The sequence below is a fragment of the Protopterus annectens genome, chromosome 3.part0 (genome assembly GCF_019279795.1).
Source record: "Protopterus annectens isolate FY-2018-M chromosome 3.part0, PAN1.0, whole genome shotgun sequence".
NCBI classification, from domain to species: domain Eukaryota; kingdom Metazoa; phylum Chordata; order Ceratodontiformes; family Protopteridae; genus Protopterus; species Protopterus annectens.
This window is the reverse complement of record NC_056731.1, coordinates 1003682946-1003755034: the sequence shown is the minus strand read 5'-3', so window position 1 is coordinate 1003755034 and position 72089 is coordinate 1003682946.

Here is a 72089-nt window from a genome sequence, read left to right as displayed (position 1 = left end):
ATAGATATATGGACATTAGACATGGAGTGTGTGGATATGTGGACATTATATAAACTGGGAGCATGTGGTTATGTGGACATTAGATAGGGATTGTGTATGCTTATGGGGACATCAAATAGATAGGGTATGTGGTTATGTGATGTTAGATGGACTAATGCATTTTATGAACAGTGCCACATTTGGACAAACAAATGTAGTATGTGTCAAAGCAACAGTCGCACCTAACACAGCTACAATGGCAGTGTTTTATTTCAGACCAGTAGACAGATGTAACTGAAAGTCATAAACCATTTCCAGCATCTTGTTTTGTTTTTTTTCTTCCAGCTGAGGACATAGCTAGAAGTAATTTAGTGTTGCTGTTGTTCTTTTTTTTTTGTTCTGTTATTTTAATATTGAGTTTCCTGTGCATTCTAGATAAAGGGTACATTAAATAGGGCACACTGTGTTATAAACAAGACCACTTTGCAATAAAACTGCATAAAGTGCATGAAGTCTACAGTTACAGGCCAATCATACAATGTTTATTTCTGTATCTTTTTTCTACCCCTCAGTCTATCAGCTTTCCCATCCAGCTGAGGGCCCTTTTATTCCCCCATACTAACTTCCTAATACTTTTAGTGTGGTTAACAGAAGCTCATTATTTAGGCAGGTCAGGTATTGCTATGTTTACACTCACTCAGGTATTGCTATGCCTTACACTCACTCAGGTATTGCTATGCTTATACTCACTCAGGTATTGCTATGCCTTACACTCATTCGGGTATTGCTATGCTTACACTCACTCAGGTATTGCTATGCCTTACACTCACTCAGGTATTGCTATGCTTACACTCACTTAGGTATTGCTATGCCTTACACTCACTCGGGTATTGCTATGCTTACACTCACTCAGGTATTGCTATGCCTTACACTCACTCAGGTATTGCTATGCTTACACTCACTCAGGTATTGCTACTCACTCAGGTATTGCTATGCCTTACACTCACTCAGGTATTGCTATGCCTTACACTCACTCAGGTATTGCTATGCTTACACTCACTCAGGTATTGCTACTCACTCAGGTATTGCTATGCCTTACACTCACTCAGGCATTGCTATGCCTTACACTCACTCAGGCATTGCTATGCCTTACACTCACTCAGGTATTGCTATGCTTACACTCACTCAGGTATTGCTATGCCTTACACTCACTCAGGTATTGCTAAGCCTTACACTCACTCAGGCATTGCTATGCCTTACACTCACTCAGGAATTGCTATGCCTTACACTCACTCAGGTATTGCTATGCCTTACACTCACTCATTCAGTGACAACAGGCACCTTGCAGGAGAAGGGCTTGCAATGTTAGGCCCAGCGATTTATGGGTGGGTGTTTGTGTGTGTGTGCTTATATGCATTTACAAGCTGAGCTCATGTGTATACACATACACACACATGTGCATTTGCATACATATACACATGCACACACAGACGCACTGTATTGCTGGTACATTGTTGATTTACAGTTGATGTATTCATGTTGTACTGTTGGTGTTCTGTTGATGTGCTTATTGGTGTACCATCTTACAATTAATCACAAAAGGTGTCTCATCTAAGATGAAGGAAGTTATTGTTCCCCTGCACTCTGTCCTAGTTATCATAGAATTTAATGTACCCTTTGGCATGTATCTCCTTGGCACATCTAGATACATCAAAAAAATTGAAAAACTGTAAAGGTTACAAATAAAATGGATATTGGACTTCAAAACTATTAGTTATCATGAAAGGCTGGAATCACTTTGCCTGCACTCATGTTGTATAATATCTTGAGGAGACACCTGTGCCTTGCCTACCATGCACTCAGTAACCCTATTATCTGTGATCTCTTCTTTTTTGCTATATCAAATAATGTAGCCAACACCAGAACAAGAGATCTCAGTTTACATCAGGTAATAAACAAAATTAAATGGAGAGATGGATTCATTACCCTGTGCCTCCTCTTCCTCTGAGATAGATTCCCTTTGCATATTAAGCAATGTAACTTCATGATGACCTTTAGATACAGCTTAGACAATTGTATAAATGCTCTAAAATACACCTTGCACTCTTGGAAAACTTTGGTAGAGCCTGAGAGAGGTCATTGACAAAGCATTATGGGCATCTAGTCGAATAACCTTCTTTTTCCTATGATTGCTGTGTTGGTATATTGTTGTCATACTGGTGGTGTATTGATGGTGTACTGTTGTTGTATTGCTGTTGTACCATCGGTTTATTCTTGGTGCACTGTTAGTGTATTATTGTTCTACAGTTGGTGTATTGTTCGTATATTGTTGTATTGTGGTGGTGGTGTTTCGTCATTTTACTGTTGGTGTATTATTGGTTTACGTTTGGTGTATTGTTGGTGTACAGGTGTTGTATTGTTGTTGTACCATTGATTTACTGTTGGTATATTTTGGGTGCACTGTTAGTGTATTGTTTTTATACTCTTGGTATATTGCTGGTGTACTGCTGTTGTATCATTGTTGTACCATTGGTTTACTGTTGGTGTATTGCTGGCTTACTTCTGGTATGTTCTTGGCGCACTGTTAGTGTATTGTTGCTGGTATAATGTTGTATTGTTGTAACATTGGTTTCCTGTTGGTGTTGTGTTGGTACACTGTTAGTGTATTTTTGTTGTACTCTTGGTGAATTGTTGGTGAACTGTTATATTGATGTTGTTGTACGATTGGTTTCCTGTTGCGGTATTGTTGATTTACTGCTAATGTATTCTTGGTGCACTGTAAGTGTATTATTGGTGTACTATTGGTATTTTGTTAATTCATTGTTGAACTGTTGGCATATTGTTGTACTGTTAGTGTATTAGTGTTCCATTGGTGTACTTCTGGTGTATTGTTGATGTACTGTTGGTAATGGTGCATTGTTTGTGTACTGTGGCAAATGAGTGAAGTTAACATATAGGTTCTGCCTCACAATGTCCTCCAAATATTCTGTAGATCATTATAATAATCATAGCACTGCTATTTTGTTATATTACCTCTGAGCTGCACATGTTTTCTCAGAAAGCAAGATTCTGCAGGCTCCCTAGAAGCATGTGCACTAAAATCTGGTGGAAGACCAATAGAGCACATGGCTAGATTTTGGCCATTTGTACAGTCAGTATCAGTAGCTGCAGATAAGTAATAATTTACCAACTACAGTCATACCTGCAGTATCCCTTAACCAAACTACATTGATGAGATTATTAACTGCCAATTGATGTGCCTTCGTCAGTAATGTAACAGTCACAATAATGCTATTAATATAATCAGGACAAAAGACAATCAGAATGTATTGTATTACTGGTGCACACGTACCAGTGGCTGTACGAGTCAATGAGCATGAAGAAAGGGTAAGGCACAGAAGTGTCTTTCACTGTGAATGAATAAACAGTGACTTACTAAAATTCCCTCTGGGCAGGAGATATAACACGCAAGGGCTCTCCTAGCTGTATTTGTATCCATCCTTCAGTGAGGACCATTCACAGTGATTTGAAGGATGCCCAAAAGAACACTGAGAAAAAAAATTTAACCTTTCCAAACAGTAATGTAATGTGAACTTCCAACAGCAATAAAACTGATTCAGTTCAATGCAGTTCCTTTAATCTTGTGAAAAGGAGTCCATAGTCTCACAAGTACTAACCGTTTATTTGAGTAACATCAAAACATCCCTCATGGTATCAGTGATGGTACATTTATTACCTAATAAAGACATCTACTGCATTGACAACACACAATTGTTATGAGATACAGTGATTACAAATCAGGGGATCCGAGTTAGTAGCTCCCTTTCCTTTTATCACAATGTTGCAGTTGCAGTTACAGTTATGAAATTACCGTTATTCTGTATTTATTTGTTAGTACGGTATGTTAACTATTCATTTTCAAACTTTTTCAGATAGGCCCTTGGCCACAAAGGCAAGTGTAGGTCGGCTGAATTTGATAGATCATTTCCAGTAAAGCATTCCCAGCATGTTTAAGAACTGTACCACTTTGTACCTTTTACTACATTTATTTGTAAATCACGTGCCATTTTGTCCCGTCAGTGCAGAACAATTATTTCACTCTTTTCTATAACGTAACACCTCCATGTAACTCCAGTCTGCTAATGTATAAACATAATCACCGAGTCCTTAATCATGAAAGAATATGCATTTTGAGTAATATTTTCTTCTGGGAGTGTAAATCTTTACTAGTTGATGGCCTCATTACCAGTACTGTTGTTCCATGATACAAATGCTATTTCTGATCATGCAAAAGTGAAAACTCAAAGTTCATAATGCCTATGCCTTGGAATTAGTTTTCATTGATTTGCAGCTCTGTACTTCCAGCAAATGCAGAGAATGAATTGATTGATTTCAGTATTAGTTTGCTCTTAGCATGTGGCCCATGCACCAAAATGCAAGCACTTATTTATTAATTTATTTATTTATTTTGCATTTGTTAACTGGGATAGTTTGACGGGCATGAGGAAAAAAGTCCACATAACAGAATGATTAACAAGAACACAAAGAGGAAATGCAATTCAAACACATTAGGTAAAGAACATAGCAGTAAGTTAAAGCAGATAATGAACTTAGAATACAAAGATGCACACAGTCATGTAATATAAACAGTATAAATACATTAAATGTTCATAAAGTGATCAGGACTGAGAAACTTTAGTTAAAGATGGAGATGGATAGTGGAAAACAGAGGAAGAAAACTATAGGATGGGGAGTTAATAGTATTTTGGATATTATATTCCCAGGTTTAAAGAGTTGTAGGTAGTAGAGAGTAGAGAAGCAAAGCACACGATAGAGTATTTTAAGCAAGAGAGGAGCATTTTGTCTTGGAAATATGCATGAGCAAGGCTATTATTATCCAGGATATTGTTTTGGATTTAGCTTAAAGTTTATAGGTTGTCATGTTGCCTGAAGGGGTGGAGAATAGCTCTCCAGATTTTGGAAACAGTTTGTTTATAAGGCATCTCCTGGTGCATTTTCAGTAATATTTCATTTTGGAAGTATAAGGCTTTACTTGTATGATAGTGCTGGGGTACTTGCATGGTAGTGCTGGGGTACTTGTATGGTAGTGCTGGGGTACTTGTATGATAGTGCTGGGGTACTTGTATGTTAGTACTTGTATGATAGTGCTGGGGTACTTGCATGGTAATGCTGGGGTAGTTGCATGGTAGTGTTGGGGTACTTGTATGGTAGTACTGAGGTACTTGTACTTGTGTGGTAGTGCTGGGGTACTTGTATGGTAGTGCTGGGGTATATGTACTTTTATGGTAGTGCTGGGATACTTGTATGGTAGTGCTGGGGTACTGGTATTTGTATGGTAGTGCTGGGGTACTTGTACTTGTAGGGTAGTGCTGAGGTACTTGTATGATAGTTCTGGGGTATTTGTACTTGTATGGAACATGCTGGGGTACTTGTAGGGTAGTGCTGGGGTACTTGTATGGTAGTGCTGGGGTATTTGTACTTGTATGGTATGTGCTGGGGTACTTGTATGGTAGTGCTGGGCTACTTGTAAGGCAGTGCTGAGGTATACCTTTTAAGGCAGAGCATTTTCCTGGATTGTATATTAAATTATGAGTATCTAGGAGTTGGGATTAATGGAGACTGTAGTCCATTTTCAGTGGAGGCCTGGGGAGAAAAGCCCCAAAACCACATTTATGATTGCACAGTATTTTACAAGAATTTACAGAATTTGCAGAAATTACAGTACAACACAATACAATATAACAAAATGAGAAACAATCTAATAAATTGTGGGAAGTTACAATATCAGAGAGAAAAACAGTAATTTACAAGATATGTATATATATATATATATATATGGGATCCGTACAGATCCCCGAATGCACTTTCCACTGAAGCAGAAATCACCAAACATACTTAACCAAAAGTGTTGCTCACCGAAGCAGCACTTTTGGATAAGTATGCTCGTTGTGCCAGTCATACTACGGTGCGGATAAGGGAAAAATTCCCTTTTCCCCACTGTAGTGCGACCTCGAAGTGAGAATATTAAAGTAGGGAGGTGTGGGGGTGCAGGGGGGCTTGCCCCCCTGCATAGAAGTAGGTTTGATGTTGTATTGTTTTTTAAACATACTTTACCGTAAGCGCTTTCGGTAAAGTATGTTCGGTGATAATGGATTCGGACATTTGATCTTTCGATCAAAAGTCCTAGATCCATACACACACACACACACACACACACACACATACTTTTTTCTGTAAATATTGAAATAGATTGAAAGTTAAGAAAGGAAAAGATCGCTAAAGGTGTAGTGTTAGGTTGAAAAAATTAATAAAGGGAAAGAAAAATCACTAGTGGGGTAGTTTTAAAGGGATGATGGGGTTAGAATGATAGTTTTAAAGGGATGAGGGTTAGAATGATAGTTAAGGTTAGTGAGACTTATAGTAAGAACAGAGTTGTTTAAAATAACTTATAGATCAAAAAGAGTTTCCTACTTGTTTTGATGGGTAAAGATTGATGTAAACTAGAGGAAGGCTCAAGGAGAAGGATGTTTATCTATTTGGATAGATGCAGAGACGGATTTTAGTATTTAGTAGGTAGTTCTTTAGGGTGAGTTTAAATTTGTTGAAGCAGCTAATGGTGTTTATGCTGGTTGGAAGTGAGTTCAATAGTTTAGCGACAGTGTATAAAATAAAGGCAGTGTCCAGCTCTTTTGTTTGGTACATGAACAGTTATGAGTTGTTTATTTTCAGAGTGAAGGATTCTGGTGGAGCTATAGGGTATTAAAATGTTCTTAACGGCAGGGTAGTTGTTTGGATTGTCGACAATTTTATGTGCTATGGGCAGTTGAATGAGGTTAAGGTGATGTGGAAATTGCAGCCAGTTTAATTCATTTAAGGCTTGGCAGTGATGTGAGCGGTATGAGCTGCCTGTGGCAAATTTGGCGATTTTATGGTAGCAGGACTGGAGCTTATTTTGTAGACATGAGTGAAGGTTAGTAAAAATGGGGGCACCGTATAATAGGGAGGGGAGAAAGTTAGTGTTGGTGAGAGATTTTTTGGTGGTGCTGTCTATAAAATGTTTGTCTATACAGGGCTCCTAATTTGAAGTTGTGCTTTTTAATTTCATTACTAATATGGTGTTCAAATGTAAGTTTATTGTCAATGGTTATACCTAATAGTTTAGCATGGGATATGATTTCAATTTCTGTGTTGCTTTGGGAGAAAATATGAAAGTGAGAGTCAGGTGAGAGGGGTTTTGCTGTGAAGAGTAGAGATTTTGTTTTTTTGGCATTAAGAAGTAGTTGTAATTCGGTTAACTAGGCTTCGATTGAGGTATCTTGGGTTATTTGTTGGTGGTGTTGTGGGTTATTTGAGGAGGAGATGATGGTAGTATCATCTGCATATTGGACAATAGAGGTAACAGGAGAAGCAGTGTGAAGGTTGTTGGTAAATATGTTAAAGAGTAAAGGTCCAAGTATGGACCCTTGTGGTACTCCAGTTTGGTTGGTTTGGTATTCTGATAGGGTATTTTGCCATTTTACACAATGTTGCCTGTTAGTGAGGTAGCTATTAAACCATTGGTGGGTTGGGTGCAGCCAATATCAAAAAGGTGTTGAAGTTTTTTGTGTGATACTGTATCGAAAGCCTTCAACATGTCTAATAGTAGTACCGAAGTAATATTACCTGAGATGGATCTCTGTACACTATCCATGAAGGAGATAAGTGCAGAGCTTGTGCGATGTGAGGGGCAAAAGCCATGTTGCATGGGGGTGAGTAGGTTGCTGTGTGTGAGATGGTGAAGTAACTGTTTATGAATACACTTTTTGAGGAGATTAGATAGTGGGGAGAGGATAGAGATTGGACGATAGTTAGAGGGTTCACTGAAGTTACTTCCTTTGTAAAGTGAGGTGGTGATGGATTTTTTCCAGAGGTTCGGGACATAGGATTCTGTAACTGAGCAGTTGATCAGAATGTTAACGGGCTATGCTATGGCCTCCGCAGCAAGTTTTAAGTATTCTGGTGTGAGGTCATCAGAAGGGAGAGAGCATGGTTGTAATTTTCTGAGGAGTCTCTGAATTTCTGTGGTTGGTATTGGTTGTGGTGAGAAAAGGCTAGATGGTCTAATATTAGTTTGGTCAAGGGGAGAAGAATTGTCTATTGGGGGACAGGATCTTTCTACATGAGGACTGCTTTTGAGGGGTAGAGGAGGAGGGGGAAAGGAATTTGATAGTGTGAGGGTAGAGGGAGAGGAATCTGTTTTTAATTTGTATATGCTATTTATAAAATGTGAGTTGAGCATAGTGGCTATTTGTGATGTTTTTTTCTGGGCATGGTGATGGGTTTTGTTTGGTGCCAGGGGTAAGGAGATTAGTGATGCTTTTCCAGAATTGTTTTGGGTTGTTTCTATGGTTACTCAGTTGGTTAGAGAAATAGTTTCTCTTGTCAGTACACACACTAGCGTTTTAGCTTTGTTTTGTAACTGTGTGTATCTACGTAGGTTACATTAATTTTTGTTTTTATACCATTCTTTCCAGGCCTTGTCCCTGTTTTATAGGAGGTGTTTAGTGGCCTTTGTTAGCCAGGGGGCGTGGTTTGATTTTACTCTTCTAGGAAGAGGAGGGGCTATGTTGTTGAGTATGTTTAGAAATATCTTACTAAAATAGTATACGGCATCATCCAATGGGAGAGTGTTAAGTGGGCGCCAGTTTAAGAGTTTCAGAATGTTGATGCATTCTTGTTTATCAAAATGATTTAGGTTTCTGGTGGCTTTATAGTTATGAGATTTTGATATATGTGGAGTGGCTCTATAAGTGAAAACAGGTAAGTGGTTGCTGAGTATATTGGATAGGGTCTTTGGATTTGAGTATTTAAGTGGATCTGAAACTAAGATCCAGTCGAGGGTGACCCCTGGTGTATTGCTATTGAGCATTCTAGTAGGCTGGTGATGAGTTGGGTGAACTTGTAGAGGTTTATGCTGTTTGTTGGGAGTCAGTTATTAAATCTTGCTACTTGATGTTTACATCTCCCATAATAATAGTTTTGTTACAAATATTTCTGACATCCAGGAAAGGATGTCCTCAAGGGTTTTGTATATTTTGTCCTGGTTGGATATACAGACTAACTATGCATAGCTGTTTAGATTTGTTAATTTTTTAGGGTTCCTGTTCGGATTTCAGCATTTGAAAATGATGGGAGTGTTTTCTGGAAGGGTAGCATTGTGAAGCAGTCAGCATAGATTAGGGATACTCATTTTCCTTTTTTGTTGGTTCTGTCTTTCCATAGAATGTTATAACCTGGGGGTGTTATTTCAATATCTTGGATTTGGGGGGTTAGCCAGGTTTTGGTGTCTGCTAGGATGTCAGGGGTGTTTTGTGTTAGCCAAGCATGGAAGTCTGCAATTTTGTTAGACACTATGAGTAGATATTTAGAAAATGGAGTTTGGTTGACTGTAGTTATGCCTGAGGGTCCTGGGTTGGGGGGGGTTGATGCCACCACATAAGGATATTCTGTTTTGGTTGTTAAGCAAGTGTTTTGGAAGAATTTTTTTTTTTTTTATAGGTTGCTATATAGTGGTAGAGTTTTTTTATTTATAGTGGCATAGGGCAGTATTTTTAGTTTTGATGAATGAAATGGTATTCGAGTAGGCTAGGTGAGATATTATGGAACCTGTTTAATGCTTTGTCACTGCATAGGGGAGAGGCTGTCGATATACTAGCTGTGGGTGAAGTGTAGATTTGGGGGTGGTAATAATAATTAGTAGGCTAAGGGCAAGAGTTAGAAACAGATGGAGGAGAGTGGAGTATGTAGGATGTGCCATATTGTAAAATGGATTTAGAAAGGTTTTGGAGTGTGGAAGGTACTGTTATGGGTGGAGACTGTGGAAGAGAGGGGAGGAGGCTGTCAATGAGGATACAGACAGAAGTGGATTGTGTGAGCGAGTGAAACTTGTTTGCAGGAGTGGAATTACTGCTACGTATAAATCTGGGGGGGTGCAAGGGTGAGTGCGAAAGGGGATAGGGTAGGGGAGTGGAGTGAGCCTGAAGGGCGAACAGAGAGGGCAGAGCCAGTCCACCAACTGCTAAGGAAAACATTATCAGTGAAAATTGCCAATGAAACTGTAGAATGATAAGTAAGTGATTGCTGTGACTGCTAGTTTCTGAGGGTGCTTTTGTTATTACAGCAGCAGTATGCTATGCTATGTAAGCAGCACTTTCAGCTGGGAGACAGTGATTCAGTTAGAGTCTCCATGGGAGGAACAGCTTGACTGAGCCTTGTAAGTACATGGAATAACCTCCAAGAGTGGTCTTTTACTCCCACCTAGTGGCAGAAAGTGAGCAAGGCAAGGAGTGGGAAAAAAGGGGGAGCACTATCAGCTGCTGTCCCTGCGAGTGTACACCACTTAATATAGGTAGTAATATGCCAATAAAGTTGAAATTGTTAACATGTATTATCACAGGAAAAGCACCTACATTAGCTACTATAGGTAGTAATATGCCAGTAAATTGAAGTTCACAGGTATTATCTCAGGAAAAACACCTACATTAGCTTAAAGGTAGGTTTCAATTCTTATACTGTAGACTCTGTATGTCCTTAGTTGAGCAGGAAGTACAACAGGCAGTGAGATGAATGGGACCAGCTGGAGGGAGGGGTAGACCTGCAGAGAGTGAGCAGCACTTCAGACCCTTTTAGGTACTTGAGGGCCAGGCAGTGATGGGCTCTATAAGAGAGACTTGTAGCAAATTTAGCTATTTTATTATAATATTGTTTGAGTTTCAGTCTTTGGATTGTTTACAGATTTGTAAACCTTTGTGAAGCATATAACAATGCTGGGAATAAGTAGATTTTATCTGAGTTAATAAGATATGAGTTGGATGTCTACAGCATTCTGAGTTTTTACGTTTTTTTTTTACTGTTATTTATATGTGGCAATCAAACTTCATAGCATCATTTATTATGACATCCAAAAGCTTTGTTTCCTGTACTAGGTAAATTTTTGCATTATTTCAAGATGTAATATTAAAGGAAGCTTTCCACTGTGAGTGAAAAGAAAAAAATTAAGTCTTGGGGAGGGTAAAAAGAAGTGAGAGTTGTCTAACTGGGATCCTTTGAGGTAAAGGCTTTGTGAGTTAATATTTACAATTTAGGTAGAGTTGGTGCACCACAAACAAATGCAGAGTTGTCTGCATACTGAAACATAGCGTTGTGTTCAGCTCATCTGCATACTGAAACATAGCGTCACATTTAGCTCGTCTGCATAGTGAAACATAGCATCATGTTCAGCTTGTCTGCATACTGAAACATAACGTCATGTTCAGCTCATCTGCATAGTGAAACATAGCATCATGTTTAACTCGTCTGCATACTGAAACATAGGTCTATATTAGAATCTCGAAAGTACAAAACCGCGAATGCTCATTTGAGTGAAAATGGCGGACATTGAAGGGGGTCTTTTGGGATTGCGGTACAGTGGATAGTGGAATATTTGCCCTTTCCTCACTGTGGTGCGATCTCAGAGTTGGAATATATAGTTAGCAGGGGGTGTGGGGGTGCAGCCCCCCACAATAAGGAGTTTGATGTTTTCCATTTTCACTCATATGAGCATTCGCAGTTTTGTCCTTTCGAGATTCTAATATAGACCCCTGAAACACAGCTTCATGTTTAACTCATCTGCATAATGAAACAGTGCCATGTTTAACTCATCTGCATACTGAAACATAGCGTCATGTTCAGCTGCTAGATGTACATCATTGATGAATATCCTGAAGAGGAGTGAGCCAAATATGGATCCCTGAAGTATTCCTATAGTCACAGGAAGAAAGTCTGAAAATTCATTTTATCATCTGCCTGATATCTATCTGTTAGGTAGCTGCGAAACCAGGAGACTGAAAATTGTCAGAGACATAGAGAAGCCAGCTTATGCAGCAGTTTTGAGTGGGAGGCCATGTCAAATGCCTTTGATATATCAAGACATACAGCAGAAACCATATTTCCAGTGTTTCTTAACTTCTTGATGGTATGTGTCTACAGAGTGCGGTAGAGTAGTAGTAGTGGTACTGTAGTAATGTTACTGTTGCAGTGGTATTGTGATATGAGCAGAAGCCAAGGTAGCAAATTTAACTGTAATATTATAGCATTGTTAGAGTTTCATTATTCAGAAACAGAGAAGATTATTGTCAATAAGATAATTGGACAACTGTACCAGTCTCCCACATCCTTGCTGGGTCTGCCAGCACTCCAATCTACCCCTATCCAATACCGAAATATACATATTTCTCTGGGGCCAGCAAGGAGCCATAGGGCATCCAGGGGAGTTACCCTGTCATACATCCAACTGGGGGGGGGTTACTTTATAGGTCCTACCCATGTAATTCACCCTCCCTTTTGTAGATCTAGTGGCATGCCCAATGGCAAGAGTGGAGTGCAGAGGTGTGGTGTATCACCCCACCTCTGCAGTAGGTCAACCAATTATCCACCCTGTTCCCCTTCTGTGGGCATGCCTACCAGTCTGCCATCTCCAGCATCCACCAGAGATAAACACAAGAGACACCTGCAGGTCCACCTACCCACCCTGGGATGGTAATGTCCATCCCTCTCTTCCACTCCAGTCGCTCAATCCACTAGTCAAACCTGGGTTGGTGAGGCCGTAGTCAGGTATTTATCCTTCTATGCCATGGGAGTGATTTTGGTCAGTAGACAGGAGAGGGTCACTCTTTATGCAATAATATTCATTTAAAAATAAGTAATAAAAGTAAAATTTTCTTCTGTTTTGCTTATGATAAGGCATCAATGAATAATTGTCTATCCAAGCTGCTTTATACTCTGAGAGCGTTTCTGCCCTGTATGTAAATCCCACATAAAGAGCCATCAGCTGATATAAAGAGCCCTCAAGTGATATTTGCAATCATGCAGAAATAATATTTCAAAACTCAGTATCTGCTTTTTGAAATTCCACATAAAAAAGGTTTCCAGTCATTAGCAGTGTAATACCACATAAAAAAGGTTTCCAGTCATTAGCAGTGTAATAAAGAATTCCATACTGTTTTAAAAAGTCTTCCACCATCTTTGTACTCTTTACTGTTTTTTTGACTGACAGATAGTGAAAGTGACTAAGTTACTAATCCAAACACTGCCAAAATGATATATGTAACCATGCAAAAATAAAACATCAAAAGTAATCTTGCCTAGAGTTCTCATCAGGTTTTATTGATGCACTACAGTGGGTCTCATCTTCAGTTAAACTTGCAAAATTAATTGTTCGGTTAAATTTTCAGTTTGCTGTTTGTTTCTAAGCATGCATGCACAAACACACACACATACACAAAAACACACACACACACACACACACACACACACACACACACACACACACACACACACACACACACACACACACACACTCCCAAATAATATTTGTACCTATCCAGAGGAAAGTGATGCATATTTGTGCCATCAGTTTCTTCTGTCTACCTATAATAATATAACAGGTGTAAGAAATTACTAATTATTAAAATATTACATACTTCAAGGGCTTTGTTGTCCTACTGATATGCTGTTATGCAAACGACCCTCAAATGATATTTAAAATCACATCCATCTTAGTGGAAAAGATTGCATGACCTTCTTTTTGCTATTTTTCACTTAAAGTCGAATGTCCACTCAGCAGTATCTCCAGACGTATAAGTATTATTACTGCAGTTCTTAATCATTTAAAAATAAATTCATTACATCATATGGTGCAAGTGCTTTGCTGTGCCATACAGACACTGCCAAAATTGTATCTGTCATCATGTAGATGTAAGAGGTAATAATTCATGTTATCTATATTTAGCAGTTATTGAAGTGCCTGTCAGTGCGTTCACTCAAAGGCATGGAATTAACGTCAGCATGTTCTTAGTGTCCTTACAATACACACCACATGCAAACATTCCCTGTGAAATGTTTGTAATTGTGTGAAAATAACTTGTGAAAATTCACACTACCTCTTTCTCTTGTAAACCTATGCTAATGTGACAGGTGCTTGGAATTTGTGCAGAACAAAAATATTACACATTACATGTGCTTTACCCTCCCCCATTATACTCACATGTAGAGAGTTCTCAGATGATGTTTGTGGTCATGTATAACTATGGATTAATAACTTTTATTGTCTTGAGCTGTCTATTAATTTTTATTAGTGATGTATACTGAGCCTTCATTCAACTACATACAGTGTGCTTTTTCACCCTACCCTTTTTATGCTGGAAAATCCCTGCAGTAATAAAGGAACCTGCATGCTCTTCAGCTGTGACAAGTAGTTTCATAATAATTTTATCACAGTTCCATATTTATTAATTATATAATAAAGCATGCAAAGCCCAGTCCAGATATGTATTTGATTTCTCTTCTGTTGATAACAAGTAATAATACTGAAAATTACTTTTTAATAGACTTAAGATTTAGTGTTTAAGTTGAAATGAATTTATGAAAACAATGCACCAGAGTTCAAAAATCAATACACTCATTCTGCTGTTTACATGGAACTTGTAACTGATAGCTTCTGCAGAGCATCTGAATCCAGAGATGAAGACAGACACAGTTACAATTATTCTTTCTCTGATAGATGTTGCTCTCGGGGGCAGTAAGCGCTGTGGAACAGCGGGCACGCACATGCAAACACAGAAACATCTGAGGCATGCAAATCGCCTCATAAGCAGGTGAATCTCATGCAAATGAGGCAGGTAGAGTGATCCAACAAGCAGATAGACATCTGTTCAGTCCCCATGTCAGTCTCTGTAGTGTCCGCAGAAAAATTCCCTGTACAGGATTGTAGACCGACAAAAGGGGGTGTAAAACTGTAGATATAAGGACATTAATCCCCTGAAAATGTAATACCACATACACATATGAGTGAAACTAGTAGAAACTATTATCCTGTATGTTGGAAAATTAAAGGAAATGTTTGTTTGTCTTTTCCCGGTTAGGGGTCGCCACAGCAGAACTCCGGTCCGCTAATGATTGGCAGTCGATTTTTATGGTGCCGAGTTGCCAGCCCGATGCCCAACCTTCAGCAAAGGCACGCCCATTCACACGTCTTTCAAAGGCCACTCGACCGCGGGGAGGACATGCAGACTCCACACAGAAGGCACTCTAGCTGTGAATCGAACAGGAGAACCTCTTGCTGTGAGATAACAATGCTACCGCTGTACCACCGTGGCTTCTAGAAAATTAAAGGAAATAAGTTAAATTAATTTTTTTTAATAACCTCGGCATGTTAAAAAAATATTGAAAAAAAAAGAAATTGATATTATATGACAGAAATGTATTACAGAACATTGCGTGGGATTCCTCCAATAATGCATTGGTGCTGTTGCTAACATGGTAGGGCTATGAAGCGTATAGTTTCCAGGCTGTGAGCACAGATATGTATGCAAATGAGATGGAGTTGCTGAATAGCAGAATGGGGTAATCGTGTTGGCATATACTCTTTGTGTAGGCTTAGACCCATGTTGATATTTACACTAGATGTAGCTGACATCGGAGGAGGTGGTGTCCACTGACTTCTAAGCTCCTTTAAGCTTTGGTGCATGTGTTTGCATGACAGGCCACCTTTCTGAGCGTGTCTGAAAACCAGATGTATTCAATTAGTTTTGACTTTTGTTTAAGCTATGCTGCATGCCGCGGAACTGTGCACGATGTTGCACACTGAAATAGGGCTAGAAATTAAGTTAATTATGTTGTAGGCAGTTGGAATGCATCATAGTTATCCAATCACACATTCTGCACCTACAGCAGAGCTGTATAAGGTATGCATGCACCCTATATTCTGATTTTCCCCAATAGTTTGCACCATTGGAGTACAGACTTGGGAATTTTAACTAAGATAATGCTAGGGGTTGCTGCAGGTCTGCTACATCTGTATGTGCTACATGCTGAAGTCAGTGCTGCTGGTGCTGCTGATAACAGGTCTAGACAGAGAAGGAGAAGAGAATTTAGGCCCAGAGTAACCTACCAGGAGCTACAAAAGCTGGAGACTGTAGAGCACTACAGGGTGGATGCGGGACATACTACAGGAACTTACTGAGCTCTGCCATCCTCAAATCAGACCCAGAGCCAACAGAGGGGGAACCCATCTCAGTGGAATCAAAGGTATGTGTAGCCCTAAGGATAATAGCTACAGGTACTTTCCAAAGGCCAACTGGGGACATGATGGGGGTCTCACAGGCATCTGCATCCAGTGTACAGCACCAGTTCATGGATGCCATGCTACCACATACCAGTGAGCACATTTCTTTTCCCCTCAATGCTGAGACAAGGGTCACAATATGCAACACTTTTACCATGTAGCACACTACCCTGACGTACTGGGTGCCATTGATTGTACTCATGTACACATCAAGGCCCCACCCAGTGAGGAGGGTAGAATCTACATCAACCGCAAAGTGTACCACTCCATCAACTGCCAGGTTGTGTGCAATACCCAGGGGATTATCCTAAATGTGTGTGTTCGCAGACCTGGCAGTTATCATGACTCCCATATCTAGGCATGCATCACAGCTGTACCAGATGTTTGCTAAGGGGGATATCCCACACAGCCATTTACTGGGGGATGCTAGCTACTCCCTGGAATCATGGATATGCAGTCCACTAGTATGTCTTCCTTAATATTTACTAGGCCTCATGGTTGGAATATTCACTACATCAGTCAAGGGAGATGTTAAACAGTGGGGTCTCGTGGTATTTGGAATTGTGTATCCCATTAGAACATGTGGTGGTGTTCCCCCACCCCCCAACGCAGCAGTGTTCCCATATAACTGCTTTAACAGTAACTCATTAATGGTATATCAGCAGGCCAGGCAATCTCAGAGCAGTAACATAGAAATTGATCATACATTTGTATGTATCACTTAATGCAGGAATAACGTACATATGTATGCTGTTGACTATGTCATGAATGAGTCCTTTCTGCCTGGCAGCTTGTGTGGCTGAGATGGTTCTAATCTAGACGTATCCAAATCTTTTTGCATATGAGGTATTATATGTTTTTTTTTGTTACAGACTGTCAGTTTGTGTGTGGTGTAACATTATTACCATCTGTCACATATTAATTACATCAGACAGCTGGAGAATGCCATGGACATTTTGAGTGAAGTGCAGTACTGCAGAAACAGAGACAGATGTCAGTGTCTGTAACACAAAAAATTACATACTGGGGTACAGGTAGATGTGGCTGGAGTCACTTTCTAAGTACTGACAATCACACTGGGAGTGCCCATACACTTAAGCTGAATGCAATTATGTTGCCCCTTGATCTGTTATGTATAGATTTGTGAATACATGCATACATATACAGTGGATATAAAAAGTTTACACACCCCTGTTAAAATGCCAGTTATTTGTGATATAAATAAATGACACCACAAGAAATCATGTCAAAACTTTTCCCACCTTTAATGTGACCTATAACCTGTACAATTCAATTGAAAAACAAACAAATCTGTTGGGGGGGAAATATAAAAAATAAAAAATGTACAATAAGCTGGTTGCACAAGTGTGCACACCCTTAAACTAATACTTTGTTGAAACACCTTATGATTTAATTACAGCATTCAGTCTTCTTGGGTAGGAGTCTATCAGCATGGCACATCTTAACTTGGCAATATTTGTCCACTCTTCCTTGCAAAAGTGCTCCAAATCTGTCAGATTGTGAGGGCATCTTTTCTGCACAGCCCTCTTCAGGTCACCCCACAGATTTTCTATTGGATTTAGGTCTTCGCTCTGGCTGGCCCATTCCAAAACTTTAATTTTCTTCTGTTGAAGCCATTCTTTTGTTGATTTGGCTGTATGCTTGAGGTCATTGTCATTTTGAAAGGTGAAATTTCTCTTCATCTTCATCTTTCTACCAGATGCCTGAAGGTTTTGGGCCAAAAGTGACTGGTATTTGGAACTGTTCATAATTCCCTTCACCTTGACTTAAGCCCCAGTTCCAGCTGAAGAAAAGCAACTACAAAGCATGATACTGGCACCACCATGCTTCACCGTGGGGAATGGTGTTCTTTTGGCGATGCAAAGTGTTGTTTCTGCACCAAACATACCTTTTGCAATTGTGGCCAGAAAGTTCAACCTTGGTCTCATCCATAACATATTTCCCCACATGCTTTTGGAAGACTTGACGTAAGGTTTTGCAAATTTTAGCTGGGTCTCAATGTTTTTCTGTGTAAGAAAAGGCTTCTGTATTGCAACCCTACCCCATAGCACAGACATATAGAGAATATGGGAGATTGTTGTCACATGTAGTACACAACCAGTACTTGCCAGAAATTCCTGCAGATCCTTCAGTGTTGCTATAAGTTTCTTGGCAGCCTCCCTGACCAGTTTTTATCTTGTCTTTTCATCAGTTTTGGAGGGCTGTCCAGTTCTTTGTAAGGTCACTGTTGTCCCATATTTTCTCCACTTTTTGATGACTGTCTTCACTGTGTTCCATAGTATATCCAATGCTGTGGACATGTTTTTGTACCCTTCTCCTGACTGATACCTTTCAACAATGAGATCCCTTTAATGCTTTGTAAGCTCTCTGCAAACCATGGCTTTTGTTGTAGCAGACAACTGAGTAAATGGCAGGAAAATCGTACTAGGACAGTTGAGCTTTATTTGGGGTTAATCAGAGTCTCTTTAATTGATAGCAGGTGTGTACCAAGAAGACTGAATGCTGTAACTAAATCAAAAGGTGCTTCAACAAAGTATTAGTTTAAAGGTGTGTACACTTATGCAACCAGCTTATTGTACATTTTTTTATTTTTTATATTTTTTCCCCTAACAGATTTGTTTTTCAATTGAATTGTACAGGTTATAGGTCACATTAAAGGTGTGAAAAGTTTTGAAATTATTGATTGTGGTCTCATTTTTATATATCACAAAAACCTGGCATTTTAGCAAGGGTGTGTAAACTTTTTATATCCACTATAACTATTCATATCCATCGTCACGATCTGTCTCTCACATAGATAGTATATCTATCTCTATATATTTACAAATACATATGTACCAATATATATATATGTGTGTGTATATGTATATATATATATATATATATATATATATATATATATATATATATATATATATATATATATATATATATACACATATATATTTATAACAACATACATCTCGGTCTCTCCCCATATATCTGCATAACACATATACATATCATACATACACACAGCTATATTTCTATATACATCCCTGTTAGATACATAAATATGTATGTGGATGTCTGTATTGTCCTACAAACCCTGATAATGGTGAGTAAAGCTGCACTATCACACATCTATAATGTTGCTCAAAGGATCCAAAGTAAGGGTTCAACAGTAAATAATGCACTTACCTACAGACCCCTATGCCTGATGGATGTCACCACACATACAGTAGCAGGTGACCAGTTGGTGTAACGTATAATGTTGTCTATGCATGCTTGGACAGGGCACATTGTTCCTGCCCACAGACTTGCCTACCCAAGTGCAAACATCCACATATGGCCATACTATTAACTGTAGATACATAGCTAGGATAAATAAGAGTTATCTGTCTGCTAGGATACTAGATGCAGATAACAGTACGAAGCAATACAACTCTGCAGGTCACAGATGCTGTTCAACACAAACCTAGTTTGAATAATCCACAAGTAGTTTGCTGGTAATCATGTACAAAAGAGATGTCAGCTGTGGCACGTGCGAAAAGTATTGTGATCTGACCACAACTAGGCCTGCTGATGTCATCAAGCATAATATGTCCTAAAGAGATAGTAATAGCAGACATGAGGTGTGTTGCATGCATCATGTACTCTGATCTGTAGTGTGCACCATTAGATAAGTAAGTGTTCTAATCTACATACAGCCAACTTGGGGTTTATATCACATCATCAAACGCAGACTTCATCGAAGCGCACAACATCGAATTAACTCCATCGAATGCTGAAAACATCAAAACTCTGTGAATGGGAATACCAAATGGGGACATCACACTTTAAGGGTTTAGGCAGGGGGGCAAGCCCCCCTGCAACCCCACTACTTAAATATACCAACTCCGAGATTGCGCTACAGTATAGGAAACAGAAATCTTCTGTTTCCGCACTGTAGTGCACTGAAGTGCAATCTCAGGAGTGGTATACCTAAGTGGCAGGGGGTCCGTGGGGTGCAGGGGGTCTTGCCCCCTGCATGGAGCAAGTTGTCATTGATCTGCACTCAAAAATGTTTTTTTTCCACTTCGATATTTTTCCGTTCGATGAAGCCAGTTCAATGATGTGCGCTTTGATGAAGTCTGTGTTCGATGTTGTGATATACACCCGTCAACTTGCACTATGTGTGTACCATGTCCTGAAAGCAGTAATTGAAAGTGGTGCTATCTTCAATGTAGCCAGGTTTGTGTGTGGCTGTTAAAGCATTTTACATCAGCTTATGCAACCACAGGACATTTGAACTTCCCTACCACAATTGGCATACAGCCCTCACAATCCTAGACAACTTTATACCCTTATTTACATGATCAACACATATTGCCCCAGTCCAAGAAGAACACAGGCAGAAGCCCTGTGGTGAAATGACAGTCACCCAGCCAATCATACAGATGGCATGTGATGAGGTGCATTGAGGTGGTCTGTTTGCCATTAGCCAGGGCTCTGTTTCAAAGATGTGTTAAAGTGTTAAAGTCTGCTAGACAAATCTCTCCCACCAGCATGTATTATTAATGTCACATACTAGGTTAATGCCCTTAGAGTGATTAATCCATGTACCATGCCACCCATAGATATGCAGTATTTACAATCAAGCACTATAGTGATCTCAGGCGCATTAGGTGTAAATGTTCATAGTTTCATTGGTGTGTACTAGGCTAATGGCCTCGGGGCCTTTACAAGCCTAGCCAAAGGATTACCCTGGCATAGTGCCACCCGGCCTTAGTTCTCAGTGCCTCTGTTGAGGAGAGCCACTGGTTATCCCACGGTGAATTTTCTGTTTCCCATCCACTCATCAAGAGTTTTCCTGAAGAGGGTCATCGAGGTGCTTTGCTTGACATGTATGGGAAGTCTGTTCCATAGCATGGGCAGTCTCTGGGTTATGAACCTGTCCCTCCTGCATGTTCTGTTAATTGTGGTAATGAGGTTGAGGTATATGGAGTGTGGTGCAGAGGGATTGGGATTTCTTTAGATGTAGCATTTCTAACAGAGCTGGGTCAGACATTACTTTGTAAGTCAAGCAGAGATCGCCTCTAAGTAGGCAATATATGACAGAGAATAGTTGGAGTTTTTTGAGTCTGTCCATATAGGACAAGTGTTTAAGGCCTAGGATCCTCTTTGTGGGGTACTTTTGTGGCCTCTCCAGTTGTTCCAGGTGTCTAGTGAGGTACATGCCAAATGGGGAATTGTACTCGATGACTGGCCTAATGAGATAAGAGTAGAGGGAGACAGTGACCTCTTTCTTCCTGGATGGAAAACCCTTAGTAATGAGATGTGCCACATAGAAGGACATTCTGACCACAGTGCCAATGTGGTGATCAAAAGAGAGGTTGCTATCAAGCTGTGTTCCCAGATCTCTTATAATGCCTTCTGTGTTCAGTGGACTACCATCAGTGTGGTAATTCATGGGAACTGGATTTTTCCCAAAGGGGATGATAGCACATTGTGTGGCATTGAGCATAAGACCATGGTTCTGACACCAGTCATTGGTCACAGTGAGGCCATTCTGTAGGATGTCAACATCACTTGTGGAGTTAATAATAGCTCCCAACTTGCAATTGTCTGCAAACTTTGTCAGCCAGCTTCCCTTCATGTTGGCCTGGACTTCAGAGAAGAAGATACCAAATAGGAGAGGACCCAGGACTGAACTCTGTGGGACTCCACTCGTGACTAATAGGCAGTCTGACTTGGAGTCAGCTACTTTCAGACTGTGGGTTCTATCTGTGAGCCAGTTTGCAACCCACCTAGTGATATATGGGTTGATGCCAAGCTTAGTGAGTTTTTCTATGATTCCTGAGTGGGGAATGGTATCAAAAGCCTTAGCCAGATCAAGGTAGGCTGTATGAACCACCTTACCTTCATCCACAGCTCTGGTGACTGACACAAAGAAGTCGACCAAGTTGAACAGGCATGATCTACCCTTCACAAAAACAAACTGTGTGGGATCCAGAGTTTGTAGATTCCCTATATCGTTGTTTATTAGGTCCATGATGATGCGTTCCATAACTTTGCATATCAGACTCGTCAGGCTAATGGGGTGACAGTTCCCAGGGTCTGTAGTCACTCCTCCTTTGTGGAGAGGGATTACTGTAGCAGTGCACCATTCAGCAGGGACAAAGCCTGAGGTGAGGCTGTGATTGAACAGGGCACACAGGTGAGGTGCCAGTTCACTCTGTAGTTCATGTAGAACACAACCAGGGATATTGTCAGGTCCCATAGAAGCTGTATTCCTGGCCTTGGACAGTGCTGTTTTAACCTGTGCAGCAGTAATACTGGGTGCCTGGCAATCTACTGGTATTGTGATCGGTCCTTTGGGGGGAGGGTGTAAACTTGGCACTGAATCTGTCGGCCAGTATACTGGCAATATCTGATGGCTCAGTATAGGAGGTACCATTGTGCAGTAGCTCAGAGCAAATCTGGGTATTGCCTTGGAGATTATCTATAGAAGGTCTTGAAGTTGTCTTTACTATCTGCTGCAATTCTGTTTTCATACCTAGCTTTAGAGGATTTGATGAGGGATCTCAACTTTTTGTTGAGGCAGATAAGGGAATTTTTCCAGTCTTGGGACTTCACCTTATACCGCATCAGTTTCCTCCTTCTGTTGTAGAGTCTGTTTATGGCAGTGGACCACCAGATTGGCTTCCTTTTTTTGGAGGAGAGTGTCTTGGTTCCATTAGATATGGCAAGATCCATGCATTTGTGTACGTGTTTGTACAGTGCATTGGTGTATGATTCTGCAGTCACGCAACTATTCTGCATTTGCATGGCTGCCGTGAAGTTAGCCACCTCTGTTTTTAGGATCCCAAAGTTAGCTTTGGAGAAGTTTTTCATGGTGGTTACCTTTGCTGGTGAGGGGGGTGTGGATTTCATAGGGGATTAGTTTGTGGTCGGATCTAACAAGGGAGGAGCTGACTATTGGTGTAGAGCAACTGTCGCCCATGTTAGCAATGACCAGGTCAAGGATGTTGATACTTCTGGTGGGGGTAAGAATGAGCTGGTCCAAGGCATTGGAATTAATGAACTCCAGGAAATGTCAGAAAAGTGCATTGTTACATGAGCAGTTTACCCAGTTAATGGAGGGGTAGTTGTAGTTGCCTAGTAAGAGAGTGTTAGGTTGGACCCTAATATTCTCCAGGGTGCTTAGGAACATGTACTGAGAATCTTAGGACATGGTTGGGGACCTATAGCAGGCTACAACCTGAATCGCTGTCTTACACAATGTTAGGTGCACCTGAAGTATCTCTGATGCGTTATGCTGGGCTACCAGTCTGGAGGTGTGCACATCCTTTATGAATATGGAAACAACACCACCTTTGGAGCTTCGGTCTAAGTTCTGGGGCCGAAAGGTGTGGAATGAGTTATAGCCTGGTAGTGCAGGGGTGCTTTCTGCTGCCTTGAACCAGGTCTCTGTTACAGCACAAATGTCGATGTTCTCCATTTTAAGGAGTGCCTCGAGCAAGTCCATTTTGAGATTTAGATTTCTAGCATTGAGCAGCATGACCCACAGATTGAATTTGTTTGTAGCCATTATGGTGGTAATTTGGTCTTTGGAACACTGCCTAAATAAAGGCACTATAGAGGTGGTAAGAGCCTTGGCCAGTATCCAGAAGCCCAGGGGTGACAGATGCAGGCCATCTCTGGCAAAGCATCAAGGTCTGTCAATCATGTCATCCCAGCCAGACAGATACTGGATCCCCTTAGAATGACACCAGAAACATAGCCAATTATTGAAATCAATAATTTTCTGCTTGTACTGTGGTATCATTCTGGGTGATGGTAGGATGCTGCTCAGGACTAGGGTCATACCCACCTGGACTACATAATCCGAGAGCTCCTCCATGTCTATTTTCATGTAGTCCAGGGAGGTACGTCTCAAGTCATTCACACCCACATGTACAATGACAGAGTTATATTTGTACCTGTTGTTGAGCAACCTGAGTGCATGCATTATGCATCAGATCCTGGCACCTGACAGACAGCTGACTGTTACTTTCTCCTTATTCAACCTAGTGAGTGGGACGTGTGCCTCATTATCGAGTTTCCTATGACTAGTGTGTTGGTCATGCTGTTTTACCTTAGGGGCTTTGGTTAAATAGCACACTGTTTAGTAGAGTTATGTGTCTCATGATTAGTGTTGTGTTGTGGTGGTCGAGTGCATTTCTGCCCTGCAGGTCTCTGCTGCTTGGATAGATTTTTATTGAGACCCTCTGCAAAGGTGGGTGTGTGGTTTGTGTTTTTATGTGAAGGCAGTACTGATATGTTTTCTGGGGGGCTATGAGTTCCATTTTGTGTGGTGCAAGTGTTGACCTTCTCCACTTTACCAGCTATTCCGGTCTTGGTTGGAGAGTGCATGGCTTCCAATTTGGATATATCAATGCATCTCTCACAAGTCTGAGTGTTGGAAGGTAAGAGGAGAGGGTGGTCAGTGTACATGAGGCAGTTGCTACATTGCCTCAGGATGCCCAAGTTCACCAGGTTAATAGGAGAAAGCATATGGAACTGACCTTTAGACATGCCTGGTGGGGTGGGCATTGATAATAAGTACTAGATCTGTTTCCTTGTAGAACGTTTAGTGCTGGCAACACTTGTGTGCTACAATAATTGCTACAAGAAGTCTGGTAAAGTGCTAAACTAATAAGCTAGTATAATTGCAGGAGAGGAGAGAACTAGTAGATCTAAGGGAAAATTTGAAGAGCAGGCTCTGGCACCATTCAGAAGCTTTCAAACAGTCCTGGATACAGCAAGTCTGTATCTGGACTAGACTAGTTACAGGAAAGGTGGGAAACAAGAACAAACACGGGCTTTTAAACTGGAAAGTTGAGAGAGATGGGAAAACTGTCCAAACGGCCAATCAACTACAGTTTCTGAGCCAGGAACCACTCCTCTCATGGTAGATAGGCTACCTAGTGCTTACCACTCCCACTGATGAGCTAGAAGGCTTTCCTCCAACACAGAAAGGCTTGGAGGGCTCAGAAGCTTACAGTCTTGGACACTGCAAATCTGTATCTGGACTAGACTAGTTACAGGAAAGGGGTGAAACAAGCGCAAACACAGGCTTTTAAGCTAGAAAGTTGAAAGAGATGGAAGAAACTGCTCAAAAGGCCAATAAACCACAAACCTGGGCCAGAAACCACTTCTCTTGTGTTAGATAGGCTACCTAGTGCTTACCACTCCCACTGATAAGCTAGAAGGCTTCCCTCTAACACAGAAAGGCCTGGGGGAGGGGCTCAGGAGCTTACAAACAGTCCTGGATACAGAAAATCTATATCTGGACTAGACTAGTTACAGGAAAGGAGGACACAAGTGCAAATGCGGGCTTTTAAATCAGAAAGTTGAGAGAGATGGAAAAACTACCCAAACGGCCAATAACTACAATTTCTGGGCCCAGTAACCACTCCTTATGTGGTAGATAGATTACCTAGTGCTTACCACTCCCACTGATAAGCTAGAAGGCTTTCCTCCAACACAGACAGGCTTGGGGGGGAGGGGGGGCTCAGGAGCTTACAAACAGTCCTGGATACAGCAAATCTGTATCTGGACTAGACTAGTTACAGAAAAGGGGGGAAACAAGTGCAAATGCAGGCTTTTAAATCAGAAAGTTGAGAGAGATGGAAAAACTGCCCAAATGGCCAATAACTACAATTTCTGGGCCAAAAACCACTCCTTATGTGGTAAATATGTTACCTAGTGCTTATCATTCCCCCTGATAAGCTAGAAGGCTTCCCTCCAACACAGAAAGGCTTGGGGGCTCAGGAGCTTACAAACAGTCCTGGATACAGCAAATCTGTATCTTGACTAGACTCGTTACAGGAAATAGGGGAAACAAGCTTAGAATTTTTTTTTTTGTTTAGTAAAGTGGAAAAGGAGAAAGCTGGAATAGAAGTTAATTCAAGGTTAAGAATCTAAGTGGATTGGCCTTCACAAATGTTCTCTCTCTGTTAGGTAGAATGAACTAATGACACTAGACTGGGAGGAGAGTCCCAGATCAAATATGCAGTATAGGCAGGCAACTGCAAAGCCACCAAGTATAAGAACAAGACAACAATAGGGAGAGGGGGGTAGATTACAGCTACTGTAGCCACTAAATGAAAGTTTTAAACAGATAAAGGGGCAAGGAGACTCTAGAGAATGCTTTTAACTGCAAACAAATCAGTTATATGATACCTGACTAGAACACAGACACCTGAAAAAATCAAAAATGCACAGAAACGCATGGATAGAGCACTCACAAACAGAAAATACAACTCTCAGTATGAAAAAGCAGTTTACAGTTAAGTAATTCAGTAAACATGCAATAAGAGTAATGAAACAGCATCTAGCAATGAAAAAACAGTTAAAACAGTATAAAACAATACATAAATGCAGTGAAACAGTAAAAAAGCTTTATAACAGTGCAACATGTAGTAGATTAATTATATAGCACAATTATAAGCGTTACAGAAGTGCAATTCAATGAAATAAGTGTAAGAAATAACATATCCTGATCTTGGAATCTTAAGGAATTTCTGCTTAGTCTCAGTAATGAGTCACAATCCACAGCCTGGTGTGGCCAGTTGTGTCACCCCTGAATATGTACATCACATGTTGCAACTGATGTTCTACTTACCAGGTACATTGGTGTTAGTGATAGAAATTATACTACATATATTCGCATGGAGTTTATGACCATTAATATCTCAACAGGCATTTTTTCATCAAAACCCTCTTGTAGGATATTGACATAACTCACAGACTCTGAGTGCTTACAGTTTGCAGTCATTAGCCGACAGTGTTAGCAACAGACATTCAGTACAGTATTCACTTATATTGTGGTTGAATGGATTCCAGGGGATATTGATGTCCCCTCAGCCAGGTCCTTGATGACTGCCTCAGAAATGTCCACCACATTTAACAGTCATGATCCCCCTGTCAGAAATCCAAACTGTGTACAGTCAACTATGTGTAGATCACATATATGTGTGCTGATCAGCTTCGTGATGATTGGCCGTATGGCCATACAGATATGGAGACTCAGGCAAAGAGGTTTATAGTTCTGGTGGTCAGTGGATGCACCACTTCTGTGTAAGGGTATAACAGTTGCTGTTGTCCAGTCAGCTGGGGTGCAGCCAATGGTTTCAGTATGATTGCAAGGTGTTCTCAATGGTGTTAGGAATCCTTGTCATATCCCATGTAGGACACAGCCTAGGATGTTAGCATGTCCAACAGATGCTGGGTATCCCCCATAGAGAGGCCAGCTATGACCTGCTCTAAAGATATGAAAGGTATAGGACAGGTTGTAGGAATGTCATGTGGCACTTTTGAGGACAGGGGAGTGCAGTTGACACAGAACCTGTGGGACTACAGGTTACCTATGAGGACAGAACCATTATATGTGGCATCCTTATGTACAAGTTCACAGACAATCTAGGCCTGTCCTTTCAGGTTACACATGTAACTACACAGTGTGTTGTGGTTCTACTTTCTGTGAGTGGCTAATTTTGTCACTTACTGTGTCTACATGATGTCACAACAACACTATGTGCTTGTTTTAGCTGAGGAGGTTGTGCCTTTATTTTAGGAGGGGCACCCTCACCCCACCTGTCACACAGCAATGTCCACCTCTTATTGTACAGCCTGCTAATGGCAGTTGTCCACCAAACAAGTTTGCTATGCCATGAGGAGCCTGTGTTCCTCCTGTCAGGTGCAGCCAAGTCCGTGCAGTTGTAATGCTGTTTGTATAATGCATGGGTGTAGAGCTCTGCATACTTGCCTGTCCCATCTGAGGGGGGAGGTGCAGTCAAGCTATGTAAACCATCCCACAGGAGGTAATAAATTGTTTTGCTGAAATATATGCCTATATTGTCTGTAAGGGGGGTTAGTTCTGGTAGTTTTCATGAGACTGATCTGTTGTCAGATCCCACCAAGAAGGACCTCACATCGGGGGGCTGCAGTGGTCACCCATATTGGAAAACACATGATGCATTACGTTGATTCCCCATGTGTGGATGTCATGGCATGGCACTGCTCCAGGGCACTGTCATTAAAGTCATGGACTAACCCCTGGGCAAGTGAACTGCAGCATGACTAAGCAACACAGTTGGTGGCAACTTAATGCCACCCCACACTATGGTGTAATGATATATCTTGATAGGCACACGTACATCCAAATGCACGCAGTAGGTGTCTGTATTCATGCAGCTGCTCCTGTAGCTGGCAATTGCTTGATTATGTGCTCTTCCAGCACTGAATGGCTCCAGCAGTGTCTCTGGGAAATCACACTGTTTCACTAAATATGGATGTGCATCTATCCTTAATGAGTATGTATACACCACCTGCATTACCTTGCACACAGTCATTTTGAAGTCTGAACATGTGGAAGGACATGTAGTCTGGTATGGTTGCAGTGCTGTCCACAGCCTTGAACCAGATGTCCTTGACTGCACACATTTGCATATTCCAAGGTGGGGACACCTTCCACAGAGTGGGGTTCAGTGTTGCCATTCCCAGCATGTAGTAACATAACCATGATGTTGTATAAAGATGGTGTTCTCATTGCAAAGTTTTCCCTCCAGACAGTGCATATAAGATGCATTGTGGGGTTGTCAGCAGCCTTGGCCAGTGCTCCAAAACTCAGGGGTGAGAGATGAAGACCATCACTGGTGAAACACTGATGTCTGCAAACATGTAGTAGATCCCCTTAAAATTGCACCACATGCTAAGGCAATTATTGCTAAGGCAATTATTGATTTACATCAATTTCCATGTGTATGGAGCCATCATCCTAGGTGAGGGTCAACTGCAGCTGAAAGGTATATGCTTATCCACAAGAGACACAGACTGCCTAAGCTCATTAATGTGTCTGCATACAATCTGTTGATGTATACCCCTAGTTGTACATACCTGCATGATCTATGATGTCAACATTATGTTAACTGATATTCCTAGATTTGTGGCAATGTGTGGTATGGAGTACTGTGTCAACCCACAGATAGCTATCTTTGGTTTTTCCCATTTGTAGCCTGTTGACACAAACATCAGTGTGTCTCACCATGTAATCACCTATGACTAAAAGGTGTAATTTTGTCAGGTGTTTGACTGGTGAGAGAGTGACACATGCAGTATTAGGTGTACTGTGCTCTCCAGATGCAGGATTTTCTGAGGTGTCAGCTGTTTAGGAATGTGTCTGGTAAGGAGGTGCACACATGATGGTGTGTGTGATGTGGGTGTAAGTGCTGCAGGATGTGAGCTGTACATGTTCACAAAATGCTCATTGATATATCTAATGACTGCTTTTGGGGACACAATGGAAGCAAGATTTGAAATGCAGTCCCATCTGTCACGTGTTTGTGTCTCATAGGAGTAGAGAGGTGGGGACACTTTCCACATCTCTTCAGCAGGTCCTGCAAAGTTAGGGTCACGGTGCCACACCCTTGGAGTTCACATTCTGATACACAGTGTTTGTAGGCACTCCTTGCAGTGAAGATGTGGATGCCCATCCATAAATAGAGAAGTTGTTCAACTTTGCTGACATTACATTGGCCTAGCAAGCATACGATGCCTGTCAAGCAACCAGACAGCACACTGGCTGCTATGTGACATGATGGGGGAACAAACATGTATTTCAGGTACATAACTGTATAGTATGACATAGGTTCATAGGTTGGTACTAGGCTATTGGCCCTAGGGCCTATACAAGCCTAACCATAACAATTCCCTGGCTATTTCTTCCCACACTATTTACTTCCCTGGACCCTTGTCTAGCAGGGCGACTGACATGATCCCCGGGGTGAATTTCCTTTCTCCCATCCAATCATCAAGGTTCCTTTTGAAGAGGGCCAAAGAGGCGCTCTGCTTGACATCTATGAGCAGTCTATCCCAGAGTCTGGGGTGTCTCTGGGTCAGAAACCTATCCCTCCAGCATGGTTTGTTTATTGTGATGACAAGGTTTAGATCCCTGGAGCGTGTGGCTCTGAGGGATTGGGATTTCTTTAAGTGAAGCATGTCCAACAGCTCTGGGTTTGACATGGCCTTGTATGTTAAGCAGAGATCACTTCAGAGAGTATAGCTGGAGTTTTTTAAGGCGGTCCGCTTAGGGCATCTGCTTTAGGCCTGTGATTCTTTTAGTGAGGTATTTCTGCAGCCTTTCCAGTTGTTGCAGATGTCTTGAGAGGTACATACCAAATGGGGCATTGTATTCTATAATGGGTCTAATGAGGGATGAGTACAGTGGGACAATGACCCCCTTTTTTCTGGATGAAAAGCCCTTAATGATGAGGTGTGCCACATAGAAGGATTTCCTGACTGTTGTGGCAATGTGGTTATTGAAGGTGAGACCACTGTCCACCTGTGTCCCTAAGTCTCTTATCACACTTTCGGTGTTTAGTGTACTGCCATCTATGTGGTAATTCACAGGTACATGTTTTTTTCCAAAGGGGATAATTATGCATTTCTTGGCATTGCGCTTGAGCCCATAGCTCTGGCACCAAGCATCTGTTTCTGTAAGGCCCTTTTGTAGAGTATCTACATCATTTGGGGATTCAATAATGGCTCCCATTTTGCAGTCATCTGCGAACTTTGTTAGCCAGAGTCCCTTAGTGTTGGCCTGTACTTCAGAGAAGTGGATGCCAAACAAGAGAGGACCCAGGACTGAACCCTGAGGTACTCCACTTGTTACTTGTCTGGAGCTGGATTGGAAGTCAGCTACTTTTACAGTGTGGATTCTGTCAGTAAGCCAGTTGGCAACCCATTGAGTGACATAGGGATTAATGTCCAGCTTAGTAAGTTTATCTATGATTCCAGAGTGGGGGATAGTGTCAAAGGCCTTGGCGAGGTCCAGATAGGCTGCATGGACTGCCTTACCCTCGTTCACAGCTCTGGAGACTGATTAGAAGAAGTCAAGCAGGTTCAGGAGACAAGATCGGCCCTTCACAAACCCAAACTGGGTGGGGTTCAGTGTTTTAAGGTTGCCAATGTCTTTGTTTATAAGTTCCATGATAATACATTCCATGGCCTTGCAGATCAGGCTCATCAGACTGATGGGGCGGTAGCCGGGATCCAAGGTGGATCCCCCCTTGTGGAGTGGGATAACTGTAGCTGTGCGCCACTCAGTGGGCATGAAGCCTGAGGTGAGGGTATGATTAAACATGACACTTAGGTGAGGTGCCAGTTCATTTTGTAGTTCATGTAGTAAACAGCCCAGGATGTCATCTGGTCTCATGGATGCTGTATTCTTAGCTTTGGAGATTGCGTTTTTTACCTGTGTGGCCGTGATTACTGGAATTTGGCAATCTTCCAGTATTGAGATAGCCCATTTAGGGGGTGAAGTTGGCACTGAATTGATCTGCCAGGATATTGGCATATTGGCAATATCCTCGGGATCAGTATATTTAATGCCATTCTGTTGTAGCTCAGAGCAGATCTGAGCATTGCCATTTAGATTCTTAACATAGTTATAGAATGCCTTATGGTTGTCTTTGGAATCTTTGGCAATTTTATTTTCGTAACTAGCTTTGGAGGATTTTATGAGGGATCTCAGCTTCTTACTGAGGCTGGTAAGGAAGTTTTTTGCATCCTGGGATTTTCCTCTTTTCTGAAACAGTTTCTTCCTTTTGTTGTAAAGTTTGTTTATGGCAGGGGACCACCAGATTGGCTTCCTTTTTTTGGAGGAGAGCATCTTGGTTATATTTGGGATAGCACAATTCATGCATGAGTGGATATGCTCGTACAGTGCTTTAGTGTAGGACTCAGCAGTGTAACTTTCAGTTCCCATCTGCATAGGTGTCATGAAGTTTGTAACTTCTGACTTGAGTAGCATGAAGTTGGCTTTGGAGAAGTTTTTTATGGAGGTTTCCTTACTGGGGGGTGGGGGTGGGATGTGGATGTTAAGGGTGATTAGCTTATGGTCTGACCTGACCAATGAGGGGGTGACCATAGGTGTGGAGCATCGATTTCCCATGTTGGTAATGACCAGATCTAGGATATTGGCATGCCTAGGACATGTGGCAGGTGGACATACATTGGCCAAAGGTGGACAGTCCACTGCAGTAGGCCTCACAGCCATGTCATGCAGATATCCACCATTAATCTGTTGAAGGGCAGGATGCATGACTTGCTGTGAAATTGCCACCTATGATGGATCACCACCACTGTGCTGCTTGTTTCAGCAAGCCTTGACAGCTGTGTCACTGGACATTGCACATTATATTGTGATGCTGCAGCAGTGCTCCTAATCACCATCTTGTAGGTTCCCTAGTGACATACCACCAACCCTGAAACAGAAGGCATAATACATGCAAAAGCCAACTGAGTGCTCAGGTTGCTAATCAAGGCATCTACATGGAGAAGGGTATGTGAAGCCTACAGCACCTTTCATGATGTGGGACAGCTATGTGGATGAACAAACAGGCTGTGTCCTGCTTCTCATCATGACCATTGTAGTAACAGTTTGCATGTGATGATGGAAAACAAATCAGAGCATGTTATCCTATGTGAGAGTGTTTTTGGTTAGACCAACATTAGTAGTTGCCAGGCACTGGCAATTCCATGGACTTCCCTGCTTTCCACAGTCTTTACACTGTGATTGTGTCCTTCCAGGACATACTGCTTGAGTAGTGTCCATCTGCAAAATACCTGTGTAAAACCCCCACCTTACCTTCACAGGGTATACATACTATACTTCCCAAACATGCTAGTCTGTGCTCTATACAGACACCTTGGATGACTGTGTTCTTCCAACATGATGGAAGTAACTGCAGTACTTGCTTGCAGTGCCAAGCAATGTTCCCAGATCTCTAAGTCGTGTGATATGAAATGCCATGAAAGGAGTTAGCATGGATACAAGCACTAAGAACATTGTACACCTACTGACACTGGACCACACACTGTTTTGCTCAAGGCCAGATCATACCTACCTAGAATAACTTGTGGACCTCATTGAGTGTTAAACTGTGCAATGGATGAGGGGATCATGACTTACTCCACCTACCATGGCCTAACAAGGTGTTTGACAATATTAGGCCAGTAGGCCTTGCTGAAAACTGCATAGGTTATTTACAGCGTGGTTTGTCAGGCAAGTGTCTGGTAGTCATATACTGGGAAGATAGCACTGGGAAACCTATGCTACAATGACACCAGTCAACAGTGGATTTCCCCAGACATAATTAATAGAGTACCCCTTCTAGCCATTCCCTTCTCTGCAGTCATGGCCACTGTCAGTGACCTCTGACTGACTACATTAGCAGGTGATTGCATATTAGGAGCTGTCACTGAATCTCACACAGAACCAGCAGTTATCCAGGATGGCCTGAGACACACATTCAGTTGTTGTCAGAGACATTGACAAATACTAAATACCAACAACTGCACAATACTATCCTTTGGGAAGTTATCCACCCCTGGAAAATATGGTAGTGTCTGCACACTGCACACAGTTGAGCCATTACTCATGGAGTTATGGACACAGAGAGTAATGTAGCCATTGACTTTCACTGGTCGATAATAAAAAAACACCAAAAATCTGGAACTTAGAAGCAAAAAATACACCAATATTCCAAGCAGATAGGAACATTAAACGCAGAGATGATAAAAGTTTTCCTTTATTAACATGTTCTGGTACCTTGGTAATTCGCCTTCAGTGGAACACCACACCATACAAAAATCATCTCTTTATATACCATTAATCAATTAAGTCATTAATCAATTAAAACAAGTTTAAAGTGCAACAGCTCTATTTTAACTAACAAAGTTTTAGAATTCATGACAATGTGCAATGTAGCAATGAAAATAAAATAAAAAATAAAGAATAAAAAACACTGATGACAAAAATTGAAAAAATTCATGCTTACATATCCATACAACTTATGGCTTAATGCATAGTCAATAAAACATTGACTTTCTCATACTGTGATGCCACTGTCTAAATTCATGCCCCTCGGATGTAGAGTATGATAATTAAAAAATCATTTTATATTCTAATCTATTTAATTCAGTTTTGAAATTGCCTACCTCAAAGTGTGGTTTGGCCAACACACTGAAAATAAATCCATTACTATTGCCATTATGCACGTTAACAAAATGTGAAACCACAGGGCTGTCCACGTTGCTTCTTCTAATGTCCCCTAAGTGCTCTAGGATGCGAATTTTAACTTTCCTTGTGGTTTGGCCAACGTACCAAAGTGGCTTAACACAATCACACCCCAAAATATAAACCATCCCTTGTGATGAACAATCAAATTTCTCAAAAGCTTGATACTTTCTCCCATTAATCTTCTTTCCATGTAAATTTCTAATCCTGTTACATACAGAACATCGTCCACAACGTTGCATACCAACATTCGTGGCATCTGTTGAATATTCCAACTTCCTAGTTAACAACTACTATAGGAGAAAGTAATGTGCCTGGGAAACAAATGACCAACAATCAAATCATCACAAACCACACAACAAAATTTAACAATTTTCTCAACTGTCCATGAAAATTCAGAATACCTAGATACAAAGAATAGTCTGTCCTGTTCATGTGACACTGGCCACTGTTTATGGTAACCGCCCCTTATTTTCTTTCCTCCAAATAACCTGTCCTTAATACCTAACAGCGTTGTTTCCAAATAGCCTCTAAGAAAGTCTCAAGAACACTTCATTAAGAACTTCATCCCACAAGTTTAAATTAGAAGTGTTCCTAAGAATTCTCCTGAATTCCCCTTCTGGCAATGCTTTAATCAAATGTGGAGGGTGCATGCTGCTAGCATGCAGAAAGTTATTAACCGAGGTGGGTTTCCTGAAGGGTCTGTATTGCACCATGTTATCCCTTCCAATGTAAAATTCCACATCCAAAAATGATGTTTTTTCTCTCGAACATTCAAATGTGAAATTTAACCCATGTGTATTTCTGTTCATATCCTGCATGAAATCATTAAACAAAGAAGATTCTCCCTTACAGACAAAAATGAGATTGTCAATGTATCGTTTATAAAAAAATGACATTATTGAAGAAAAATACATTCTGAAACATGAACTCCTTCTCAAATTCACCCATGTATATAACTGCGTAGGTGGGAGCAAAGGCTGCTCCCATAGCTGTCCCTTTGACTTGAAGATAAAAATCCTTCTTCCACACAAAATAATTGTGTGTAAGACTATATTCCAACAGGAACAACAAGAACATTGTACGAGGGCCCTCACCCATCATCTTTTTCATAGCCTCCAAGCCCCAATGCTTGTCAGTATTGGTATATAAAGATGAAACATCTACTGTGGCCCAATAAAATTCTTTGGCCCACATCATCCCACGCAGTGCCCTGCAAAGATCCTCAGTATTTTTCACATGAGAAGATACCTTGAGCAAGTAACTTTTAAAGTGAAAATCAAGAAATTTGTTCACTCTTTCAATAAAAGAACCTACCCCTGAGATGATAGGTCTCACTGGTGGATTAACCATGCTCTTGTGAATTTTTGGAATTGCATAAATATAGGGGTGCCTTGGTTCCTTCACCACCAATTTTTTAATATCGCTGCTCAAAAAAAAGATCCCAGACTATCATTGTTATACTGAATTTGGCACTCCTCACTCCTATAATTGTGTGCAATTGCACCTTTGCTATGTCACTACACAGGCATATCTTACAACTGTAGCAGCCACACAGGTTCCATGGTAAACCAATATACATTGTAGCTAACATGTCCTATGCAGTCCGTGTCAAGACTGTACATGTGTAGTCTGTGTCCTACATGCTTTGGAGGGAATGTGTATGGCTGCCATACAGGGAGGTGTCACATCTCACTTTGTGCTTCCCACGTATCCATTTCAGGAGTAACACATGTCTTACCTGTTCTACACACCTACACCGTCACTGTGGTATAAATCATACATGGTGGAGAGACATGTATGTAACCCAGACACTACACCCTATATGTATTAGGCCCCCCATGCATGTGAAGTACACATCAGCTGTAACATACATCATGTGCAAGTTACACCATGGGATGCAGAACAAGACATTCATAACTGGTATAGGAAAAATGTCTGTAATGGACACAGGAAATGTCATAGCCTCTCACTAAAATCATTCTCCAAGTTGTTCAGATTTCTCAAAAATGGTTCTATCTCTTTGGTAATTTGAAAGTCAGATGTTAAAAAAACATCCTCTAACCCATTATAGAACTGAAAAGGACTGAAGCACCTTCACTCAACCTCCCCAGTAGGAGAATATTAAGAAATTCCACAGAGACTAACAAATGCAAAAATAGCTGCATCCTGACATACACTTGGATTATCACAGTATCAAAAATGTTATTGAAGGAAACTGGGCCATTGTCACAGGAAACCCTTTTCTGATAACATCTTAGGCGAAGCCCCATCCTTTGTTTACAGGAAGGCCAGGAACATCAGAAGTTTTGTTGAAATTAAACTTGGACCATATGAGAGAAACACTGAAAGATGTGAAGCTAATTGTACATTTTGTAGATTTTACAGCAATGTGATAGTTTTTATTGCCCTTATTTAAAGAAAATCATTAAGACCAGTGCAGGGGGTGACTGTAACACTACAAAAGTGATTTACAGTGCACAGTGCAATGAATGTGATGCATTTTGTGTGGGAAAGACTGTAAATAAACTTAAGTGTAGGATTTAATGTCATCTGTTAGAAATCTGCTCTGGATGTAAAATAATGCACTAGCCAAACACCTTAATCTTCATAAAAGACACACAGGTTTTAAGTTCCAGATTCTGGATCAGATAGACATGGGTGATCTTGAAGGAGACATCCCAAATATGCTGGAGAAACATGAACCCATGTGGCAATTAAACTGAACTCTTTTAGGAAGCCTGGAGTGTTCACTTAAAAGTGTACTGGAACTTAGAAAATTGCCACATTGTTTACATGACTAATTTTATTTTATTTTATTCTTCCAGTTGGTTTTAAATACCATGTTAAATCAGGTTTAATTTAAGTGTATATTTTGTTTCCATCATCATACATTTTTTCATATTTTTTCTTTTTCTTGTTCTTTTTTCCACTTTATTCAAAATGATGTGTAATAACAATACTAACTAATTATACAATAATATTGCTGTAGATAGTTTTTAGGGTCCTTGTACATAGACCTGAAGAAGTCTAGAAGGATGAAAGCCATCTTTGTTAACAATAGGTTATGAAAATAGAATATGATTTTTACAATTGATTTTTTACATGCAAAGTGTATATGTATATATTTATATATATTTTTTGATTGCCAAATGGTCTAAGGTTTATATATTTCCATTCAAGTAGTATATTGTCTTGTATGAAATCACATACTTAATAATCTGGTTAAATTATAGATACCACATCATTATTTATTTTATTTAAAGTACATAAAGGTTATATTATTATGACAGCTACTAAGTAGGGCGGGACCAGCTCAAATGGCACACTGATGGGGGAAGAGATGTGAATTTAACCTGTATACCAATAACACTGTTTTGCAGCACAATAAACCACTCACTTGCCTTATAAAAAGTATATATATATATATATATATATATATATATATATATATAGTTAGAAAACTTTTGAGGAAACTATTACTCTGTTATTTTTGTTTTACTTGTATCGCTTGTCTGTGTACATAATAAAGGATTTTCAACTGGAAACAGACTGCCTATCCTGCTTGGATTACTTTTGAATACTTAATAATTCTGTACAATAATTCATATTACATATTTTTTATTATTATTTTTTTTTTACTTAGGACAAGTTTAAGTTCGCTGCTTCTACTGCCATTATCTGATCTGATTAATATACAGTGATTAACTAAATATATATGGATTGAAAATCTTCCAAACAGAGAAGTTTCTTACACTGTTTTGTTTTTGGACCCACTATAATTGTTTAGTGGGTTGTTTGAAACTTTGGGGATACCACGGGAAACAGTGCTAGTACCTGACAGTGACTGCTGTCTGCTGAGACTATGTCATCCATGGGAACACCCAGGACCATGAGCCCATGGCATGCCACATCTTGGTGTGGACAGCACACTCCCATCTTTAGCACTGGATGTACTGCCACTATGGACACGTGATTGTGCAGGGCCACGAGAACTCTCAGCAAATGGGGTTGCTGACCTACATCCATGAGTCCAACGCTCAACTCCAACCAGACATTCCAGAACAAACAATGTGCATTCTAAGACAGATATTCTGTGCTCTGTCTCAGAATACCTTCTTTCCACTGCAACAGTAAACCAATCCAGGGTGTCACCAATGAGGTGGTGGCAATTACGGATGACAGACTGTACTGCATCCATAACCCTGAGCATACATCTGAAGTTCCTTTCAGAATGTGCTTGTGCCTCCATGACTGCCCGAAACATATGCCGAGTGACCTGTGATGTGACACCTGCAACAGGTGGTGGAATGACAGCAAGCCTCCTACAAGCACCCCTATCAATCCACCAGTGTGGAAACTCACCAGGTCTCTGGCTATGGCCAGTGTCTATACTTACTGGAGCCATAGTTGCCACACTTTCCTGTTCAATGTCCCCACCTTCTGACTGTCCAATATCAGTGGCCTCTGGGGACTAGCTATGTGTAGGCATATTGACTTTGTGCAGTAACAATGGGGGCAGAAGAGGGATGTCAACCTCTTGGACAAATACAGCCCCTGAAACCTGTGTGTCACTCTGGCCACCATCATCATCAGAGTCGGAAGAGACACTGACATCAGGCTGTGTAGGAGACAGAGACCAACTGCCCTGGTCATCTGTGATAAGAAAGGGAAAAGCAGTACATTAATACCTGCACTACTATGCTCTGCAGTACTATGTTGCAATATATGTAAAGCTCTATCTGTTGTTGTCACTACTACAGGCCTGTTTAGAACCCAACCTCATATAGCAGAACACAATGGCACCACATTTCCCACAAACAGCTGTACTTACTTGTAAATAAAATCTTGTTACATAGCAATCTGATCAGCAACAATGAGGTATGCTGGTGACATTTGTGAAGACTCTGCACAGCTGACACATATGACAATCTGTAATGTCCTGACAATACTGTCACATCTATCAGGGGGGTCACCCCTACAAGGCATAGGTATGACTGTAACGTGTGTACAGTCAGAAAATACCTGTGCAGTTGGCAATCATGCCGACAGTACAGCAGTCCAGGCAGAAGGCCTGTGATGGCACTTTAGGGAATACATTGCTGCAAATCCACATATGTAACAAACCAGTGTTGTGCATACCAGGAGCAGGACCAGAGCCTTGTCCAATACTTGATGGACCTGTGAAAAGTTGGGGGGAGATATTGTAAGTACCACTGCATGTTGCACAATAACAAGATAATACATCCATATATCTCACATTTATAGTAGCTACTGTGTTAATTATTATTTTGTTCAAAATCTGAGTATGTGAATCAAATTGTGGTTAGAGTATGTACTCCTTGACACACTGAATGCTACTGTATTCCAATGATGATCAAACTAAGCTTACCTGCACGCTCCTCTGCCATGGCAATTGTGGTACCCACATCCATGATGGACAGTGTGATGGATGCCTGTGAGCTGTGTGTGCCTAGATTTGCCTGGAATTCCTCAGTGGCTGAGAGTGATTGTTCTGCTGCAGGTCCTCCACCAGTGACGCCATGATCCCTGGCTACATCTGCTGCCCTCCTGCATGCAGACTTAATCATGTCTGTTGCACAGTATCAAACCTGCTGATATGTCCTGCTCTGATTACCTATGGCATTCATGACCCAGACAAGATCAGCCCATAATGCTGCCTACTGTTCCCTGTTTTGCCTTCCCCTGGACAGTAGGCATTCATGGTGTTGACAGAGGCTTCCAGTATTATATAATTCTCTGCATCTGTGAAAGGAGCACAGCATCTGGGATGCATGTTTCCAGAAAGACAACAAAATGGGAACATATGTCAGGATTACATACATGGAAATACACAATTTAGAGATACAACAAGAACATAATGGCTGGCAGTATCCACTGCTTGATCATACATGTCATACTCCACAGTTTGCAAACATACTAAGAGTGTGGATACTACAAAGATACTAGCGATAGTCAGCTATTCCTATGTGTGCTATGACATACTGCTGTATGATCATATACCCAGCACTGGACTCCATTGTAGTATGTCCTCTAAGGGCAACCTCCCTGATAACATGCCAAGCAAATAGCAGTGTGCTATTACAACCACTATAAAGGGACAGTCCCATGAGACCAGTGTGCCACATTGGCAAAAAACATTCCACCCTTGTTGTATTGTACATCCTCAGTTGGTGCAACAAACGTGGAGATCAATGACATGTCATTATCACAGTTCTAAGAAAGGCTTATTGCTGTAATCCCCATTCCCCTAAGTATATTTACACATATGCATCATGTTGTAAACAAAAAGGTTACATACCTGTTGGAGTACAATATTCCTCTGTTGATATGTGCAGATATATAAAGTTTTTAGCAACGCATTTACTGTGTGAAGAAAGTCTCATACAGACTGGTTCCTCATAGCCAGCTATCTGCCTTTTTAACATGCCTCTCATTACCAGGTGATTACCTCTTAACCAATCTTAGTTCTGAAATGCTAATTGCAGCCAACACAGCTGATTTGCAGTAGCATCAGCCAGTGACATGCAACCACTGAACAAGCTATACGGCCTTCATGTAGATTAGAAGCCCTCTCTGATATATCATGCTGAACATTACTGGGGTGAGTAGACTACGTCATCACAGAGAGCAGGTCAGTAGCAGCTACTTTTACACACAGATATGTGTGCTATAGGCTGCAGCTGCTGCTGCAGGTAATAGGCATAGGCAGAGAGTGTGAACACTTTGGAGGAGAACTAGCTGTAAGAGTATCTGTGGGAGCTGTGTCAGCCTTGTTGTAGAGGCAAAGCCAGTGAAGGTACCTTCTTCCACTCAAATTAAGGCATGTGTTTAAGGTAAGTAAGTTAGGCAATGGTATCACTAACAGAGTACTAGGCAACATGTTTGTTGTGTCCTTGAGCAACATGGGGGGTAAATAGAACATTAAATCAACCATTTGGGAAACTGTCAGGCCATGTGTTACAGTCTTGTACTCATTTGGAATGTGCATGCTGGCAGTCCTTGTTACTAGCAGGGAATTCATATGTATATGTTAGTTGTGCAGCTGTGCTAATCCATAATGTGATTATGAAAGGATTGTGTGCTGCACTCTGATGATATTAGTGGGCCTCATTCGCATTACCTGAGTTAAAATCCTCTGTGAATGCATATTAATGCATGACCTGACACGTTATGCACTTATAGTGTTGCTATAGGTATATGTGAAGTGTGCTCCTATCTGCAGGCCTGTGACTTCCACCAGTAAGACGCAGACATTTGATTTGGAATGCATTGTATGGATAAAGAGTGCATGACTCTGTCATTAATTGCTGGCTTCACAGTAATGTAATTTAAAAGCTACACACCACTGGATTTGACCCCAGGACTGTGTGTGACAAACGTTACCAATTGCACAGCACTTAGCCTGAGCTACTGAGTCACTGTTACAGCAGGTGTATTTGTCAACATATAAGTGCACACATACAGGCAGTGGCATACTTTTTTTTACATTCATGATTATGCGAATGGCTTTATAGGGATGTATTTCTCCACCACAGTCCCAGTTGAACATGTATGCTGCCATTAATGTTTTAGTAGGTGTATTTCTAAATGTTGCTAATAAATGTGCACATTTACTTGCTATTAGAGACCTCACATCCATTATTCCGTGTCTGGCTTTCTATTGGTGTACTCTTGTACCAGACTCTAAGTTACACTCCCATTACTCTTTCAGCAAGTTTGTTTGACATAGCACGATGCTCTTCTTAAATTCTCTTAATGACTGTAATTTGCAGTTATATTTTGCTTAAACCACCTGTTTTAATTAACAGCTGTGTGGCTTGGCAGGTTAATGCAGTGGTCTGCAGGTGTGATGATCTTGGGTTCAAAATAAGGGACAGGTGTTTATTTTTTACGTGTTTATTACTATTTAAAATACATATATCAATATAGCTCCATTTAGCTGAGCTTGGCAATGCTGTGCAATGTGCCACGTCACACAGCGTCAAGCAAAAAATCTTTTAAAGAAAATAAAAATGGAGGGATAGGACAGTGGTGAAATAAGGTACAAGCAGGTGGAAAAACATAGTGAAAGGCAGGTAGGTATGTGCAGTAAGGGTATAGGAAAGAAGCATAGCTATCCATTTCTTGTACAGCAGCAACTGTGTACTTTGACCGAATCTGTAGATAAATTTGGACTCTCATCCTCCAGAGAGTTGGGTGAGGACAACATAACTGCATTGTGAAATAAATTGGACCAAATTATGTGTGTCCAGTGGACATGTGTGTGTAATAGAGAGCTATGTATGGGATGGTATTTTTTTTAGGAACAGGTGAGCATTTTTTTTAAGGTGAGAGGTACATGTTGGGGAGGTAAGTTGGGTAGGTGAGGAAGCTGTTGCAGACAGACAAGACATCAGATGGAGGTGGTGTGTGACATAGGAGGGGTATGAACACCTTGGATGAAGAAGGTGTTGTGGAATCGCAGTCCCATGTGCCTCCACAAGGTGGTAGCTTGACTCTTGTCCCCACCCATGGGACTGCTGGCACTGCTCCATCACTGCCCTGGGGGTGGCAGTAGTGGAGGCTGGGCAATTTTGCCCCATCTGGGTGGCCACTGTGCTCTCTATCCAGTGCAGGCATCGTCCAGACCCACAGTACATTATCCTGTGCACCAAAATTGGCAGTTCATCACAGGTGACAACTCCCTGTCTACCACTACTCCCAGAGTGGAGCCCAGCCCCATCCTGTGGGGCAAAACTACTCAATGCTGCAGGTAGTGCAGGGGCAGCAGACAGGGCACCACTGGTCTGTATCCCAGATGTGCTGGGGCCCAATGTCGTGGCCTGAGGAGGAGGAGACAAGGTATGCGGATCACCGAGAACCAGCCCACCCTGCCCTGCTGTAGTAAATTACTTATAACAATACATTAAGGTTAGTAATAATCAAACTAATGTTAGTATTAACATAATGGAACATAATATTAGTTAATCCAAATACATATTAAGGTATATTATGTGGAACACAACATTAAGTAACATAACAGTAAGTATGTTAACAGCAAACCAGTATGACATAACCCATAAGGCCAACAAAAGTTAGTTTAACAAAATATATTAATATTAAATCATAATCATAAATAACAATAAAGTTTAACAAAATATAGTTAGTTTGACAAAATATAATAATATTAAATCATAATAATAAATAACAATAATAAATTAAAGAAGATAAGAGGTGGGGAAAAAGAGAAAAACATACCATTAGTGATGTTGCAGATGATATCCCTAAAAAGACCCCTAGTACATAATTCTACAGGTGTGCAGTATCAGTTGTGAGTACAGTGACTACAATTCCTCTGTAGATGATGTAGCATGTATATACCTCTCAAGCTGTTAGCATGAGACAGTGTGGGCCAAGCACTAAGAAATGCAGGTACACAAGTACACAAAACTGTTTCACATAATGTGCACGTACGTGACTACCAAGGTGTTCTGTAAATGGGATTGACAAAATATTGCATTCCAGGTAATCATTTATCTGCTGATCATGGACAAGAAAGATTGGGAGGTTGTACTTACATTACGAGACATTGTGACAGTTGAGAGGTATGTCTGTGCACATTAAGTAGACTAGACAGCCTTCATGTCTTATCAGGCATGGGAGTAAAACCCAAAAGCTGTGACTGCAAGAGACATCTGCAAATAATGTAACAACTGGCTGTAGCAACTTAGACATGCAATGAATACAGCCCTACTGCAAGTATTAAGACACGTTTTGTTATGAAACCACAATCCTGATTTACACTTTATTGGCATTGCTAAGTGTCTGTGAATTCTACACACAATATCTGCCTGCCCATAAAGTGGGCTACCTCACCTATATACTTTCTATTCCTGGAGTGGGAGGAAAAGACAGCATTATGTGATTGAAAGTGGCTTGGAGACAGCCTTGAACTATACCGTGGGTTGTACATTTTTCAAGTTATTACTTTTGCATTCCAGTTATTACAGTTTTACAGCTGACTGCAGCAACATTACAATAGACATGCAATGCATACATCTCTACTGAAATTATGCTATGACACCACAATCCTGCTTTACACCTTATTGCTTACTGTTACTGGCATTCTTTATTGGTTATTGTACTACAGCTTTTATTGTTTATTTATTGCACTACAGTTTTTATTGTTTATTCTTTATTGCACTACAGTTATCATAATATATAATACCACACTCATGGCGCATCGTTGCTCCAAGCTCAGCATGGGATGCATGTTGCGAGCCCTCTCAGCCGCAGCTGTTTGAAGAGAAGCACACCATTATGCATACCAGTTTTGCACAGATTCAGCTTGTATTTTAGTAAAGCAGTAGCAGAAATACTTACATATGTCTGGGGCATGCTCAGCCCTGGCCTCTTGGACCCAAGTGTCCAGAGTTCCCCTCTTGCTATGCTTCAGATCATCATAGTGGTAAAGACACTGCTCACCAGTGTGGGGGATACCAGTAACACTGGTAAGTTCCCTGGCCAACCGATCTCTGGCCTCAGCCTTACAACAGCCTAGGTTCATAATTGTGTACCAGGAGCCCAACAAAACCCTGGACTCCAGCACACCCCATCTCTGCACCTGAAAGCACTTACCCTCTCCAACACCACCTGGCATGCCAATAGTTAGACAGACTCCAAGAAATGGTGCATAATTCATGCTTATTGGCCTTAATATAGGCTGGTTTCCCCCACTTACATGTCATACTGCAACATTCAGAAAAGCACTGCGTTGCTTAGCATCCCATAAACCTGCTTAGCAGAGCTGAGCATCACAGAAACTTGCACAACCATGATTTTAGCAAAACATAGCAATGCACATAGAGTAGTAACAATTAACCATGTTTAAGCAGTGCTTAACACCGCACAGCACTTGTCAATGTGACAGTTTGTTTTTAAATTAAAGAAAACTTAGATTACATTAATAAAAATGGTATGAATGATAGGGACTTAAACCTAGGACGTACTTAGCATTAGGCCATGACACTACCCATTTAGCTACTTGAATATTATGGAAACTAGTATACCTTCACTTATACTACTGAGCTACCTGTTAATATTGCTAAGCACTGCTCCACACTGCACAAATAGGTTTAAATAAAACCAGACATAAATAATTACATCTGGTTTCTAGTTTTAGATGTCTAGCAGGTGTCAGCTGTATCTATCTAAGTGCAGCTTGGCACTGCTGTGTTTCGCACTGCTCTGTGCAAATGGACATTGACAAATAAAAAAATTTGAAAATTAAAACACAAAATATTAATGCACAGCACATTTCAGCAATAGTAGGGTACATTGCTGGGAGTCTCATCCTGGACAACCCACAACCATGGGATAGCCTCTACACTTCTGCCTACATGGATTCAATATCCCTGTTACTGTACTCTCCCTCAACAGCATGCCATGATTAATATTCATGGCGTGCTGCTGAGGGGGAGCTGTGGCTATGTACATGGGTACATTCCATGTAGGCTCTGCAAGGAACCTACATGGATTTTATTGAATTCTGGGGCTCATCTTAACACCACTAGAGACTTGTTAAAAAAAAAACCCTATCGGATGTGAAAAGAACCCTGAGAGTCTATGGAATATAGGATGAAAATCACTGGTTTAGCCTGAAAGCAATAACATTTATTTTAATACCATTTTAACAGAGTAGCCAGAGTTTACATGTGGAATATGTTACTTTGCTCATTCTCTACCTTTTGTAAGCAGCACTGTTATACATATGAATCAAATAGTTTCATACCACATAGTTTAATGTTCTGTGATATGTAACATATTCACTTACATTCTGTCCCTTGGCATCAAAGTTTTTTTCTTTTTCTTTTTTTTACATACATTGGCAACTTCTATGCATTGTTATTCTGCAAATAGAAAATCTGCATACCAGTCCTTAATCAAATAAAAATTAGCAGTCTTTTCTGTGGTACACATTTATTGGAACAACACTGGGACAAAGTTCACATTCTCATCAAACATATGTCTCAGTTCTGTTAGCATCATCACAGTTATAGCTCAGTAATGGAAAGCATTTGACACCTCACTTCAATGTGTAAACAGTATGATGTGCTTTATTTATGTAAAATTAAAAAGGTCATAGTCTAATCCATGGTTCAGGTTTACATAAGCAATGTCAGTAAGCCAAAATTTCAGTAAGTTAGTGCACCATTCTGGTTCAGTTAAATATTAAAGGTCAATGCAAATTATCTGCTTCTAGCCTATTTAAAAAGTTTGTCTCTCTGTTTGCACTATTCTTATCTATAGATAACTTCTTTCCAACCATTCTGATCCCCTGGCAGCTAAACCTTTTTTTTTTTTTTTTTTTTTTTGCTTAAAATAAAAAAATAAAAGCATTATAGCCATCTTTAATGGTATAAAAATAAGGCGCTCACAACATCACCATCAGAATCCGTTTGTTTGAGCAAGATCATTGTAGAGATGACAATCACATAAGTCAAATGTTTCACCACTATCCATGGACCTTCAAGTTTAAATGATCTGAAAAAATTATATATTTCCTACTTATAGTGTCTGTTTGTTTTCACTGTACTCCACTTATGTGCTACATCACATTGCCATGCATTAACTGCGTTCATGTTGGAGTCCTTGTTGTGGAAGAAAAGGGCCAGTCCACCTACCTAGTCAGCACAAAAATAAATTAAACAAATAAATATTTGCAAGCTTGTTTAAAAAGTTTGCAATCTCACTTTTACTACATACTGTTTTTCTTTATATAGGTTTTGAAATCTCTCTGCAACCTAAACATAAAGACATTTATGCATAGTATGGCACATCCATTTAACACCAGTCCATTCATGTCTAAGCAGTGTACTAGTCCTTAATCATGTCAAAATAAGTTTACTGGGTTATCACCATTCTGCTATTGTATATGTGACAATCCTGACAATATCCCACTGGACTGCCAACAGTAATGTGACATCCTTTGCTATCCTGGGTCAATAACTAAGGAGCTTCAATCCTCACTACTGACTCCACTATGAGACTGTCACTTAAACAGGAGTAATATTTCACAATTTCCCCTAAGAGCACAACAGGAACACACTGTATAACCTGGGACTGGACTGTATACATCTGTCCACCCCTAATGTAACTTCTTATTGCACACTTCAGAGCAATGTGTCCCAGATTAATACCTCTGATACAGTCACACTTAAATCAATTAAATATTACACATCCAAACACTTCTGGGAAAGCCTGACACAGATTTCCAGCTGTGTTTCTTCCCCAATATACTACAGTAACACACTCCTACCAATCAGACAGCCTACATGCCCTTTTAAAGGGGTGTCCAATTATGAAAATTACATATTAAAACAAATGATAGGAAATTACCTAAAGCAGCCAGGGTTTCAGAGAGAACCAGGAAGTTATCAAATCTCAAATCACTGAATAAAAGCACTGACAGACCAGCCACAATGTAAGTTAATAAAAATATTTAATAATGAGAAAAATGATTAAAAATATAAAACAGTATTTTCCAATAAACAAACAGAACTCAATCACCAGGAAAATGAAATCAGTACTGAAGGATATAAATCCAACATTTAGAAAAACACTGACTGATTAGTTAAAATTTCTTGGGGAGTCCTTTTGGGTATCCACTGCACAGGACATCTGCAACTGGCAAATGACCACTGCAACTAGCTGTTAACTAACAACTGGCTTCAACTGTCTTAAACAGGGTCTTTTATAGACTAGCCTGTCACAACTGTTCCAATTCTATTTTTCATTTCATATTTTGAAAGTCAAACAGTTGTTTACTAAAATTCCTTCCTCTCTTTCAGCCTCTGACAGTAACACATAGCAACTGTCAATATTCTGATGACATCATCTGCAGATCAGCTGATTCTGAGACAGCCTGCATTTAGAATCTTCTTGACAAATATGCACAGTTAGAAATGTAAAGGAACACTGTTCAAGTCTTTAAGCACTCTGTACAAACTGATCACAAATCAACATGTAAGAACTTATTTACAACATCTTAGCTAGTCATTCTGGCATATACTATATAGTCTAATCCAAAATCACGTACAAAAACCTAAGCCAGACATGCTACAAATGACAGTGCCTCATTTCTTCATACACCCCCCATGACTCAAGCACTGCTTTCAAATGACCCCTGAAAACCAACACTTGAGAAAAATGTGTCTGTCTGGGGATATCAACCCAATTCTCTCCTGGGCAATCCCTTTGCGGTGGCATTATTAACCCCACTGTGGTGTTCTTCTCCGTCTGATGAAACTTGGCTAAATACTTTCCCCACCCCATAATTAGAAGCATCTACTTGCACAACAAATTATTTGCCATAATCTGGGCTAGCTAACACAGGGGTCCTCCCAAGTTTTTGGAATGCCTGTTCACAACCCGTGGCCCACACTGCCTTATCCAGTTTATTTTTCCTAGTTGGGTCAGTAAGGGGTGCAGCTACTGCACCACAACTGGGCACAATTTTTCCAAAGTACCCCATAGTCCCTGTAAATGCTCTCATTTGCCTTTTAGTAAGATGAACTGGCCATGCTTGAATAGCTTCCACTTTGACAAGTTCTGACCTAATCTTACCACTCCCCACTCTGTGTCCTAAGTAAGTGACCTCTGCCATACCCACCTGACACTTACTTGGTTTAGTGGTTAACTTTTCCCTTTTAAACTGGTCTGCAAATGCCTATAACATAGTCTTTAATGTAGAGTTTAACCTCTGCACAAGACCATTAGTCTGGAGATAGTAGGGGGTGGACTCTAAATGTGCCACACCACAATGCTTCCAGAAACAACTCAGCAGGTCTGACATGAAGTTGGCACCTTGTTCAGTCAATATCTCCCTTGGAAAACATACCCTGCTGAAATTTTCTAGCAAAGCATTTGCCACCTTTTCTACATCAATATCACCTGCAAAAGGAATATTAAGTATTACAGCTAGAAGTGGTAGATGGTAGGCTCTAGGCTGTACCAACTGCTGTACTACCTCACATTTCAGCCCTCCCTTAGGACTCCACACTTGATACAACAAACCTTTGTTCCCATGTACAGACTCCCCACTTCCTTGAGCCTCAGGTGCTTCCTTAACCATCTCCCTCAAGCTTTGTAATGTAGGATCCATACATTGAGCCTGTCTCATCTCGACCTTTGTGACTCTCCCCAGATCCCCATCCACAGGAAGTCTAGTAACTTCCAGCAGCTGTACCTCACTGTTAATCTGGGTATTATCACTCACCTTCATCCTTGCAGTCACCGTGTCCATGATAACATCAGTACCTACCAGCAGTTGTGGCTCACTTTCAGATGCACTGCTTAAGGATAGTTCCTTCTCTGAAACAGCCACTACACCAGTCCCAGCTTCTGGTATAAGATTTTTGTGGGTCTCCCCCAGGCTACTGGACCTGCATGCCTGTCCCCAAGCACTATGTGTCACTGCATGCACACAAGGCACTGCATCATCAAAGTCATTCCCTACCAGGACATCTGTCGGAATTTTCTCAAACACAAGCTCCCCTTCCACAGGATGCCTAGTAACTTCTGACAGTTGTGCCTCACTGTCAGTCTGGGTACTATGACTCACCTCCATCCTTGCAGTCACCATATTCAAGGGAACATCAGTACTTACCAGCAACTGTGGCTCACTTTCAGACTTATTGCTATAGGATAGTTTCTCCTCTGAAACAGCCACCACACCGGTCCCAGCTTCAGGTATGAGATCTGTCTGGGTCTCCCCCAGGCTACCAGACCTACATGTCTGTCTCCAAGCTTGACTGTGTGTCACTGCATGTACACAAGGTACTACATCATCAAAGTCATTCCCTATCAGGATATCTGCAGGAATATCCTCAAACACATCAACTTTTCTTACTCTTCCACCTCCCGGTCAAGTTGAACCCTAGCCATAGGTATTTGGAAGGGGGTCCCTCCCAAAGCTCTGACTGGAGTGGACTGTCCAAGCAAGTACTGCTCTCCTCTAACCACTGCAAGCCTCACAATGGTTATAGCAGAAGATGTGTCTGTCTTAGCAGTAACCTGTTTACTATCTACTAAGATAGGATATAAATTTTGGTGATAGATTGATACCCCTGTTATTTCTAAACAACTTACCACTTGCAGTTTGTCATCCACACTTGCTGGTTCCCTCACCTTTTGTTTCTCACCTTGCCCTGATGGACATTTGACTGCTATATGACCACTCTGTTTACATTTGAAACATCTAATCCCTAACTGTGTACTTGGACTAGTAGTTTCCCCTGTTATTGTTGTACTCTGTTGGAGTGGTTTAGACTGCCCCCCCATGGGTTCTCTTATGTCCACGTGCAACACTGAGTATCCCTTTCTTATGCATTGGTGCTCTGCTTGCTAAGTAGATATCCCATTTTCTCCCCATTTCCTCCACAGTTACACTCTCGGTCTGCTATCCAGATTCTCATGTCATTGGGCAAAGTACTGAGGGCATTTTCTCTCACCAAAAGGTCTGCCCAGTCCCTCAAAAGTGGTGAACTGACATGCACTCACCCATCTGTGAAAGTAAGTACTTAAATCCGCAATATAATGATGTACACTTTCCTCTTCTATGTCCACAAATGTTTTTCTATAGCCTTCAGGTGTTAGTTTAAAACAATCAAAAAGATAATTTCTAACTTTAATATAATTCAAGCAATCTACATCAGGCAATTTTGACATGCCCTGAAGAGCTTTACCATGGAGTAAGGGAGTCAAGAGCCAAACCAAGAGCTCATGGTCAACATCATACTGTATATATATCCTCTCAAATATATGAATAAAACTATCAAAGTCATCCCTATCCCCGTATTGAGGAAAAGGTTTACTAACCTTTACAGCTTCTGGGGTCCAGTTATTCCCTTCTCCATTACCCTCCCAAAGAGTAAGAAGCTCTGTCTCATGCTGGCAATGTCTCTCAATTTCCTCAGCTTCTAAATGTCTCAGTCTCTCCTCAGTCTCCAGATGTTTGGCTTCCAGTTCATATTGATTCTGTTTCTCCTCAGTGTCCAGTTCATATCAGTGCTGCTTCTCCTCAGCCTGCAGTCGATGGGCTTCCAGCTGCATTCTCACTGCTGATTCCAATTCAAGACAATTGGCATCCAGGTCATATTGACACTGCCTCTCCTCAGTCTCTAGATGTCACATTCTCTCCTCAGCCTCCAGGCACAGTCTCTCTAACTCCAGACAGATTCTCAGGTCCTCCAAAGCAAAAGTGGACTGTCCTTTCTCGGCAGCCTGCACATCCCCAATACTAAACTGGATATCCTCCAAACAGCTGGTCTGAGGTGAAGCTGCAACTGAGGCTAAACTCATTGCTTCTTTAGTCAGGTTGGAATGCTCCAGTCCTCTGGCTTCACACCTCTTGGCCAACTGGTTCTTTGTCAGCTTACTATAGTCTTCTACTGACATCTTTTCCTGCTGTCCCTGATTAACTAAAAATGAATAAATAAAAATGTGGTGGACTGAGATTCTGTATGTTTACTTTGTGGCTATGGAGAGTGCACACCTTACTGACAACTACCCACAGGCTACTAAAGTCCAATTAAAAATCCCACACTGCTGCCAACAAATAATGTGATGTCTGGACAATATCCCACCAGACTGCCAACAATAATGTGACATCCCTTACTATCCTGAGTCAGTAACTAAGGAGCTTCAATTCTCGCTACTGACTCCAATATGAGGCTGTCACTTAAACATGAGTAATATTTCATAATTTCCCCTAAGAGCACAACAAGAGCACACTCTATAACATAGGACTGACCTGTCTACTTCTGTCCACTCTTAATGTAACTCCTTATTATACACTTCAAGTGCAGTGTGCCCCAGTTTAAGACCTCTGATACAGTCACACTTAAATTAAATTTCACACATCCAAACACTTCTGGGAAAGCCTGGCACAGATTTCCTACTCTGCCACCTCCACAAAATACAGTAACATTCTGCCCCAATCAGAGTGTATAAATGCCTTTTATAGAGGTGTTCAGTTATTAAAATTAGATATTAAAACAAATGATAGCAAATGACCTAAAGCAGCCAGACTTTCAGAGAGGCTCAGGAAGTTATGAACTTAGGTGTAAGCACTCTCTAATCACTAAAGAATGCACTGATTGACCAGTCACAATTTAAGTTAATGAAAATATTAATAATGAACAAATGATTAAAATATATACATTAATTTCCAATAAACAAACAGAACTCAATCACCAGGAAAAGGAAATCAATACTGAAGGATAGAAATCCAACATTTAGAAAAACTCTAACTGATTAATTATAAATTCCTATCTGACTAAAGAACACTGTCCCTGATCTAAACTAAATTATTACAACAGAGCAAAGGCAGGGTTACAGTTCTTGGTGAGTAATTTTTTGGTATCCACTGCACAGTACAACTGCAACTGTCAAATGACAGCTATAACTGGCTGTTAACTAACAACAACTGACTTCAACTGTCTTCAGCAGGCTCTTTTATAGATTAGCCTAACTGTCACAACTGTTCCAGTTCTAATTTTCATTTCATATATTGAAAATCAACCAACTGCTGTTTACTAAAGTCCCTTTCTGCCTTTCAGCCTCTGACAGTAATACATAGCAACTGTCAACATTCTGATGACATCATCCACAGAACAGCAGATTCTGAGACAGTCTGCATTTAGAATCTTCTTCACAAATATGTGCAGTTAAAAATGTGAAGCAACACTGTTCAAGTCTTTAAAACATTATGTACGGACAGATTATAAATCAATATGTAAGAACTTTTTTTCAACATCAGACTTAGTCATGCTGGCATATACTACACAGTCCAATCCAAAGTCATGTACAAAAACCTCAACCAGACTTGCTAGCAAAAATGACAGTGTCTGATTTCTTCACAGTATATTTCAAGTGCACTGATGTTTCATGCATGTATTGCTCAAATGATATTTGTAATCATACAAGACTAAGATGCAAAAAAAGACATTTTGACTATATAGGTCCATAGGTAACCACTAGCCTAACCCGGCCACTGGGGATGCACAAGCCAGTGCATTTCTTTGTGCCGGTCCCAAGCCCGGATAAATGGGGAGGGTTGCGTCAGGAAGGTCATCCGGCGTAAAACATTTGCCAAATGAGATATGCAGAAAACAATACAGATTTGCATACCGGATTGGTCGAGGCCTGGGTTAACAATGACCACCACCAGTACTGTTAGCCAACAGGGTGCTGGCAGAAATTGGGCTACTGTTGGCCAAAGGAGGAGAAGGAGAAGAAGAGGGGGAAGGCATGCCCGAATGCAGGAAGAGAGGAGAAAGGTTAGGAGTGTGGTAATGAGGGTAGGAACTTTGCATGTTGGCAGTATGACTGGTATAAGGAGAAAGCTAGCTGACATGATGGAGAGAAGGAAGGCTGATATATTGTGCATGCAAGAGACCAGATGGAAAGGGAGTAAGGCCAGGTGTATCAGAGGTGGGTTCAAATTGTTCTATCATGGTGTGGATGGGAGGAGAAATGGGGTAGGGGTTATCCTAAAGGAGCAGTATGCCAAGTGTGTTTTGGAGATGAAGAGATGGAGTGATGTTTATGAAACTGGAATTTGATGGTGTAATGATGCATGTTGTTAGTGCATATGCTCCACAAGTTGGGTGTGCGATGGATGAGAAAGAAAAATGTTGAAGTAAGTTGGATGAAGTGGTGATGACTGTACCCAAGGGTGAGAGAGTGGTGATTGGAGCAGATTTCAGTGTGCATATTGGTGAAGGGAGCAGAGGGGATAAGGAAGTGATGGGTAGGTATGGTGTTAAGGAAAGGAATGCAGAAGGTCAGATGGTAGTGGATTTTTCAAAAAGGATGGACATGGCTCTGGTGAATACGTATTTTAACAAGAGGGAGGAGCATGGGGTGACATACAAGAGTGTAGGGTGATGCACACAGGTGGATTAGGAGGGCCAGTTTGAAGAAGACTGGAGACTGTAAAGTGGTGACAGGGGAACGTGTAGTTAGACAGCATAGAATGGTGGCCTGTAGAATGATGTCTGTGATCAAGAAGAGGAGGAGTAGTGTGAAGGCAGCACCAAGGATCAAATAGTGGAAATTGAAAAAGGGTGATTGTGAGGTAGAGTTCAAAGAAGAGTTAAGACAGGCACTGGGTGGCAGTAAAGAGTTACTGAACAGCTGGGTAACTACAGCAGAGCTAGTAAGGGAGACTGCTAGAAAGGTGCTTGGTGTGACATCTGGACAGAGGAAGGAGGACAAGGAGACCTGGTGGTGGAATGAGAAAGTACAGGAGAGTATACGGAGAAAGTGGTTGGCAAAGAAGAAGTGGGATTGTCAGAGAGATGAAGAAAGTAGACAGAAGTATAAGGAGATGAGGTGCATGGCAAAGAAAGAGGTGGCAAAGGCTAAGGACAAGGCGTATGGAGAGTTGGATGAAAGGATGGACATTTAGGAGGGAGAAAAGGACATGTACTGATTGGCTAGACAGGGAGACTGAGCTAGGAAAGATGTGCAGCAGGTAAGGGTGATAAAGGATAATGAGGGAAATGTTTGCACAAGCGAGGAAAGTGTGTTGAACAGATGGAAAGAGTACTTTGAGGGGCTGATGAATGAAGAGAATGAGAGAGAGAGAGAGAGAGAGAGAGAGAGAAGGTTGGATGATGTGGGGATAGTGAATCAGGAAATGCAATGGATTATCAAGGAGGAAGTAAGGATAGCTATGAAGAGGATATAGAATGGAAAGGCTGTTGGTCCAGATGACATACCTGTGGAAGCTTGGAGGTGTTTAGGAAAATGTCAGTAGAACTTTAACCAGATTGTTTAATGAAATCTTGGAAAGTGAGAGGAAATGTGTTTTGGTACCGATTTTTAAGAATAAGGGTGATGTGCAGAGCTGTAGTAACTACAGAGGGATACAACTGATCAGTCACAGCATGAAATTATGGGAAAGAGTAGTAGAAGCTAGGTTAATATGGGAGGTGATGATTTGTGATTAGCAGTATGGTTTCATGCCAGGAAAGAGCACTACAGATGCAATGTTTGCTCTGAGTGTGTTGATGGAGAAGTACAGAGAAGATCAGAAGGAGTTGCATTGTGTCTCTGTGGACTTAGAGAAAGCATATGACAGGTTGCCTAGAGAGGAGTTGTGGTATTGTATGAGGACATTGGGTGTGGCAGAGAAGTATGTAAGAGTGGTACATGATATGTACAAGGGTAGTATGACAGCAGTGAGATCTGCAATGGGAGTGACAGATGCATTTAAGGTGGAGGTGGGATTACATCAAGGATCAGCTCTGTGCCCTTTCTTATTTGCAGTGGGGATGGACAGGTTGACAGACAAGATCAAACAGGAGTCCCCGTGGACTATGATGTTTGCAGATGACATTGTGATTGGTAGTGAAAGTAGGGAACAGGTGGAGGAGACCCTGGAGAGGTGGAGATATGCTCTAGAGAGGAGAGGAATGAAGGTCAGCAGGACTAAGACAGAATATGTGTGTGTGTGAATAAGAGGGAGGATAGAGGAATGATGAGGATGCAGGGCACAGTGTTGGCGAAGGTGGATGAGTTTAAATACTTGGGATCAACAGTTCAGAGTAATGGCGAGTGTGGAAGAGAGGTGAAGAAGAGAGTACAGGCAGGGTTGAGTGGGTGGAGAAGAATGTCAGGAGTGATTTGTGACAGATGAGTACCAGTAAGAGTGAAAGGGAAGATCTACAAGAGGGTAGTGAGGCCAGCTATGTTATATGGGTTGGAGACAGTGACACTGATGAAAAGGCAAGAGTCAGAGCTGGATGTGGCAGAGTTCACAATGTTAAGGTTTTCACTGGGTGTGACGAGGGTAGACAGGATTAGGAATAAGAATATTAGAGGGTCAGCCAAGTTTGGACAGTTTGGAGACAAAGCCAGAGAGGTGAGATTGCATTGGTTTGGACATGTGCTGAGGAGGGATGCTGAGTATATTGGGAAAAAGATGCTAAGAATGAAGCTGCCAGGTAACATGAAAAGAGGAATGCCTAAGATAAGGTTTATGGATGTGGTGAGAGAGGACATGCAGGTGGTTGGTGTGACAGAGCAAGATGCAGAGGACAGGAAGAAATGGAAACAGATGATCTGTTGTGGTGACCCCTAATGGGAACAGCCAAAAGAAGAAGAAGGTAAGTACTAGCCTAGCTGCCTTTGTGAGCCATTTAAGCTCAACAAATTTCTCTTTTTGTGCTTCAAATAACCTATCCATTTGGTTTTAGATTGGTCTTACCCAACCCATGGTCAATAATTATATATTACCCCTAATAGGAATAACTGGGATCATGCTATAGCTAATTTGAGAGGACCCATGCATGGGATAAAGCATGTAGGATCTGCCTTTGTCCATTGGTAGTACATGGTGCAGTCCTGGGGTACATTTTCTGTTTCCCATCCATATATTTAATTTGTGCTTAAATACAGACAGGATGAACTTTGTTGTATGTGGATGGGGAGTCTGTTCCACAACAGTGTTATCCTTTGTGAGATATACCTGTTCCATCAAACCCTTCTGTTGATGTTGCAGAAAAGGTTTAGATCCCTAGATTGAGTATTTTGATGCCATTTGACTGACTGATGTCCAGAAAATCCATCAATAATGGGTCGAAGGATGCCTTGTATGCTAGATAAAGGTTACCTCTTAGCAGTCTGTAGGATAGTGACAGTGCTTTGAGTAAGTCCATATAGGACATTTTTAGGCCTTGTATAATTTTAGTAAGGTATCTCTGTGGGTGTTCCAGTTATTGCTGCGTCTGGACGGATACATGACAAAGGGGGCATTATATTCAATGACTGTCCTAATGAAGTCTGAATCAATGACATCCCTAGATCTAGACACAATCCCTCTGTTTATAAGTTGTGCAATACAGAAGGACTTTCTTACAACAATATATACATGTTGGTCAAAAGTCAGGTCACTGTCCACATAAGTTCCCAAATCTCAAACAACTGGGTCAACTCTTAGGGGTGTATTGTCACTGTAATAGACCCTGAGGTAGATGACGTCCCAAAGGATACAATAATGCATTTTTGGCATTTAGTTTCAGTCCATGATTTTAGCACCAGTTCTTTATTTGGGACAAACCTTCCTGCAGAATGGCTAAGTCATTTGGGGATTCAATGCTTCTCATAATTTGTAATCATCTGCAAAACTAGTCATCCAGAGCTCTTTGGTATTGTCTTTTATTTCATAGGTTCATAGGTTGGTACTAGGCTATCAACCCTAGGGACTCTACAAGCCTAGCCATAACAATTCCCTGGCTATTTCTTCCCACACTATTTACTTCCCTGGACCCCTGTCTAGCAGGGTGACTGACATGATCCCCAGGGTGAATTTCCTTTCTCCCATCCAATCGTCAAGGTTCCTTTTGAAGAGGGCCAAAGAGGCACTCTGCTTGACATATATGGGCAATCTATTCCAGAGTCTGGGGAGTCTCTGGGTCAGGAACCTATCCCTCCGGCATGTTTTGTTTATTGTGATGACAAGGTTTAGATCCCTGGAGCATGTGGCTCTGAGGGATTGGGATTTCTTTCAGTGTAGCAAGTCCAACAGCTATGGGTTTGACATGGCCTTGTATGTTAAGCAGAGATCACCTCTGAGCAGAAGATATGCGACAGAGTATAGCTGGAGTTTTTTAAGGCAGTCAGAGTAGGGCATCTGCTTTAGTATCTAAAAGTAGATATCAAACAGTAGAGGTACAAGCACAAAACTCTGGAGGGCTCCACTTGTGACTGGTCTCTTAGAATAAGTAACTTCCCCTATTTTGATTATCTGCATTCTATCTGTGAGCCAGTAGGCAATCCAGCAGGTAACATAGGTTATTCACAGTTTATTTATCTTTTCTACTATGCCCGAGTGGAGAATTGTGTCAAACACTTTGGCCAGGTTGAGGTATGCGGTGTGAATCACTTTGCTTTCATCCAATGCTTTGGTGGCTTTTTCAAGAAAATCTACCATGTTGTAAGCATGGTCTGGCCTTATGAAGCCAAACTGAGATGGGTCCACTGTTTAGAGGTTCCCTACGTCCTGACCGATAAGTCCCATGATATGTCTTATCTTGGCTTTGCATATGAGACTGCTCAGATGTATTGGTCTATAATTGCCTGGCTCTATGGAAGGTCCTCCCTTATGCAGGGGAAAGACTGTAGCTGTTTTCCAATTGTTTGATACAAAACCTGCATTGAGGCTGATACTGAACAGTGTTGTTAGGGTGTAGCTAAATTGTGTTTCATGCTATTTAAGATGCATCCAGGAAATTTGTCAGGACCTGTCAATGCAGTTTTTTTTAGCTTTTGATAGCACTTTTAGGACTTGGTCTTGTGTGGTTGCTAAAAGTGAGACAGTTTCAGTTGTATCTTGAGGGACAGATGGGGTGTAAAGTTAAAGCTAAATTTATCGGCGACTAGATTTGCTATTTCTTCAGCGTCGGTGTAGGTAACATTGTTTATAATCAGCTCAGTGCACTGTTGCATTTTGCTTTTGAGAGTATGAACATAACTAAAAAGGGCCTTGTGATTTTCTTTGGCATAGGTAGCTATTTTAACCTCATACTTGGCTTTGGTGGATTGTTTTTTCAGTGACAAGGCCTCTAATATTCGGGGAATTATTCTTTTTACTTTTGGTCAAACTTCCTTTCCTTTTATTATAAAGCTTGTTGATATTATGGTTCTGAGGTTTGCCCTGCACTTGTTCTTGCTGGGTACAGCTGCATCCATGCAGCTATTTGCATGCTGGTATAGTGTGGTGATGGTGTACATTTATGTGCATTCGGTAGAGTTATCTGGGTTTGGTGCAGATTTGAAGTTTGCCAATGTATCACTTAACAGCAGGTAGTTTGTCTTAAAGAAATTTCTAAAGGTACCTTGGGTGGAAGGGATCTCTGGTTTCAGTTTTATTTTGAAGGAGCCTGCTTTATGGTCAGATCTAACAAGTGATGAAGATATGAAAGGGATGGTGCAAGATGGTCCCATAATATTAAGGACAACATGCAAGATGTTATTCCCCCTAGTGGATACTCTGATTAATTGTCCCAGGGCACTTGTATTGACGAAGTACAGAAATCTCTCACAGTAGTTGTAGTGTAAGTTTCCCAGTCTATGGGTGGATAATTAGATCACCTAGGAAAATGGTATTGAGTGATTCTAGTTCCTGTAGATAGGCATTGTAGCTTTTTTCTGTCATAGAGGAGTACTTAATCTCTCTCTCTCTCTCTCTCTCTATATATATATATATATATATATATATATATATATATATATATATCATTATTAGTAAAAAAATACGAGCACTCATAAAATCAACTAAGGCCAATTTTGAGAGAAAAATTGCCATGGATTCAAAGGACAATCAAAAGGCCTTTTTCAGCTATGTTAGGAACCTGGGTGGAAACTCCCAAATATGCTCAGAATTAGTCCAAAATGATACAAAAATCACTGAACCCACAGACATCGCCAACATACTGGCAGAGAGGTTCAGTGCAAACTTCACACACCTCTCCTCCCCTAAAGGAGAGATAACTATCCCAGCGGAGTGTAGCCTCCCAGACATCTCAAATGCGCAGGTGAAAGCTGCTCTCTCTAAAGCTAAAAACACAGCATCAATGGGAACGGATGGTGTCCCCAGCTGTGTGCTACACGAGCTAAATGAGGAATTAAACCCGCACATAAGGCAGCTGTTTAATCTCAGCCTTACCACAGGATACGTGCCCAAGGAGTGCACGGCAACTGTGGTCCCACTCCACAAAGGCGGTGCCTCTACGGACCCTGGTAATTACCGCCCCATAAGCTTAACAAGTCTAGTCTGCAAAGCTATGGAGAGGATCATAATGGAGCTCATAAACAAAGATATAGGGACTTGCAGACATTGGACCCGACCGAGTTTGGCTTCAAGGGAAGATCATGCCTTTTGAACTTGGTCGACTTCTTGAAACAGTCACCAAGGCCATTGATGAGGAAAGGCAGTCCATACAGCCTACCTTGACCTTGCAAAGGACACAATACCCCACTCGGGTATTGTAGAAAAACTTACCAGCTTAAATGTAAACCCATATGTCACAAGATGGATTGCAAACTGGCTTAAGGACAGAACCCACAGGGTTAGAGTTGCTGGCGCTATGTCAGACTCCAAGCTGGTCACAAGTGGTGTCCCACAGGGCTCGGTCCTTGGCCCCTATTGTTCGGCATCTACTTCTCAGAAGTACAGGCCAACATGGGAGGACTTTGGCTGACAAAGTTTGCAGACGACTGCAAACTGGGCCATAGTGGAAAGTGCATCCGACACGGATATCCTTCAGAAGGGACTCACTGAAACAGATAGCTGGTGCCAGAGCCATGGCCTGAAGTTAAACGCCAAAAAATGTATAGTCATACCCTTTGGGAAAAACAAGGTAACCCCAAGCTACCATATAGGTGGCAATCCACTAAGCACAGAAGAGGTTATCAGGGACCTGGGGACCCAGGTTGACAGTGGCCTTTCTTTGACACTCACGTTGCTAAAGTGGTTAGAAAGACCTTCTACATTGCCCACCTGATCATGAAGGGATTCACATCCAGATCTAGTGAGGTCATTGTTCCCCTGTACTCTTCACTTATCAGACCAATGATCGAGTACAATGCCCCATTCGGGATGTATCTCGCCCAACATCTGCAGCAATTGGAGAGACCCCAAAAGTTTCTCACCAAAAGGATAAAGGGACTCCAAAATCTGTCATATGCTGCCAGATTGAAGAAACTCCAGCTCTATTCAGTCGCATACCGTCTGCTCAGAGGTGACATGTGCCTGACATACAAGGCCATGTCCAACCCAGAATTAATGGACATGCACCACCTCAAAAAATCCAAATCCACCAAAACCACTAGAGCAAGTGACTTACGGATATAAATAGGACGTGCTGGAGGGATAGATTTATCACTCAGAGACTCCTATGCTGTGGAATAGAGTCCCGGTCCATGTGAGGCAGAGCACCTCGCTGGCTCTGTTCAAGAAATCTTGACCTGTGGATGGGAGATCGGGTTTACCCCGAATCATCTCTGTGTCACTGCTGGACAGAGGCACAACAAACTAATGGGTACAGTATTTTTTCATATAAGGGGTGGCGTAAGCCACAAAATTCGCTAGGCTTATAAATGCCTTAGTATAAACCTATGAATCTATGAACCTATATATATATATATATATATATATATATATATATATATATATATATATATATATATATATATATATATATATATATATATATAAAATATGGGTCCTATCAGATGATCGAAATGCTTGCTTCTTGAAATGAAAAATAATGATGTATTAAAACTACATAACGTCCAAAACAGTGAGTGTTTTGGTTGGCCCATCTGTGGTGGTATAGCTCCGTAAGGTAAGTAAGGTAAGTGTGCGATAGGTATGGACCTTAGGGTAGGATGCGGATTAAGGTAAGTGTATAGATAGGTAATGTATGTAAGATTTAGTGTAGTGTTAGAAGTAGGGTTTTGTTAAATGTATTTATGTGTATTATTTATTTTATTAGGGTATATCTCCGTAGGGGAAGTGTGCAGTAGTTACGGACCTTAGGGTTAGGGAGGGGTTAAGGATAGTGCATAGATAGTTGTGTATGTGGGATTTAGTGTAGTGTTAGAAGTTGGGTTTTGGTGCTTTACTTTAGGGATAGGAGTAGGGTTTGGTTAGTGTTTGTATGTGGTTTATTTATTTTGTTTGGGTAGGTAGTATGTAGCAGGTGGTGTGTTTGGCTGACTATGACCGTTCGATGTTTTAAATTTCACAGTTTAGTGCATTTGGTGTATTCACGGTTCGATTAATACATGTCGATTTTTTGGTATTCGCTGTATTGGATTTTCGCGGAACTGATATAGACCCATATAATACATATATATATATATATATATATATATATATATATATATATATATATATATAAATATAAAATAATTTACACACACACACACACACACACATATATATATACATATATATATATATATATATATATATATATATATATATACACACACACACAGAGAGAGAGTAAGTATCTTTCACTGTTAAGCTAAGACATTCTTTTAATGATGTGAAATTCTTGAAGTTCACATCATGTGCTTTCCAGCTTGGTTCACTGTTGTTTCTATATTTCACTGTTACTTTTCATTAATGTATTTCTAATGGCCTTCAGGTAAATACATACAAATAATTGGTCAGTTTATGTCATTCTGCTCTTAATATGTAGCTTACCCATGCATATATCAGGACTCCCCAAATGATATCTGTAGTCATGCAAAAATAAGTGCTAGAAGTCTGTGTCAACATTTTCCCTTTAGTACCTGTGATAAGGTATCTGCTTTAAGCAGTAAGTACATTGCCAAACTGGACCATACTCACAGTGCTTTTTGTCCTGCCAGCATAACCATAAGTCCTAAATGATATACATAGTCATGTAAAATAAACAATAAAAATTCACTTTAACATTTTACATATATATATATATATATATATATATATATATATATATATATATATATATATATATATATATATGTATATATATATATATATATATATATATATATATATATATATATATATATATATATATATATATATATATATATATATATATATATTATTTTACACTTAAAATAAGACCTCTGTCCAGTGCCACTTTACTAATCTAATGTAATAATGTGTTTCCTGCCTGTTTAAAATATTTGCCAGACTGTCTATACTATTTACTGTATGTTCTTAGGTTCATTTGTACTATGTGAGAATCTTAAGAAGGCTAGCCTTACATTACCATAGTAATATTTCACCATTATATTTTCTATACAAATAACCCAGACACGGACATCACAATGATCTGCTGAGACATTGACATGTTGTCCCTATCCATGAGGGTCAAGGCTTTTAAACTGGGTATGAATATGTCATTACCCATCAGTCCATCAAAATTAAATTTGAATAAAATAAGAGAAGTACTTTGATTTATATGGAGTGGAAGACAGTTCCATAGAAGAGCTATTCTCTGTGATGCATACATATCTCTCCATGTTCTATTTTTTTTTTGCAGAAGAGATTAAGATCCCTTGAGCAGGTATTTATGCCACCATTGGACTTGCAAATGTGTAATAGGTCTGACAGTATAGGGTCAACTGAGGATCTGTACTCAAGGCAGAGGTCATCTCTCAGTAGCCTGTCTGATACCGAAAAGGACAATGCTATGAGAGGATCTACATAGTTTTGATAAATTTAGTCTATTACAAAAGGAAGCATACATTATTACAAAAGGAAGCATAGTATATTTTTAAATTTGAAACTTCACATCCAAATGGGCTTAAGAGTGAATCTTATGAAATATTTATTATGCTATTTAAGTGTTTCATATTGGCTATTGGTTCTTACTTCATTGGGGTGCATCTAATATAAGCAGAAATGAGTATTTGCTTTTTTTTTAGAAACTTGATAAAGCCAATTTTGCAGCTGTAGAAGTTCTGTTTATTCTGGTTATTTTTTAATAAAAGTTACTTTTTAAGCTCCCTCTGAGTGGGTCATAGTGCTTTGAATATGACTGGTGGGTTTACTGGTGGTCATTCTTACATGGAAGTGTGCAAAGATAGTGTAACATGGTTTAATTCCACGAGTCTCCCGTTGCTGAAATTTGAAAATGTGATGTGAAATAAGTATGTTAAAGGAAGGAACACTATAATGCCACTTTTGGGATGGGTGCTGAGACAGCAGCCCCTACCGTCACAGGAGTTGGAGATGACAATGACTGGCAATTACAAAATGAAGATTTATCAGTGGATTTGAAAATAAATGGTGAAAAGAAGTAAGACATTCAGCCAATATGTTGTTACTGCAGCAGTTTGTCACACACAGTTCCCTCTCAGGGGTTATTAGTAGTTGTGAAACCTTCATTTATATTTAGTGTTGAGCTCTCAAAGCAGTGGGAAAAGCTTTCTTTGGACTGTACATTGGAGTTCCTGAGAATGTTTACTGAGTTTAATAAACAGCAAGAGGTATTTCTGGGTGGTACAATTGCTAGCATTACGGCGACACCGCAGCAGTGTGGTATAAGGAACAATGGGAGCAGACCATTTAGAAGTGCTTTCATAACTTGCAACAGTTTGAAAACAAGATTTCTCTTCAAAAATGCTGGAAGTTACAAAGGGATATAATGAACTTTGAAAGGGCTTCTTGGTTTCCTTGTGAGCAAGATGCACATAAAACCCTTTACTTTCTCTTCTCGCGCTTGTTTAATAGAGGTGGCCAAGGCAGTGATGGACAGCAGCAACAGTGGCGGAACGTGAAGCAAGGGCAAGAGAAACAATTTGAACAGAGTGACGAGAAGAAGCAGCCTGGAAGCAAGATGAGACAAGTAGACAATAAACGAGTTGCAGGTAACGAAAGTAATAAAGGAAAAGTAACTGTAAGGGCAGGTTTTCAATTTAGCTCACAGAGAAATTTTCATAACAGCTGAAAAAATATAAATGAAATAAATAATGAAAAATTTAGTGTGACTCTTGGAGGAGAAATTTAATTCAAAATGTGAAAGAACTGTTGAGTGGAGGTTTAAAGTTTATTCCTACATAGAAGTTATCCGAACATGAAGTTCTGTTTGCCTTGTGGTTAATTTTACTTAAACTGCAGTTTAAACACTTTTTTTGCTACAAGAAGGAAGATGAATACTCAAACTGATTTTGTGGTGGGATAATATAACAGAAAAAGCTAATTTTAGAAGTCAAACTTGATGTGCTCCTGCTTTTTTTAAATAAGTCAGCTACGGTGCGTTATGGAATTATGAAAACGAAACTGAAATTTACTTGAAATCATGTAAAAATATTTTGTACAGCATAATTTGTCTAAAAGTGAATGGTGTTTATTGAAAGAGTTACAGAATGAAGTCAATTTAATTTTTAAACCTGATGATAAACTGTGTCACCCCCTTAATCTGAATGTATGTCATTACATTTTATGCAATGTTAGAGAATGTGCAAATTGCGCATTAAACCCTGAGCGGAGAACGAATGTTGTCTAGCAGAGTGTTAACGTGCAGGTAATGCCCACAAAAAATGAGTCCATCACTTCACAATAACATATTAAGCTGCCATGAAACTCAGATATTTGAAAAGCAAAAGGCTGCCATTTTTTACACTCTTTAAACAGTGCTTTACTGTTTAGTGAATGTAAACTAAAAGGAAAACCACATAAAAAGGTAAAGTGTGTATATGTGTGTGTCAGAAAAGATTTTTCTAAGTATTCAATGAAGGCATCTTTTACTGGCATTATTTACTGAATGTGATTAAGTAAAGAATCACTGGACAGCATAGACAATAAACAGTAAAAGGTGGACTTGACGGAAAGTTGGTAATGAATTGTATGATACATATTTTTAAAAATTCAGTTTGTGGAATGAAACCTCTAAAGTTGTGTTCATACACAGCAACGTAGCTGTTAAGTGATGTGTGTGAGCTTGTGTGTTTACATTTATGTATATGTGTTATGTTTGTCTGAGTTGTTGAATGCGTGTTTGTTTTTATGTGTATATGTGAGATCCCAAATGTTTGTGCTTCTGAATGTGTATGACAGAGAAAGAGAGAGACTGTGTTTGCTTCTATATGTGTGTATGTCTGTCAGTTTCTAAATGTGTGCATTTCTATACATATGTAAGTATGTCTCTTTATGGTTCTGAATGTGTGTGTGTGTGTGTGTGTGTGTGTGTGTGTGTGTGTGTGTGTGTGTGTGTGTGTGTGTGTGTGTGTGTGTGTGTGTGTGTGTGTGTGTGTGTGTGTGTGTGTAGATATTAAATAATTACATAACTTATATTTTGGATGTAAAATACTTCCTCCAACAACAAATACCTATAATACAGTAAGTCTGAAACCTTAGACAGAGAAACTATTTTAAAGGATCATAGGAGGTTACTAGGCTAATGGCCCTGGGGCCCTTACAAGCCTAGCCAAGAGTTTATCCCCAAAAAAGAAACCTCAATCAGCATCTGTCACCCTGTCACTGAGGGACACAGGTGGAACCCCTGGGACAAATTTGTGGTTTCCCATCCACTAATGAAAGTTGCATTTGAAAAGGGTCAGACATGCATGGGAAGTCTATTCCAGAGATGAGATAGCCTCTGGGAGACAAACCTGTCTCTCCAGCAGGTTTTGTTGATGTTGCATATTAGATTTAGGCCTTTCGAGTAGGTAATGTGTGAGGAGTTAGACTTACAGATATGGAACATCTCTAGTAAGGCAGGGTCTGATACTGACTTGTAGACGAGACACAGATCACCTCTGAGCAATCTCTATGATACCGAGTAGAGTGGTAGTGATTTGAATCTGTCCACATAGGACAGGTGTTGGAGGCCATGGATTCTCTTTGTGAGGTATTTCTGTTGCCTTTCCAGTTGGTGCAGGTGTTTGGAGAGGTACATACCAAACGGGGCATTATATTCAATTATTGGCCTAATGAGGGAGAAATATAGAGGGGTAATAGCCTCTTTTTTCTGGATGCAATCCCTTTATTTATGAGATGAACCAAGTAAAGGCTTTTCTGACCACTGCCGCTACATGATGGTCGAATGTAAGATTGTTGTCAACCCGAGTACCCAAGTCTCTCACCACAGGTTGTGTGCTTAGGGGGTTGTCATTGGTGTGGTAATCAGTAGGGGCCATGTTTTTGCCAAATGGTATGATAATACATTTTTTTTGCATTTAACTTAAGGTCATGACTTAGACACCAGTCATTTGTTGCTTTGTGACCCTCTTTGAGTATGTTGACATCATTTGTGGAGTCAGTGACAACACCCAACTTGCAGTCATCCACAACTTGACTTGGTCAGCCACAGACCTGTTGTCTTTCCCTGGACCTCTGAGAAGTAGATGCCAAACAGTAGGGGTCCCAGGACTGATCCCTGGGGAACACCACTAGTGACAGGTCTACTGTCGGAGGTGGAGGTGCCTATTTTGACCTTGAGGGTCCTGTCAGTGAGCCCAGTTGGCCACCCACCTGATGAGATAAGGATTTATGCCAAGTTGTGTTAGCTTTTTGATGATGCCCGAGTCAGGGATTGTGTCAAAGGCCTTGGCCAAGTCAAGGTAAGCTGTATGTACTGACTTTCCCTCATCTAGGACCTTGGTGACAGTCTCAAAGAAGTCAACCAGGTTCAACAGGCAAGATCTGCCCTTGACAAATCTGAACTGGGTGTGGTCAAGTGCTTGGAGATTGCCTGTGTCCTTTGAGCTTGGAGATTGCCTATGCCCTTGTTTATGGGATCCATTATAATACGCTCTATGGCTTTACAGATCAGACTTGTCAAGCTAATGGGGCAGTAGTTTCCAGGGTCAGTAGTGGCACCACCTTTGTGCAAGGGGATGACAATGGCAGTTCTCCACTCTGCTGGAATGAAGCTTGTACTTAGGCTGTGGTTGAATAGGGTGCTCAGTGGCAAAGCTAGTTCTTGCTGGAGATGGAGCAGAATACAGCCTGGGATACTATCAGGTCTCATGGAAGCTGTGTTCTTTGCTTTGGATAGTGCCTTTAACACTTGATCTATGGAGATGTGAGGTGCAGGACAAGTATTGGGGATGTCAAAGTGTCCTTGGGGGGATGGGGGGATGAAGTTTGCTCTGAACCTATCTGATAGAAGGTTGACTAAGTCAACAGGATCAATGTAAGTGGTACCATTAAGTACTAATTCGGAACAAACCTGGGCTTTACTATGGACTGAAAAAGGCTTTGTTTCTGAGGCTAGTTTCAATTCATAATTGGCTTTGGAGGTTTCTACTAGTGATCTAATTTGCTTGTTGAGGCTGAGGAGGGAGTTCTTCCAATTTGGAATTTGCTCCTTTTTACCCTTGGATAACAGTTTCCTCCTTTTGTTGTAAAGCCTGTTGATAGGGGATGTCCACCAGACAGGTTTGTTTTTCTTTGAGGAGCAGGTTTTAGTTTAGTTGGGTATGGCCGGGTCCGTGCAGTTACAGGTGTTTTTATACTGTATTGGCATACTGTTCAGCATAGTAGGTTGCATTCTCTGAGGGGAGTGGTGGTGTGTAGCTACTGATACACTCCCTAAGGAGGTTGTAGTCAGCTTTTGAGAAGTTTTTTAGCCTGGTTATGGCTGGGGGGGGATAGGAACTTTGAATGTAACAGAAGATGATCTGATCTCACCAGGGAAGAACATACCATGGAAGTGGTGCAGCAGTTGGCCATGTTGGTGAGAATCAAGTCCAGAATTTTATCTCCCCTTGTGGGGGATGAGACGAGCTGGTCTAGTGCGTTAGAAATGATGAAGTCAAGGAATCATTGGGTGAGTGCATTATTGCAAGAACAGTTCACCCAGTCTATTGTGGGAAGTTACAGAGGATCAGGGTATTAGGGGGTACCTTCATGGAGTCAAGTAGGTCCAGGTAGGAGGAGTGGGTATTCTGAGTCATGGGGGCATCTATAGCTGGCTATAACGTGGATGGGTGTCTTGCCAACTGTCAGATGCACCTGGAGTAATTCCAGACTGTCATGCTTGCAAACCAGTCTGGTGGTGTGCCTTTCCTTAATGAAGATAGAGACTCCACCACCCTTAGTCTTCCCAACCTCATTTTGAGGTTGGAATGTATGTTATGAGGTATAGCCTGGTAAGGCAGGGGTGCTCTCCACAGCCCTGAACCAAGTTGCCATGACCACATAGACATCGGCATCTTCCAGTGTGAGGAGAGCCTCCAGTGAGTGCATTTTCAGGTTAAGGCTCCTAGAATTTAGCAGCATGACCTTCAATTTGTTTTTGACAGATCTTTTATGTTGGAAGATTTGTCTTTGGGACATGTCCTAAAAAAGGCACAATAGGGGAGGCAAGAGCCTTGGCCAGGATCTGGAATACCATGGGTGACAGGTGGATGCCATTTCTGTCAAAGCATCGAGGCCTGTCAACCATGTCATCCCAGGCAGACAGATACTAGATCCCCTTGGAAAGACACCAAAAACTAAGCCAATTGTCGAAGTCAATTAGTTTTTGTTGGTATTGTGGTATCATTCTTGGTGAAGGTAGGATGCTGCTTAGGGCTAGAGTCATACCTGCCTGGGACACACAGTCTGAGAGCTCAATTATGTCTCTCTTCATACAGTCCAGGGAGGTATATCTCAAGTCATTCACACCAACCTGGACAATGACAGAGTCATACTTGTACCTGTTGTGGAGAGACTTAAGTGTGTGCATGATATGGCAGATTCTGACACCTGCCAAACAATTGACTGTGACTTTCTCCTTGTTGAGCCTGGTGAGGGGGACAGCAGTGTGTATCACAACTGAGTTGCCAATGACTAGTACATTTGATTTATTGTTATACCTTATGGGTTGTGTTTGTGAGATACTGGGGTGTTGTCTGCTGTGTGTGTGTGATGTGTTTGGTGTTGTGTGTGGATTGTTTGAGAGTATGTTTTGGGGGTCTCTGCTATTTAGGTAAGTTTTTATTGAGGACCTCTGCATAGGTGGCTGTATGTTGTGCTTGGCTATGTGATGTGGGTGGTGTGGTTACATCAAAAATAATATAGTAATAAAAAATAAAACAAAAAAATTAACAAATAGTCCATTCTATAAGTGCAATAATGCCATCCAGGATGTGAGTACTCTGTAAATAACTTCCTTCCAAGGGTGTAGAGGTTCTCTGCCTGCAGAGTCAGGCCTCAGAACACCCTTGGGTGTGCATTATTTACACAGTAACACACTCCCTGTTGGGCAGTATTGCTTGCTTAATAAGTATCAGAACTGCAATGAAAATCCTGTTATTTACAGCATTATTTGAAAATATGGCATTAAAAGGAAATGTAATGGAAGATACTGCGCAAACGTTATGGGTAGTTAATCATACATTACCCCTTTTTTATACTCTCCCAAAAATGTATAAATATCAGGTTTATCTACCTGGGAGAACCTTTACAAACACTATGGTATTGGATGTTCTTCTGCAAAGATGTGTGAAAAAAGCCAAGATGCCCAAATGCTCTGAAGAGCCTTTCACCAAAAATGCAAGCAGACCACTCAGTGAAGTCCCTTACACACTGCCCTGACAGAGACCATCTGGAACCAGTGTCCCTCTCTGCTCCTTCTTTCACCAGCAGCAAAGCAGTAGCATTAATCCCAAGAGGATTCCTAAGAAGCAATTTTCATTCTTTCCGGTGACTGTTAATTTGAAGGAATGCCAGGAAATAATGTTCATCTACACCTTTTCTCACCAGGAGCAAAATAGAAGCAATAATCCCAAGCTGATTGTCAAGAAGAATTTCCCAGGATCACCCGTGATTGGCAGTCTAGTTCCACATGTTACAGATTTTAAAAGTATGATGAAAAAAAGGATTATTACTCTGAATATCACAGTGTGTACTAATGAGTGGGATGATATGAAACACAATATAACTCAAGCTTTAAGAGTCTAAGGAGAGGGCATTCCCAATTGATCTTTCCATGCCTAGTAGAATGAGCAGATAAGAATAGACTAGGGGGAGCATCCAAAGTTAAATTTACAACTGGGGAGGGCAGCTTAAACGTGCAACTGGGACATGGTGAGTGCGAAAAATCAAATGTAGTAAAACAATAAGAAATCCAACTGCTTAGCTCCTCCTATTAGTTAGCTATAATAAGAGCAAAAATCAAAAAATAATTGAAGTATCCAAACCTTAAATGAATAAATCCATTCCAAAGTCAAATGTAGTCAGACTACAAAAGTAGTCTCACAACATGTCATATAAGTAATAATTTGAGTTGCAGACTTTATATCCTTCAGAAAATGCATACTAACACAAAGCCTGCTATTCTGGCAACTCTCTAAGTTTATAATGGCAATATTTAAAATATGTCCCTATTTATGGGCCCTCTTCCCTCCATTATTTTAAGCTTTGCCCAGATTACTTGCATTAAGAGTTTGAGAGTTGTGGTTCACACTGCCCTGACTCAGCATAATAGCAGTTACATCTCCTGCTGCACACTGTTCTGACTCAGCATGATAACGGTTACATCTCATGCTGCACACTGTTCTGACTCAGTATGATAGTTACACCTCATGCTGCACACTGTTCTGACTCAACATGATAACGGTCACACCTCATGCTGCACACTGCTCTGACTCAGCATGATAACGGTTACATCCCCTGCTGCACACTGTTCTGACTCAGTACGATAACGGTTATATCTCCTACTGCACACTGTTCTGACAAAGTATGATAACGGTTACATCCCCTGCTGCACACTGTTCTGACTCAGTATGATAATGGTTCCATCTCCTGCTGCACACTGTTCTAACTCAGTATGATAATGGTTACATCTCTTGCTGTACTCTGACTCATCATGATAATGGTTACACCTCATGCTGCACACTGTTCTGACTCAGTATGATAGTTGCACCTTATGCTGCACACTGCTCTGACTCAGCATGATAACGGTTACATCCCCTGCTGCACACTGTTCTGACTCAGTATGATAACGGTTACATCCCCTGCTGCACACTGTTCTGACTCAGTATGATAACGGTTACATCCCCTGCTGCACACTGTTCTGACTCAGTATGATAATGGTTACATCTCCTGCTGCACACTGTTCTGACTCAGTATGATAATGGTTACATCTCATGCTGTACACTGTTCTGACTGAGTATGATAACAGTCACACATTATGCTTTACACTCTAACTCAGCATGATAATAATTACACCTCATGTTGTACACTGTTCTGAATCAGTATGATAATGATTGCATTTGGTGCTGCTCAGTGCTCTGACTCAGCATGATAACAATGACATCTCATGCTGCACA